The sequence below is a fragment of the Mytilus californianus genome, unplaced genomic scaffold, assembly GCF_021869535.1.
Source record: "Mytilus californianus isolate M0D057914Y unplaced genomic scaffold, xbMytCali1.0.p SCAF_6, whole genome shotgun sequence".
NCBI lineage: Eukaryota > Metazoa > Mollusca > Bivalvia > Mytilida > Mytilidae > Mytilus > Mytilus californianus.
In genome coordinates, this window is record NW_026262712.1 from 56,462,433 (window position 1) to 56,534,521 (window position 72,089).

Sequence of the window (72,089 nt, forward strand, 5' to 3'; positions counted from 1 at the left end):
TATGTGTGCATGCAAAACAAGTTTCTTGGTAGAGGGGTCTAAATACAGCACAAACAACATTTTCCAAAAGACCAAAAAGTGAAAAGTATATTTTAACGAAACGCATTTGACTAGCAGGTCGAACAAAGGATGTTCTTAAACCCTGCTGACTGTCATTGGCGATTGCCAAATAAACGGATCACCAGATGTAACAAAAGATATCTTTATTATTAATTTAATACCAAACAGAAAACAATAAACTTGCGGAAAAGATGGTATACCGTAAACATGAGGTGCAAAAATTAGTACACCATATCCGGATTTCGACAATTGATGTCTCTTCAGTGATGTTAGGAATCGAAATGGTATTTGGAAGGCCATATAATTTACCTCAATTTAGGATAGACTCTTGAATTTTAAAGAGTCGTAATAGGATGAACGGATCATACAAACCCGAAGGCAAATATAATACAAGCCCACACGTATATATATTGTAATCCCGATGGATGCGATATAGCATAACTGTATACCTGACGTTTTCTTAGAATGACTGGATCTCTGTTTCACGTTTTTGGACTAAACAGAAAACCAGGAGTCGGTTTCACAAAAAAACTTACGACTAAGATTGATCGTAAGTCATGAACAATTCAGTATACTTACGATCAATCTAAGTCGTAAGTTTTTTTGTGAAACCGACTTCAGGCTCCTGACTTAGGACAGGTGCTTTAAATACAGCGGGTTTAAACGTCTTAACAAGCGCCAACCTTCACCCTAACCTGAAACAGTGGTATAACATTACAACATAAAGAGACACACAATAAAATATCAATTGAAATGGCTTAACTCGACCAATAACACAATACACAAAAACAAGTAAATATACACTGAACGAATAAGTTTGATCTATGACACAATATAAATAAAAAAGTTGTTTCAATGACTTTTACCTAGATAAAAAATGCGTTAAATAAAGTAACGTACACAAGTATAAATTTAAATATAATAATTTTGTTGTTAGGAGTACATGTTGTGAATAATATTTTTATTATAATTATATCTCAAAAGAGTGACTTGAATAGTTTCTATACTAACTAACGCAAAACAGAAACAAGACTTACAGTACGATTAATTAGTATACCACCGATTTATTAATTGCATTGTTGAGAAAGAAAATTATATTTCTTATCAATAGACGTAAAAGAATAAATATTAATCCAAAAACATTGTTCACATCTAATAGACTAAGTGTTTGAGATCTATACAAAACGTACGATTTGCATTGCTCCTTTGTATCTCCTCTCTATGTTTTATTCAATATTGTATAAACAAACTTCCCTCTATAGCGTACAGGGGTAAATTCAGTAAAAAATCTTCCATTGACTTTAATGCTAATCTATGTCTTGAATTACATTTATACCTGATTTACCTTTAGAAATTGGAAGCTTTCAAATATCATTCATGAAAGTACAAATGTAGCCCCATCTTTTGCAACAATAAAAACATAGGGTCATGCGGCATTTTTGGGCATTCACATGGCCTTGTTTACAAACACTGTAGATTCGCACTTAATTCCTTTACTGGTCCCCATTACTTTTCAACCCTGCAGTAAAAATAAATAGTACATTCAGCATTCATTTTTTTTTTTTTTAACTCTAGTTTTGATCCATCTATCAAAAAATATTAATTACAAACATTATCTACCAATCAGAAGAGCACAGGACTTCAGTTTTGTACAGAAAGCTCTCCCCCAAATGGACGGTCCCTGATGACGTATATTTATTTACTGAATTTACCCCTATACCAGAGATGATATATCATATAACCTAGAAGCTCTTCTTACTTTAACCTTGTCATTTCAATGATAAGTAATTTCTTATATTATTTATAGGCGTTACGATTAATTATTTTTCATTTCGGAAATAACAAGGTGCATTGTCGTCATTAAGGTTAAGATAAACATAACCTAAAATTTATTGTGGAAGTTTAATTTTGTAAACAGGCAAGGAAATAAAGTTGTATTGATGCTATAACATTTATCGGAAGACAATTCACATGTGTAAATTTGTATAACATGTAGGACACTAATTGAGAAAGGATGTTGAACAACAAACATGCCGGATAATATCATTTCATTAAATTAAAATTTACAAGTATTAAATTTCATTTTGCGTCATAATCGTGTATAAAATCTTGAAACAGAAAATAAGTTTTAAAGACTTAAACAGTCATACAGTAGTCGTTACATTAAGTCAATATGTAAGTACATTTAAAGTCATAAAATAATGGAAATTGAATGCAGATTTGAAAGTTTCAAAGGATAGCAAGTGATGTGCCTTATGTTGAACCAATAAGCAATTACGTTCTTCGTGAAAACTGTGCTACGCAATTTTCATTTTCACTCTTATAATTGTACAATCAATATAAATTGAATGAAAACAGCTGATAAGAATGAAAATGAAAATGTATCATTGGTACTGATTTAATTTCAATGAGTTCACTGATTGTGTTAAATGCATCGCTGGCAGCACAACTTCAAGACATATTCGTGATACTTCTGGTGATAGGATTATTTCCACTGGGAATTTAGCCATAAACAAAAGCACTTATTTAGAATAAATATGGATCAACTCTCGTTCTAGTTACAACTAAACAATTTTCAGAAGCGTTTACAAAGTTTAACAACATTGCTAGTTTCAGTGTCCAATAAGGGCCTGGTTTCCATAAAGGCATATTATGTTTACCAAACCGTTACATGTACTATCTAAACTTACCAAAACTCATCATAAGGAAAGAAATTTCATTGTTTTACTGATAATATTGGCTTGCTATAGCAAATGAATTATTTTATAACCTTATAATAATATTATTTATATAAATATATACTTGTCAAGCATTTAATTACCAAAAATTGTATCGCAACAAATTGAAAAGATTGAAAGTTTTATTATCTAACAAAACTATTTGAACGACAAAGGCAATATATAGTCTTTGTTCCCAGTATTATTATATTATCCACAATTCTATAATATTGGTTATGTGTTGGTTATGCATATGCTATCAAATATCATGAAGAGGCTAGGGCTGACATTTAATTGTTTTATTCAAAATTTTTATCTAGCATTGCAAATGAGAAGTTAATTACATATCATGTAATGTAAGGAGATGTTGTGTGATTGCCAATGAGACAACTATACACCAGAGTACAAATGACGAAGATATAAGCAATGGAATGTTTAAAAAAAATAACTACATTTCAAACATAAAATATTTCACAAATTGTACCACAACTTGTTTAAAGGCCTGAAATGTGCTAAGGCCTTACGGTGACCTATAGTTGTTAAATAATTTCTGTGTCATTTTGTCTTTTGTGGAGAGTTGTCTCATTGGCAATCATACCACATCTTCTTATTTTTATATTGTTTTATAAAAAGTACTTTAATCAAATACCAAATGAATGGTGTGAGTACTCAATAGCTATTTATAGTAAGAAAACATGTATAAAATTATTTCTAAAGCAAAACAATTTGCCTAATTAGTCAATTAAAGCAATCAACTAATATACCAATAATTTGAAGGTTCATTATTCTATTTAAATACTTGAATAGACAACGATTAGTCTCATTTAAACTTATAAAAAAAAATACTAAAAAGCAAGCAAAAACAATAAAATTAGCCATCGTAAAGGCTGAAATTATATCGTCTATTTACAATATTAGACTTATATTGTAAATGGGTAGCTTTGAAACTTAAGAATAGTATCAACCACAAAAAAAGTATCGTAACATACTATCAAAGCTAAAAAATCTACGTCCGCTCGTAAATATTTAAGAATGGCCTGTTTTAGAACATTTAATATTTTTAAAGCATGCAATTTGTAAAGTTTATTTCGCAACACATTTAAAAGGCTATGAATTTCATTGCGAGATTAAATGTTTTGCTAACAATTGAAAGTAAAATTATATATGAATACACAAATGAAAATTAAAATTCTACAGCTGTTCTTTAAATATTGGACTAATATTGTGAATCATTAAATGTACAATTAGCTGTTATCAAAAATTGGACCAAGTGTATCTGTCCAGAATTTTTGTTGATTGGTTGAGAAAAATATATTTCGAAAATAACATTTGTTTTTTTCTTCCAAAATTGTCTTGATCTTTATTGTAAATAATAAATGTTAACTCGTGATGTAACAAGATATCAATTTTCCGAATCGATAACATTTTGTCATCGTCATTTTCTTCTTTTACGATTAGTCAAAATTAGGAGAAACGAACTATGGTTGTTTTTAATCAAATCTACCACACCATTCATGCACGCCATTCCCGATTACAACATAAATGATTCCCAATTTTCTATGCACCATGCTTTAAACATAAGAAATTTGATGACTCTAGTATTTGACAATTTATGAACAAAGACATTATTTCACAAATCAAAAAATAATAATAATCCAAACGTAACGGTAACCAAGGACGAAAAAAACAGTTTTAATACTGTTTTAAAACCCAAATTATTGACTAGAATCCACAATTTTAAACATATACATACGATACTGTTGTCAGGTCATTAAAGATTGCATATTTTGGCGTTGATATTGATTCACTTATAAGGTCTTTGCATCTGCACTAAACACATTTATTTAAAAACCAGTTGTTGGCATGACACGGGTTATGTTCTTCTCATATATGTTATGATGGTATGATACTAAACCCCTAACGGGAAGGATTGTGCCTGATATTCATATGATGAAGACATAATCTTTCAATCAGTTTAATTGAAGTCTGGAGCTGGCATGTCAGTTAACTGCTAGTAGTCTGTTGTTATTTATGTATTATTGTCATTTTGTTTATTTTCTTTGGTTACATCTTCTGACATCAGACTCGGACTTCTCTTGAACTGAATTTTAATGTGCGTATTGTTATGCGTTTACTTTTCTACATTGGCTAGAGGTATAGGGGGAGGGTTGAGATCTCATAAACATGTTTAACCCCGCCGCATTTTTGCGCCTGTCCCAAGTCAGGAGCCTCTAGCCTTTGTTAGTCTTGTATTATTTTTAATTTTAGTTTCTTGTGTACAATTTGGAGTTTAGTATGACGTTCATTATCACTGAACTAGTATATATATTTGTTTAGGGGCCAGCTGAAGGACGCCTCCGGGTGCGGGAATTTCTCGCTGCATTGAAGACCTGTTGGTGGCCTTCTGCTGTTGTCTGTTCTGTGGTCGGGTTGTTGTCTCTTTGACACATTCCCCATTTCCATTCTCAATTTTACATGTATAGTGAAACGTATGTAGAAATCACGTGGTAGAAATGCTTCGTCCGGTCTTTTGATATCGTCATCGTCTTTACAAAAATAAAACATTTCTTTCAAATTATAATATATTATCATCAAATATTTTTCTACATTTGTTTTGTAGTTTTTTAGAAAAGGGTGAAAAAGAGCAATGAAGTTTACTGTGTGTTTAGTTGCCTGTGTGTTGTTGGTCTTTGTTGGAGGTAAGAAACCATAGCATGGATGAGAGAGAGGCGAAAGATACCAAAAGGATGTACAAACTCATAAGTCGAAACCAAACTGACAATGCAATGTCAAAAACAGAAAAACGACGATAAGACAAACAACACTACACAAAATACAACATAGAAAACTAAAGACTGAGCAACACATACCCCACAAAAAAAAACGGAGGTAATCTCATGTGCCCCGGAAGGGTAAACAGATCCTTCACCACATATAGCGCCCGTCGTGGTACCTATGTAAAATCACACATATGCATAAGGATACCCTAAATTAAGGCGATATTAAGAAAGTTCAAATCTCGTGAAGCGATTAGGAAGAGACAAAGCAATGTAAAAACACAAACGTTTTTAATGTTTTGTATTCAGTTTTGAATTTTCAAATATTTTGGCTTCGAGCATCACTAAAGAGACACGTATTGTCAAAATGCGCATCTGGTGTAGTAAAATCGGTTTCGTTCAATTTTATTGCTTATTATTTTCCTTATTTTGTAAAAAAAAGTACAATAATAGGGTACATTTTCGGATTAAGCGTAATTTATGCTATATTCTGGCACTTAAAGTGAAAATTAAAGACAGAAGTTGACCACCGCTATATTTCTATTAACAGATGTGCAATGAACAATTACTTTTAAGTTCTATTTATTAAAAACTTTTTCAGTAAATATGGCAAATGGTGAAATACTAGAAGACAATGGATTTCTTCAAAAGTAAGTTGAGCTAAAATCTTATCAACCTTACTATTACTGCGTTCCAGATTCCATTCCAACCATCACAGAAAGAGTCTATGAATGGTTGAATGATTCGGTTTGCAATGTGTGATTAGAGTGCATTTTCTCTGAAATATTGCAATATCAAAAGGAACTATCCCTCGAACCATCTACTCTGTTTGATAAAAAGTTACATAGTTACATCAATTTATTGTAATTTATGGAAATGTTTTATGAAATGCAAATATGCTTGACCTCATGCACCCAAAATCAAAAACTATCTCAAACGGACAAAAAAAAAGAAATGTTGTGCGGAGATGTGTTCATCATAACAGTATGAATAGCAGTAAATGTTTAAAAGTTACATTAAAAAAACACAAAATTGAAAAAAAGACAGTGATCAGTAGGGTAAAAGAAAAAAGACGGACAGACGAACAAAAACTAATCACACATTTTAAAAGAGAAACACAAACATATCACACAAAATTAGATATGTTTTTGAAAGATTGATATTTCCCGCTCCACAAAGCACTCATCATGTTGTTCAAGATAACTAGAATTTGTTGATATGTCGCATTTTATGATATCACAAATCAGAGGAAACACTAGTTGAAATTTCATTAATCCATTCAGAATACATAAAGGTAAGGTAAACGCAAGAACTTTAAAAGGAGCGAAACAGGTCGAATCGAGAGGGTAATAAGTATACCCTGCTATGTATGCATCACCTATTAAAGAAGGGAAGAAAGATACCAGAGGGACAGTCATACTCATAGATCGAAAACAAACTGACAACGCCATGGCCAAAAATAAAAAGACAAACAGACAAATAATAGTACAGATGACACAACATAGAAAACTAAAGACTAAGCAACACGAACCCCACCAAAAACTGGGGGTGATCTCAGGTGCTCCGGAAGGGTAAGCAGATCCTGCTCCAAATGTGACACCCGTCGTGTTGCTTATGTTATTACAAATCCGTTAAATAGTCTAATTCGGTAAGTCACATTCGTGAAAAGGGAAGGGTATTGTAGTTACGACATAAGGAACATATCTGATATCATCTGTGAAATGATTATTCCATAACGGTCAACCAACTCGTGATGGCGTCCGTAAAATTTACATGTATACACAGTCACCCATGGTCAAAATGTCGAAATACAATCAGCATACATTACTTATTAGACACCTACACACACACACAAACAAACACACAAACACTAATGCACCAGCACAGAAAAAAGCATGTATTCGCAATCAAAAATTTGATTTAAAGACAAAATCATCCAATATAGACTTGGAAATATGCATTTATTAATTTATCATTACACTTATACACAAAAGCCTTCGCATATCTATAACAATTATTATAAAGGGGATGCTGTTAACTTCAACAGAAGATTCTTCTAATTGCGCAAGGTCAAGAGGTTATCTGGATCGACGCACAAACGCCTCTTTCAGTCATAAACTTAATCTTATGTATCGAAATATGTAAATATCATTAAAAAGCAAAATGTATGATAGAGATTTAGACTTAATTGTTTGTTTTTTTAGGCTTGCTAAAAGAGCTGTGAGATGTGGCAAATATAGAGATTCTTGCTCTTTTCGTAAGTGTTGTTCTGGGTATCGCTGTTCGTACGGAAGATGCCGTTCCAGTTACGGGAAGTGATATTGACCATCTGATATTTCCAAGTACCACTCACCTAAATCATAGAGTTACGGCATTAGATTTACATCAAGTTTGTAGGACTTGTAAAAATATATGAGAATTAAATGTTTTTATTTCTGCTTCAATGTTTTCTTTTCCTGTTTTAAAGAGAGACGAACGATACCAAAACAAACTTACAATGCCATGGCAAAAAGAACAAAACGACCAAGAGACAAACAATAGTATACAAAACATAGCATGGAAAACTAACGACTAAGCAACATGAACCCTAACAAAAATTGGGGGGTGATCTCAGGTGCTCACGAAGAGTATGCAGATTCTGTTCCACATGCAACACCAGTCATGGTACTTCTATAACATACGTTGATTAGTCTTTATCAACTGATTTATCAAAATAGTGGATTGGTAAATGACTTTTATCTAACATTACTAAGATAACATCAAATTCATAAACCATCGGTAAAGTTATTTGAACAGTTGTTTAGGTTCCCTAAGCTTTCAAGAAAAATATTAACAAAAGGAGTAAAAGCGATTACACAAATCTGAAAGGATATTATTTAAGAACATCACTGTTGACATGAATGCATAGAAAAAATAAGACTTTCAAGCAAACTTGCTTCGATGCGCGTATTTAGGATGTTTAGATAATAATAATCTGTTTCAGGTCTGATTAACGTATGTTTAATTTGATACTTTCTATAAGAGATTAACAATAACTGTCGGACTCCGAGTCCGAGTACGAGAAGTATTATAAATCATATAGGTCAGCTATAGGCGTGACCTCAAAGTAATGCGTAGGCTAATTAATTTTATCGTGCTCAATCTTTGCGTGGTGATTGGGTAAAACCATTTATCAAATTAATTGAATGTTTTTTCCCGTTTTAATGAAAAGCAGGAAAGGGCCTTTCCGTTTCCGCTCGCTAACAGATGTGTTTAGAATTTTAAACCGTTCACAACAACCATTTTTATTCGTTTACCTTAAAAAAAAACTGTAAACCAGCAATTTCAAGGGAATTGGAAAATACTATAAATTGTTCCATTTCTTTTCTATTTTTGATTTGGAGTTGTACAGCGCCCTTTAATTACTTACTTCCTTCTAACTCTGGTGGATAGTTGTCTCATTGGCAATCATACTACATCTCCTCATTTAAATAGACTTAAGCTAAGGGGATAGAAAAAAACATTTTCAATCAAATGATTGCTAATTGAACTTTGTATTGACAAATCGATTGAAAGAGTGTCCTACGTTAGCATTCCTTCAAACAATTTCAGAAGGGAAGAAAATAAATAAAGCAGCATACGATACAATAGAAATAGAAAGGACAGAAAGAAAGAATCAAAACGACGGGACGGAGTAGTGTGTTGGAAGAGCATTGGAGGGACATGTAGGTGGATGTGGATATAAAAAAAAACTTATCTAGTATTTGATAATGTTCAGCCAAAGAAAATTCTATTTTATTTTTGCAACTGACATTAAGTTTCTGTATGATTGTTTGACTTTTCGCGATTCGTTCTTCAGGAAGAAAAAGAACCGCTAAACACAAATGCACGATGTATGGTACAAAGTTCATGCTGTAAAGGGGTTAAATGCATATGATTTATATGTTAAGAAATTCCTCTTTGATAAATTTAATACATAAAGACAACTTGTTGATTTCATAATTTTGTTTTATGTATATGCAAAACGACATCATGGAACAAAAACTGTCACTTTCAGAAGAATCTAAATCGACACCGAGGTTTTAAAACAATTTGGGAACCTTTTTTTTGTATAGAATTTTTCATATTTGTTGTGCCTTTTTGAGAACCAATTGCATTAAACTCTTGTAAACCTTGATTAAAAATATTTGGTACTCCTATCGAAGAAGATTGTAAATGTTTAAGCTCACCAAAAAAGTGTTCATCTCATCTTTTAATGTTCTTAATTTCATATCTTCTAATGTGCATAGCTAATCTAGTAAATTATGTTTATAAAAACTGGTAATGCGTTTATATCACCTGGTACACGTTCAATGAATCATGTTAACTACATATAATTGCTAATATTGGCGTCTGTCGTCATCGTTTTGATAAACTTATGATAACTGTCATAAGAGTAATTGACCTTTAATAAAAATTAGAAAAAAAAATCTTAGCTTGTAAGCTTTTGATTTTTAAGCAATAATAAAAACAAACATACGCTGTTAACAATCAAAGAAGAAGGTACGATTTTGAGCCAAATGGGCGTTAAAATTAGTTTCCTCAAGTTTGCTGAATTAAATGTTGAATCAGCGTAGTGAAATAAAACATCGATGGTTTAGTTTACAATATGTTTTAGTCATTGATAATACAGCCAAGATATAACAGTATATTCAGCAAAAAAGCGAATTCCCCGAAAATTGTAGAATTTGACGCACAGAAGCTGAGCACATTAATACAACATGGAAAACTACAGATTGACAAACAAGAACCGCACAACAAAAGGTACATGATCTCAGGTGCTCCAGAAGGTTATTACGTAGATCCTGCTCCACTTGTGGTACCCATCGTGTTCTAATATACCACAACGGTCTGGAATCCATCAAGTTATAATGTTTTACAATTAAGCAGTTGCGATGACTCATGATACATAAAGTTAATTATCATAATTTCTACTATGATTTAACAGCTTTCCTAAAAATAAATGAGCTGGCGCAGAAATTAAACCATGAAACATTAAAAGGATATATACAACTACCCATAAACATAATCCACTATAACAGGCCATACCAACCACTAACTCTAGACTCCTAAAAAGAAGGCGTGCAAATAAAGTAAAACAATACTAGTACTCAAAGAAACAGACATGACTAGCGACAGGAACAAAAAAAGATACATCTTCATAAGGGGAAATCTTGTTCCAATCTTAATATTTAAGATTTTATTTTGATAAATAATTGACTGGCATGAACAAGTAATATTTTAAAGTTTCAAGTTAAGAAAAGTTGTCATAAATCATTTAGGTACCTAAGTACTGACTACTGAGCTGACAATACACTCGGTGGGACACTGATAGTTTTCCAGCAGTGGCATCGATCAAATGCTGTAAAAAATGAAAACAACACTTTATAAATTTCATGTTAACTTATAATAAAAAAAAATAACGTAAAATTTCTAACGAAAGCCACTTTATTGAAAGTTTTCCACACTGTGCTATCTCAATCCACAATTTTCTACATAAATAAAATGCCTGTACCAAGTTAGGAATATGACAGTTGTTTTCCAGTCGTTTTAGGTTTAGAGCTTTTGATTTTGACATTTAATAAAGGACTTTCCGTTTTGAATTTTCCTTTGAGTTCGGTATTTTTGTTATTTTACTTTTCAAAAAACCAGAGAGACTTTTAAAGGGTTATGGTGGCACAAGATTTTCAGTTATCATTTAACAGTTTTGAAATTTAGCAAAAGGACTTTGTAATTTTGAATATTTGACAAAGTGACCGCTGTGAATTGCGGAAATGAATTGCTTAAAATAAGGAGATGTGGGATGCTTTCAAATGAGACAACTGTTCGAAGAGATCAAATATATGAGATGGTAGCACCTACAGGTTACCGTACAGCCTTCAACAATGAGCCAAATCTATACCGCAAAGCAAGCTGTGAAAAAGCACCGACATAACAAAACGTGCAACAATTTAAACAAGTAAACCAACGGCCTGATTATTATTCTAAACATGAAAAGAAAACAAATATGATATACGACAACAAACGACCACCACTGAATTACAGGTTCCTGACTTGCGACAGACACATAATACAATGTAAACTTTTACAAAAGGACATGTAGGACCCATTAAAGAGTGTTTCAGTGGATCATAAAGATTATAGAGTGTGCGGATTTCCGTACACAAGCCATGCCCTACATAGTTGTTTTTTACAGTAAAATAAATAATGGAAACAGGGAAAGAGTCAAAGAGACAACAGTCCTACCAACGAACAAAAAACAGTATAAGGCTGTAGTCTTTTAGGCTCGACTCTTAATCAGTACATGCAGGAAATGTTTCACAAAGTATTAAACCCGAGATGGAGAAATATTGTGAAAGGGGAGGGCTCCAAACTTATCTTTGCTGATGTTTATGCAAATTTAAAACGATTTGTAAGGGTAAAGACAAAAATTTAACCCTCCTCCTCTCCCCCCAAAAAAATGGAATGACACATTGTCAAAACGGATGTCAGATCTCGGCTTTCTTTACAAGATCATGTTATCTTTCGGGGAAATCGCCGATATCGATTTCCTAGTTTTGGTCAGCAAACTTAAAAATTAAGGGGAAAATATTTGTTCAGAATGCCATGTATAAATAGTTAATATTTGAAAACGGCATCTGAACGGTGTATTTATCTTTAAGTTGAATACCACAACTCGAGAGAATAAAAAAGCTTGAATCTGCTTAAGTGAAGAACCATCCCGATTTTGCTTTGTCCAACATGAACTCTAGAGAAGCGGTTGTTACTGGTTCTCTGTTCATGTAGCAACACGTGCCTTCTGTTTCAATGTCCTCTCTTTAAACTTATATCACGTACTACAGGAAAATTCGAAGCTAAACATAGTACAGCGTGTTGTGATTGGGCGAGGGGAGTGGCCCACAATTGTAACACAAGGCTCAAATGGGAACGAGGCATAAAATTGTTTGTGACCATATTGGTCATTCATATATTTACAATAATAAGTAGATGAAACCCAAAAAAAATTTCAATAGTGTGTGCATATCCTGGTGCGATTAAATCACGAACACTATCTACACTCATGGTTATATTATTGAAATTGTTAGCAACCAACATTTTCTATACAAAGAACAATTACGAATCAGGAAACATATGTTAAATAAATTGTGACATATAAACATCGTCACGATCAATCAATTCATGTTGTCGTCCATATAATTTTGTAGCAACGACTGAAATAGAAAAAAATTGGATATAGGAGAAATGCAAATGAGATATCCGTTTATCCAAAGCATGTCTTCTTCGTATTCCAGCTCATATTGCTATCACTTTAGAACCATACTGTGAAAAAATTTATTCTCGTGGATACCAATTTCCGTTGATTGAGGAAAATTTGTACTTTCGTGGGTATTTTATTTTGCGGTTTTGCCAAAGTCTGCGTACACGCTTATAGAAAATGTATACTTCGCTTGGCATTTCAATGCGTGGTACAGTAACATCCGCATAATCCAAGAAAATTGGTTTCCCGCGAATAAAAACAGTACTTTATTTGAGGGTTGGTTAGAGTGAGTGAGTGAACGTCTTTCCATATTGATAATCTTACCTCGGTCATTATTTGTATTAATTTTGATTCTGCCAAAATAATTATGATGATACTTTAATACCTGTCAGCTTATCAACATTTGATAGTGAACACCAAACAAACGAATGATTTTATCGTACAGCTAATATATCTCCAGTCAACATTGCCTTTAACTACTGACCTCTTGAGTTGGCTTGGGTAAAAAGAAATAGGCATCTCGATTCGCCTATCCAACAGTAAAACCCTTGCTACAAAAGGGCGTCTGTTTGTCTTTGTGGGATCTACTAACGTGCGCACACGTCCTGTTGGAGTTCGAAAAAATAAGTGCAACATCCTCGTGTTTGTTTTGTTTTTTTCAGGTGGCAATCTACAATTGCATCCCTTCATGACATTGTACCCTTTTTGCAGAACCAAACTTTTTATTGATTGCTAATTTATTTTTGTCCTGCATATAAATGAAATATTTTGCAACTCGACATTCAGCGAATAATGATTACTGAACTTTATCGTACGTATAAAACATTTTATTTTTTTACACTAAAGTTGTCTAGATCATAGTTTAATAACTATATGCTGACTCATCAACCAACAGCCATTGCTATGATTAAGAACAGAATATCAGAAAAACAAGCAGCAGTGTTTGTGTCTGCGACAATTGGAGCATATCCATTGTGATCTGTTACACAGCTATTCCATAGCGGCCAATCAAATCATGATTGCCTCCGTGAAACTTGTCAAGGGACGACTTCAACTTGACCACTAGGTGCACTATGTTCAATGGTTTTCTTTGAAAGCAGCAACCCTATCTATTCTTTCCATTTCTCAAAGCAAAAGACAGACGAGAGATACCAAAGGAACATTCAAACTCATGAGACAAAAATAAATTGACAAAGCCATGGCAAAAAACAAAAAGAACAAAACACAAACAATAGTACACAAAACACAATTAGAAAACTAAAGACTGAGCAACACAAACCCCACCGAAAACCGAAGGGTGATGTCAGGAGCTCCGGAAGGGTAATCAAACTTTGCTCCACATGTGGCGGCCGTCATTTCAAAAGCGCTGGAATATACAAAAACTTTTTTACGATCATCCCGAGTGTAGGTTTCCTATCATGATCTGATTGCGCCTATGCTTCGGAAAACCGTTGAACCTTATTTGTTTGTGTATTCATACGTTGCTTGAATATTTCTTAAAAGAATAGGAAAGATAACAAAAGTAAACTTCAAGCTGAACTGATCTGTTTTTCTGTAATTTAGTTCTCAACTGATCATCATTGTGTCAGTAAAAATAATAGGCAGACTAAATTTAACTAAACATGTCAAATTCACAACGGCTAAATGCAAATTATTGTCTAATATCTTGAAAAACTGAATAACACAGGTTAAAATCTCCCAGGAGCAAAACTGTGCATGAAATGAAGATCACTTGTACAGTAATTTCAGAAAAATGTCAGAGGACTGTTGCTTTGGAATTATTACCCTTTGGTTTTATTAACTTTTAGGTTTGGGATATTATGTTGAAAAGAATTATAATATTCAAAGTCGCCGGAAGTATTTAGATAAAATTTTGAAAAACAAACACATTACGATTCTTCTTAAACGTTTGTCCATTTCAAAATAAAATTGAATTGCATCATTTTTAAATATTTGTGAAATGACATAGTATTGCATACAGCAGCTTACATTCAGTGGGTTATGTGGACACCGTACAACCGCTGTTTTATTTTGATAAATGACGAAACTTATTTTGATATATGATTTAATCTTTATTCTCCACATATACAAAACAGTTTTGATATACAATTTCATATTTCAAATTATCTATACTACATATTAACAATAACTAAACATTTTTTAACCTGTACAATTCATAGGTAGTCCCATGTAGTTTACACTGAGTATCTTTTAGCATGCCTTCTTATATTATTTACAGCTAAAAAAAATATAAAATGGGTGTTAAAAGTATTTACAGAAAATAACCATTTTGTTTTCATAGTTCAATGTATTATGGAAGTATGTTTTTTAATGTTTTAGATAAAACTATGTATAGTCCATCTGACATAAGAATTGGAAAGAAAAAGGAAATAATTAAATTTTGGAATAAATAATTCAGAAAATAGATAAGTTATTTTCAGAAAAGATCAATATAAGTCTGAGCTTTAAATTTTGAAAATAAAACAAAGGATTTGCTCCCTTCCAAAAAGTCTTAAGATTTATAACGACGAACGTCTTATCCTATAGAAGATCTTTATACCGTAAATAAGGGTGTATCTTCATCTGTTGTCCAAATATGTCATAGTGCAACACATATGTATTTAAAAAACTCAATGAAACTTGAAATGTCAACTTTTAATTTTTTTAACATTTTTTTAAAAGTTGATATAAGGATATCCCTATATATATCCAAATATCGTTTCGATTCCTAACATCATTGAAGAGACATTAATTGTGGAAATCCGGATATGGTGTACTAATTTTTGCACCCTTTCTTTTCCGCAAGTTTATTGTTTTCTGTTTGGTATTAAATTAATAGTAAAGATCCATTTTGTTACATCTGGTGACCCGTTTATTTGGCAATCGGCAATGGCAGTCGGCAGGGTTTAAGAACATCCGTTGTTCGACCTGCTAGTTAAATGCGTTTTGTTAAAATATACTTTTTCACTTTTTTTGGTCTTTTGGAAAATGTTGTTTGTGCTGTATTTAGACCCCTCTACCAAGAAATTTGTTATATATATATATACAAGTCTAAATTGAAAACAACGTTCAAACCTATGATTGCGTTGGATAAAAACCGCAATTTTTATAGATCTGTACCGCAAATTGTTTGTTCTTCCCTGGCCGGGATTCGAACTCATGCTACTGAGATATCGTGGCACCAAATCGCCTTGCACTATGCCCGACGCGCTAGACCACTCGATCACCTAGGCAATTTGATGCCACGATATCTCAGTAGCATGAGTTTTAATCCCGGCCAAAAGAAGAACAAAAAATTTGCTTCTGCAAATTCCACAGATCTAACATTGTTGGGCTGTTGTTTAGACGAATTATATATATATTAGTTCAGTGCATGTAGCGCGCAAACCCTAAAATAATTTCTTTTCGGTTTTTTTTTTCAGTTTTACTAGGTTAAGGTGTAACACAAAATTAGAAAAAGACATTTAACAAAATGTAACGTCAGGGATATACGTATGTCATACACTTATCAATGAATTATCCTTAATCCGGAAATTTACTTTTATCCATCACCCTTAACCAGAAAAACAAACTTTTCTAAAATATTTTCAATAAAGCAAAGTATTTTATAGTAGGTTTTTTGATAGGATATAAAGTAAAGTTACAAGTTTTTTTTTTGATGAGTAGAATGATGATAATTGAAAAAAAATGCATTAAAATATTGGATTAATCCTTATGTGTTAAAGGGAGAATTCATTAAAAGTTTGTATTTAATGTAAATGGCGGCAACTGCAACGTATTACTCTTAAACTGAAACGTATTTACTCTTTATCTAGAAAATACAATATGAAAATATTGAATGCACAGCTTTTAAGGAGTATAGCCATTATAAAAAAACAAAAATACATTTTTCAACACAAAAATACACATCACTAATAAATATTTATAAATATATGAAACCAAAATGTAATCTTATTTCATTCAACAATCTTGCAATTTTAAAGTTCGAAACTAGTTCTATTATAGTATCATTAACAATGATTAAACGGGAAGAAATAGTTGTTTCTCCGCAAACAAAGTGTTGATGTGTATATACACGAATAACTCTGTCTGTCCGTCGGCTTATCTACCGATGTGCATTGTAAACGAAACTTCCCCCTAAACGGCTGGGCAGATATTTGATGAAAATGTCCACAGTTGTATAACACTACCTGATGATATGCAGAAAGGATTAGTATCCCGGTTTAACATATTAAAGTTGAGAAAATGTAATCTTCTTTCTTTTATATACAAAAGGTATTGTACGGCAGGATATCCTTTGTGGGTTCACCCACTCACAGACTACTCATTTGACGGAAATTCAACCAACAGCTGTTTTTCATAAATTATAAGAAATACAACTCCTCCGCCTCGCCAAACCCTCGACCCCAAAGAGACGACTCACTGTATAGAGATACACTAAAACTTATTAACACGTAATAAGATTACAGCTTCATCTAAAAAATTAAGTCTGTCATAAATAGAAAATAATATTTCATTCTCTGTGGATACAGCTCTCAAATAATTTAAAATTTTGAACAGACAGTCGTGCATATAGGATAATTCTTTTAGAACTCAGAACTTTTTTTAAGGCACGTATTAATTAAGAGACACTAATTCATATAATGTTTCTGTTCTACATAGGCTACCGTAGTACATAGACTAAGTCTTTCTTTCAGTAATTATAAGATTGGTTTATACGAATGCTTAATAGCTGACCGAAAAAGACCTTTATTAAAAGTAAACAGTTCGATGCCGTTTTACCTGTACATAAAAGTCAAAATTTAACGTTCATATACAGGTTAGCGCCGCCAACTTCAGATGGTCCGTACATATACGTCTGTCTCCATTGTTTTTTATCAGGAACAGGAATATAGTTCCAATATGAAGGAGATATGGGATAACAAGTAACTTTTAAAGTAAGTAAACTACTCGATTCTATTCTACAGTGATACAGTTTACCGATAAATCAGTATTTTACCATATAAACATGCAAACCATTCAGATGCAAACTTTTGCTAATGCTGAATGACTTACAATGACTTTGAGACTTTGAACAGAAATACAAACACTCACCCGTAATGATTTATATCTCGAATTAATATTCAATATCCTTTTTATTTCATCATTAAAAAACAATCAATTTCAGGATGTATATACTGAGTAAAAAAAGTTAAGCATCAAATATTTTTAATATCATATTTAATAAAGAGCTGCTCCATGAGCCCATCAAACGCCCGTTGTCCTTTTGGTTTTGATGATTTTTCAACAAATAAAGTTCCATAACTCCGCAATGTAATATCAGAAATTTATAAAAAAAAAAAAGTGGGGGAGGGGGGAGCTTATTTCAATAGATATAAACAAGTCACCATAATTTCATGAAAACTATTGAAAAGCGCTATAGACTTATTGTCTGTAAACTGGAAAGTCTTTCCTTTTTATGAATAAAAACTCGAAAACGTAAAATCTAAAAATTTATAAAAATCGAAAGGGAGCTTACGTCAACGGATATAAATACTTCACTAAAGTTTCATGAAAATTGGTTAAAGCGTTTTTGAGTTATTGCCCGAAGTGTTGACGACGGACGGACGGACAGAAAACGGTATACCATAATACTTCCATTCTTAGACAGGCGTATAAAAATCAATTAGTATTCTAAACATAACAATATACAAACTATAGTAACAAAGAAAATCAACCAAAAGACGGAATTCTTAATAAAAAAAAAAAAATTAATAAATAATAAATATTAAAAATTTATTTCCGCCACTTTGTAAATTGTAATTTTAAAACGTTTTTTTTTTTAATCGAGTTATATGTTGCTAAACATTTTTTACTGTATACCATGAAATAAAAGACATATATATATATATCTATTCTATTAATTGGCATTTTTCTTTAAAAATCGTGATTGATTCTTGGTTGCTTAACGTCCAGTGGTAAATATTTCAGGCATATTCAGGACGATTAAAAATCGTGGAAAATTAGTGGATGAATTGAATTAAAATATGTATACAGATAAATTAGCATTACACTGTACATTTTTGGAAGTTTTATACGGCATGTCCGATGACTGTAAGTAATATCATATCATTTAAATATATGATTTTGATTTTTGGTGTTTTAACGCCACTTTTAAGCACCACTTTTGGGTTATTTCGTGGCGGCCAGTTTTTACAGGTTGAGGAAGCCGGAGTGCCCGAAGAAAACCACGGACCTTCGATAGAAAAACTGACAATCCTAGTCAATTAAGATTGGAGTCGAGTGCACGCGCACGAGCGGGGTTCGAACTCACAACCTCAGTGTTGACTGGCTATTGATTACAGTAGTACTACTTAGACCACTCGGCCACCGAGACCCCTATAATTTATATAAATACATCGTATATTAACTTGACATCTGTTAGAACTTTTCGGAAACAAAGGGTGTACAATTTACATCAGATGATAAACTATGTGTCGGAAACGCGATGCTGGAATATAAGGTCGTTAATGGCTATACCTTCACTTTTATTTGTTTAAATGGTAATTAGCAATGACTGAATGGTAACAGATACATACGTCTTATTTCGATACATAACAGCCAAAGAAAAGGGTTAAGAGTTGTAGTTAACAAAATATTTGAACATTTTGAGTTTCTGCTGTATCAGTAATATTTAAATTCGGTTTGTGATGAAGTCCGTGTAGTTGTACATTATGGAATTGAGGTTTTCCATTTAAGATTTAAAATCACTGGCCCCAGACATGTTTAATTTCATCTAGTGAAAGGTATTATAGGATAACTTGTGTTAGATTTGTTAATTAATTCATCTTTTTTTTAGGTTATAAATGTATGCACAACATATTATCTTATCATCAAGTGATATCTATTGTCAATTCCTTATTTCTTTGATTTAATTTATCAGATATATATTTTTTTAACAAAAGTACTTATCTACGAATTCATCAATCATCAATTCCCCCCACCCCCTCATTTCGAAATTGAAAACGGACTTTGAAATTTAGATTTCGACATACCTTATGAACTATTAATCCCAAAACTCACAAAAAACAAAAAACAAAAACCCCAAACTAACCAAAACTAATTCCTTTAATATATATGAAAGACAAAACCATGAAATTTATAGTCGTTTTCTTCGTAAACTGTAACGCTTAATCTGGTAATCATTATATATGTTTTTATTATATTGTTTGATAATTGTCTCATTGCCAATTACTCCACATTTATTTATATCAGTAAGTAAATAAATACAATATTAACAAATTCAAATTTATTCATATATATACAAATATTTAGCAAACGTTAAATACAGTACACTGAAAAACTATTTCAATGCAAATAACACACTCTTGAAAAATGAGAAGTTAGAGAAATGCTGAAGGCAATTTCCCAAACCCAAACGTTAAATACAATACACTGAAAACTATTTGAATACAAATAACACACTCTTGAAAAATGAGAAGTTAGAGAAATGCTGAAGGCAATTTGGTTGTGTCACCCACTTCGTCAAATACTCTCTCAGCTGTTTGAGGTGAACGAGCAATTTCCTTAAATAGGGAACCTACAGAGTTGTTTACAAAGTTGTTTATCCTAGAGTATCTATCATAACTTTTTTGGGAGAACCAGCCTATATGATTCATAATCTCCTTAGTGTTTCCGGAACCAGACACAGCCAAGGAGATGGCACATCCACCACGCAATGAGTGCGGGGTTTCACCTTCATCGATATCAAGTTTTTTCAAATAATATTTTAACCTACTATACATAACTGAATGGGTTACTGGAGATGCAAGTACTTGTTTTTTTCTATGATCCAATACTCTGAATAACTATCCAACAGATAAGTCTACATTCATTTCCTTAGCGCCAGAAACATACTTTTCAAGAGAAAAGACTGGACAGACAGAATGATCCTCCATTCTCATAATTCTAAATTCGTTTGTTCTTCCATTCACAAGATTTTTTCCGATAGTATGCATAATAAGAAACCCTGAATTGTCTTTAAGAAGTTTAACCTCTTGAGCGAGACAATGACTCAAATAGGACGCTCTATCTCCCCCAAAAAATTAGAGTTTCAAGAATGCTTGATCTCTTAGTAACACAAACTTTTTCCATTACCAACTGAGAGTCAATAAACCGAGTAATTTTAGTTAACTTCTCAAAAAAAATGGCTTTGCTTGTTTAACCACTCTGTGAGAAATTGCTTGTTCTTGCTTAATAGCGCCTAAATATTTTAAAACTTTAGCACTGGACGCTGGGTTACCAAACATCAAATCGTCATTCCATTTATCTCCCCTTCCATAGCATTTGAAAAATGATTTTAATTGACTTAAAGTGGTTTGAACGGTACCCGAGGCCAACCTCAAAGGACATTCGCACTCGTGAATACCGGTTTTGCCCAAGTAAGCACAGTTTATACCATGAATTTGTGTCCTACCTAATTTATCTTTGAACACAAGAAATTTTCGGATATCATCAGGGTTAGCAAAGTAAATACTTTTCGAATAGTATGCTAGAAATTTTGAAAATTCCTTCTCTAGAGCGGACTTTTTATTAGCATAAGGTGTATCCTCAACGAGATTATCTAAATATCGGAGTCTTTTTTCTGAAACACGACCAAAAACATTCAAAGACTGTGAACTATTAGTTATAAATTGGTGACCACACGACTGACAATATTTAAAGCCTTCGTCATTGGGATAACAGCAAGACTGGCAAGGAACTGCAGGTTTCCACAATCTTGGGATACCAGGGGTTACCTAAAATTAGAAAACAAGCCTAGCTGCAAAAAGTTTAAATACAAGTTTCTTTGGCTGAAAACCATTTTTTGTGGGTGCTAAAATGGCAAAATTTTCACCTATATCACCAAGAACAACATGGTCTTCAACATATGACCAAAGCTTCGGCCACCAAGATGGTAAAGGTGAAAAAAAAGGAAACACAAATGTACAGGTATTAGGTTTTTGCTCTTCTAAAAAATGCAAGACAGCAGATATAAGGCAAAAAGGTTGAAATACATAAGGGTTTTTCTCAACTGACAAATCTTGTGCAAAAATGTTCACCTTTGACAAAGAAGGACAAGGGTAAGGAGTGAAATGTTTTAATGGTATTCCCTCACCATGAATCATTGCGTTGGAGTCCAGAGCCATTAAATCCACTGTGTGTGGACCAAACCTATCCTCTACCAATTTCCAAGCTCTCTCAGTTAGCTTGCTATTCTGCAAAGTCAACTTTCTAGACCCAGAGTCTGCCGGATTTTTTGCTGACGGGATATATTCTAAATGTAAATCTATGTTTAATTCTTTAAAAATGCCAAAAATAGACTTCATTATATCATTCAACTGTGTACATCTCCCCCCTTCTCCCTCCCATGAAGCTACTACTGCCTGATTATCAACAAATGCATCGACCCTATGATTTGCCAAACGTTTGTCCAAAGACATGAGTGTTTTCAATAAAGCTTCACCTTCTTTGAGATGGATAGGGCGTGAGTCGTCCTCTTTAAAGAAATCTCCAATTACCTCTTCTTCATTGACAAACGCTGCCCATCGATAGGAGGAAGCGTCTGTGGCAAAAGAAACCTGCAAATGATGTTCAGCCCGCCAAGAAACATAACCAACCCATGTGTCTAAAAATTGCCAATGTTTAATTTCCTCCCCAAGTTTTTTGGCAATCAAAACAGGTTTATTATTTTTAATATCTCTTCCAATGGCTTTATTCGACTCACGCGTAAACAACTTTGCTGCCGGAACAGCAAGCATAAAAGAAATGCACTTCCCTGTAAAACGCTATAACGTTTTGAGAGGCACCTGTCTCTGAGTAATAAATAAAATCTCTAAGCTCCTCGAAAGATTTCGTTTTCTTGTCTGGGATTAGAAAAGCCTGTTTTACAGAATCTATAAGCATTCCTAAAAACATGATCATTTGACTAGGTGAAAAGACGGACTTGTTAAGACCTACAAAATAGCCCAACCTTATCAACACTTGGCATACAATATAAAGTGATTTGTAAGTTCTAAACAAATGAGATAAACAACATTTTTCCACAAATTCTGAAATCAGCCTGTCATCAATATAATGTAAGCATGGAACACCTAACTTTCTACAATGTCCTGTTGCAATCATCCCTGTAGTATGGTAAATGTAGGCACTGGTTTTAAAACCAAAAGGTATGGTATTGAACACCAAATACCAATCTGCAAAGCGCACACCGAAATATTTCATAACCCGATTTGTCATCTACAGACGCCATAAACGTACTGTTTTCAACTAACCTTGGCACTTCTTTAAGAGTATCTAATACAAAAGGCTTATCTATGACCCACAGGTTAAAAAAACGCTCATCATAACAGAGCCTAGGTTTTGTTACCTCTACAGTAAGGGGCATTACCAAATGAGGGGGGTCACAGCAACCAACTCTACCCCATACAGACATAGATCCATTTCTGACACGATCTAAAAGAGTCGACTTAATAAATTCAACATGGTTCTTACAGTTAAGTGCATTGTCAAAATACATACACTGTGGCGTAGCAGAGTCGTGCATTTTCCCTTTAAAATTGCCTTTGAAATGTCTGAAATAATTTTCAATATAAACCCCATTTTCTAATCATTCTAAAACTTCTGCAGAAGGATTAAGTTCTCGCCAAGCTTCTAAATGTTTGTGCAGATTTCCTGCGAAAAAGGATTCTGGCTGTCTAAAAGGTAGATTTTCTAAATCAAAAATACTATTTTCTGCTACCTCTTCTGCGCGGGAAACGTAAAATGGAGGTAGGAGAACTCTTCCTCTGTAATCCACCCAAACTTCTTCGTTTTCTTTAAAATCAATACTGCCAGGGTCAAATAATGACTTCATTTCCCATTCAGATAAATCAAATTTCATTCTTTTTGGATTATAACCCTAAAATGAAAAAATTACAGAGAAAAAATTCCCCGACCTCCATTCCGCGTGACTAACAATAAGCCACTAAGGATTAGATTCCCATGGAATGAATGTCAGAAAACTTTTAAACCTTACGAAATTTAAACGGAAAAACATAACTACTCCTTCTTCAACTTCGGACACGAGTTCACGTGATGACCATTCTCCTTACAGAAACAAGCGCCCCATTTGAAAAACATTTTTAACTTGTCTCAAATAGTCTCAGTTCCCACTCGAGTCACACAAACATCTTCCACTTTGGTAGACCATATTTATAGTAATGAACCAGATAATATTCATTTTTTTTCTGTTCCAAAGTATTCTATCAGTGACCATTATCCAGTATGCATTTCTCACAAAAGAGGGTTAAAATCGAAAAAGAAAATTCATTAATATATTACGTTCAGATCTACTAAACATTTTAATGAAAATGATTTTATCAATCACATATCACAGTGTTCATTTGATAGTGTATTAGAAATTGATGACCCCGAAGAAGCATTGTTGTCATTTTTAAATATTTTTACTGAAGTATTAAATCATCATGCTCCACTCATTAAAAAGAGAGTAAAACGTTTGTATCAAAATGAGTGGATGAATGATGAAATTCTAGATAGCATGAGAAAACGTGATTTTTATCATAAGAAAAAAGATATGTATAGTTATAGATTCTGGAGAAACAAAGTCAAATATCTCATCGAAAACTCTAAACAAAATTATTATACCAATATCATAGAACACAAAAAGGGAAACAGTAGTAAATTATGGAAGCACCTACATACTGTCAACGGAACCGACAATCATACCAGTATTAAAATCATAAGTGATTGTAACAAAAAGGAAATTTTAGAACCGAAAAGCGTTGCTGATGTATTTAATGCTGATTTCACAAATATCACAGATAATCTTAATATAAATCAAAACAGCAACAATAGTTCCTTTAACAAACTTGATGATTTCATATCGGGTCATGTACCAGATAACGTGTATTTTTCTATACCACTTATGAGTAATGATTTTGTGTGTTTACAACTGAAAGCACTAAATGAATCAAAAGCAACAGGTCTTGATAACATAAGTGCAAAGTTTTCTTCACATGCTATTTCACTACCACTTTGTTATATTTTTAACTTAAGTATTAAAAAATGTATTTTTCCATCTTCATTTAAACTTGCAAAAGTCATACCAGTTTATAAGAACAAAGCTTCAAAACAGGATGTTTTTAATTACAGACCAATTGTAATTTTACCACTCATTTCTAAAATCCTCGAAAAACATGTGAAAACACACTTTAAGTTAGTAAAATATCTTAATAAATACAACTTATTGTATAGAATGCAGTCAGGCTTTCGCGTAAACCATTCTTGTCAAACTGCGTTAACAGCTTTATTGGATAAATGGCTTAAAGCCATTGATGATGGCGATATTGTTGGGGCAGTGTTTCTAGATCTAGCAAAAGCCTTTGATATTCTCAATCATGAACTGCTTATTCAAAAATTAAACAAATACAAATTTGCTTATACATTGTACTTCGTTACGATGGTTTACATCATATTTGGCTGACAGATATCAGATGGTATCTATTTCAAATACATTTTCAGACTTACAAAAACAAAAAACGGGTGTACCTCAAGGATCCGTTTTAGGACCTGTGTTGTTTTTAATTTTTATAAATGATCTTCCTTGTCTAATCCTAATCATAACACCGATTTATTTGCTGATGATAGCACCATATCAGTCATTGGACAAAACAAAAGTTGTATCAGTCAAAAACTTAATACGGTTTTACAAGATATTTTTCGCTGGTGTGATGACAATAAAATGGCTGTAAATGTATCTAAAACGAAGGCTATATGTATTGGCTCTAAACAGAAGCTTTCAGTTACATCAAATGAAAACATTAATATTGCTATGAATGGACAACAAATTAAAGAAAGTACATTTGAAAAGGTTCTAGGTATTTTTGTTGATGCATCTCTATCCTGGTCTTCTCATATTGATTATATCATAAAAAGGGTTAACTCTTCTTTAGCTTTACTAAAAAGGATAAAGAAATATTTAAATCACAAAGCTAGACAAATGTTCTATAACGCTTACGTTTTACCTCACTTAGATTATTGTTGTTCAATATGGGGAAACTGTAATAACTTTCTATTAGATAGTTTACTAAAACTGCAAAAGAGAGCAACAAGAATAATTTTAGACGAACATGATTACACCAAACCTTCAAGCGAATTATTTCACGAATGTAACATTGTGCCGATTACACAAAGAATACATTATCATAAATCATTACTAATGTGTAAGGCAAAACATGGCTTAGGTCCAGAATATATGTCCAGTCTTATTTTATCAGATTCTGCAAACCAAAAATACAATACGAGATTTTCGTCCTCAGATAATTTTATAATTCCAAAACCAAATACAGAGTTGTATAAGTCTAGTTTCTCGTACAATGGACCAAAAGTATGGAATGCTCTTCCTAATTCAATTAAAAAATCAAACACAGTATTAGAATTTAAACATAACTACGAATCTATGTACTTTTAACATTACCATGATATTTGTACTGTAATGCCATATATAATAATTGTTTATTGTATTTAAATTGTATTACATCTTTATTTATCATTATTATTGAATATGTATTGTTTATTTTTAATGTAATTATTATTGTATTAAGAGAGCCTTATTGAAAATTGGTGTAATCCAAATGAGTTACTCTCTCTAAATAAAGATATTATTATTATTATTATTATTATTATTATTATTATTGTTCTCCTTTGGAATCTAGGGCGAAAACCTGGGTTTCGCATCATACTTGAATCACCGAAAGATGGAGCAGCGGGACCATTTACCGGGAAACCATTACCATAACCTACAAGATTACCATAACCTACAGGGAACGGATTTTAAGGGAACGCTGGACAAGGATATGGAAACGCTGACGGACCCGACACACTTTGAATAGGCATTTGGTTACAACCCTTGCTATCAACCTTCTCATCAGTTCTCTCATTTTTCCTAGCATTCTTTTGCCATTCAGCAATAGTAGCTGAAATCTTTTTATTTTCTGAAGACCCAAGCAATTTTAAACACAAATTAGAAATGTCATCATTATTTTCAAATTGTCTACAAGCCTGCAAGGCCTTACTAAAGAAATCAGCCTCTGGGTGACTTGCTTTATTAGCACACTCAACCAAAAACTCTAATGCAGCTATAAGAACGCTTGGTGGCGTCAACACTTTTTAATGCTTCTGTAACTTTATCCGAAATTTGCTGATGTTTTAAATTGTCAAAACTGTTTTCCATTTTTCGAAGTCTTCCCTCAAGATCAGAACTAGTTTTAGCGGATGTAGAGATACTAAACGGGGTATTTGGAATTTGTGGCCCCTGGTCACCAGCCATTGGTGTAACAGGTCTAGTAGTAGATGCAGCAGATGCACCTGAAATATCCATATCAAATTTTTACATTCTACTAAATAAGATAACTAATATACCAATATTAAACACCAAAAGCTAATAATCTTACAATTATTACTTAAAAATATTGCATTTCGGCTAAGTGTACTCCATTGACAAAAAAAGATTATTTTTGTGAGCATAACATTTTCCCAATTTTCAATTCAAGCAACACTGATGAGAATTTACTATTCAAAATATTGATTATCTGGCAACCTTTTTTTTTTTTAAAAATAAATTGGCATACAAACTAAAAATTTCAAGTGCACTACACTGTAGTTTCCTAGTAAACATCTTTCTACAAGTTCGAAATCGTTTTAAAATAGTACAACACACAATTTGGTTATGATAGATTAAGAAGTACACAAAACGTACTAGACAGAAAACTTCTGACGTTTTTTCGTCCAATCGATTGCAGGTTTTGTTACATGTACATCTACCTAATATGCCTTTATTTTTTATAAGTTATTGACATATATATATATATTCTTATCCAAAATGAATGAGAAAATTGCACCCATGTCACACTCCGACCTATATAATAAATGATATATTTATCAGGTTTAAAAATACCTTACCTTGATCAAGAGTAGTTAAAGATGAACCCTTTGGGCCGCCAATCAAATTGGCATAAAGAATGGCTTGGTGCATGAGTTGCAGACCGTTCTCTAAACTTACGTCTTTTCCAGCCAGCATCAGAACATCCTTAAAAGATTCTGCTGTTAATTTCTTAAACTCTATTGACAGCTCATCAAGGGAATAGTGTTCAACGGGTGATCTGTTTTAAGACGTGCCATGTTATCCACCAGAACGTCATCATCAGCGGATTTGAAATCCAAGATCATAGGCAATAGACCTTTCCCGACTAGTGTATGTCTAGGCTTTAATATCAAGTGTGGCTCAGCCATCTACAAAATATAATATATTCCATAAAAAACGAATATATATATATAAAAGAAACAGCTAAATACGACAAAATGTCAACTCAGATTAAAAGATAAACCCACATTGCAAACATAGAACTTATATATCACTATGGAATGTGCCGTCAACCCATTCAATCATTTCAATACCAATGTAAAATTATACCGGTAGCACCTATTATCAAAATTGAAAATAATTATCTCAAATAAAAATAAAATAACATCTTGTTCTGTATGGAGCCCACAAACGATGGGCTGAATTCGCTTTATAATAATTAAGACTAAGTTGTAGTTATTCTTCTATCTAAAACCCGCTAACAAAAATAAAACTCATTCATGAACATCATTAGCTATCGAGCGCACCTTAAATTTAACAACAAACTTGCGTAATTACCTTTTACACTTTAAATGTTTCACAGAAAATTCACCTGTTCAATCTATGCAATAAAATCAATACTGACCCATCTAGGTCAATCAACTGACGAAACATGTTAATTCATTGTGACTAAAATATGCTAAATAGGAAAACTTCTCAAATCGTACACATCATATATAATAGCATATCAAATGTTATATCTTCAAATCACATAATAAAATCATAATTCAAACTGACTAAATAGAGAATAAAGAGCCAAACTTAAACGCACGGACGAAGTAAAAGGCGGGAAACCGGCGAAACACGTACCTTATCTCAGTAAAAAATTCTGTTTTCAACAAAATAAAGTCAACCAGCCGATTAAATATAACCAGAATTACACCGTGTTTCGAGGAAAACGACGACATCGTCAAAAACAATAAATGTAAATTGAATCGTAATCCTGAAATCAAACACGACAAACTAAGTTCGCTCTCTTAAGTAAAGAGACCAACGTCATAAAATTAGTCTATAGGACCAGCATCCTATAACCCAAAGACAACACATGTCTGTTCTCAAATGAAAAAAGGATCACCATCCTAAATAACAAGACAACAAATGTCCGTTCAAATAAATAGGACCACCGTCCTTAAAAAATTCTGACAGACGACACCATCCGTTCCCATAACAGAATTAAATAAATGAAAATGCAGACGACACCATCTGCCTAAAATTATATTAACCATACAAATAAAATAAAATATACTTACATTGAACCGATAAATGAAAACTCGGATATCTTTCGTATAAAAAATAAAGCACGTTTTGCACGAGCCCGGGAAAATATCTTTAAAGGGAGGACAGAGGCACGTCTGTCCTCGATGACTGCAGCTCGAAATATGATTTAAATCTAAAGGTCTTGTGACTTCGCGTGAGATGTCGCTTAGGAAAATAGTATTTCATAAGAGAAAATTATCGACATAAAGGTAATTCCCGGATAAGTGTATGACGTACGTAATGTCTCGAACATAAAGTATAAAAAATTAAAGCAAATTGTTTTCTTTCCATTTTTTTCAAAGATGTAGGGGAAAACCGTTTTGCAAAAGGCAAAACATGGCTTTTATAAAAACCCGACTGTTATTTTGTGACAAAACATATAGACACACCCAAAAATTGATACAGAACAAAAACTAAAATATGTTGAAAGCAAAATTTCCTTCTATGTTTGATTTTTAAAATTATCAATGTTATAAATAACTCTTATAACAAGCTAAATAAAATTTGATTCTACAAATATTATTTGTCATACGTAATATGCTTGTTTCGGTCATCGTTCTTTGCCATGAAATATTTAGATTACAAGCGCCTTTGTTACACCAATTTCCAGCCTGTTTTATTGACTAGTTTATGTGTTAACAAGAAAGATAAGAATTTTTACAAAAGATAATAATTATTGTAAAAATATTTTACAAGTGTTTATTCTGTAAATAACAAAATAAGCTCTCTACACAAAAAAAAACTTGTCAAGTATTTGTACATAGGATTTTAATTCATGAAAGTAATCTAATCATCAACATGATCACAGTTTTTGTATTCATCCTTAGCATTTTTCAAGCTTTAGATGCCTATTAATTAACATCTGAATATTTGTGAGGACAGGAAGAAGACAGTCACGATTTTTATTTCTTTAATATTTCTTAAAATGTCAAAAATATACAAAGTTCCGTCCAAAATAAATTATTTGGTATGATCAGAAAAGACTGTACAGCCTTGATGCTGCACTGGTTTCATTATTCTTATCACGTGCAGCAGTTTCTAGAAAAGCATGGCTAGCAGAGTGTTTATCACCCAATAATTGGTGAGCAATGCCACACATAATGACTGTATTCAAGGAATCAGGATGTGAAACGAGAGTACCACCTTCTGAAAGTGTCCATTGAACATGTTCGAGTTGTTGTAAAGACTGCCTGCTAGATGAAATGTCATGTAGATGGTAACAACAAAGGAATCTGAGGAAATGTGCAAATGGTAATGGATGAAAAATAGTACAGTCGGTTGCAACATCCTGTTGTAATTCTTGTGGAACTATTGAGGAATTATGGTCAACTTCAAAGGAACAAGTTGTTAATGATTTTAATATTGTATGAATCTTTTCTTTATTCATTAGTTTCACCACATGTTGTTTGATATAATGAATTGATTTATTATCAAAAACTCTCAGATAGATTATCTCGTCTGTGTATTTTTCCATTGTATATGTTAATACAGTTAATGAGGCTAAGTAATTTTTGGCAACATAGAAGAAAGAAGCTAACATCAGCAGTCCGGATACTGCATCTGAATGTAAACCGATCATTAAATGGCTAAGATCATTTTTGTACATTAAGTAAAGGCTTTTGTTTGTTGAAATATATGGATATGTTGTTGTTACGGGAACAACTTTAAATCCGGCTGATATTTGTAAAGCGAATAATCCTTTTGATAACCCAGTTCTAGAATGATGTAAAAAATCATACAGCAGTCTTGAAAAGCTTTCAACTCTACTAGAATTAAGAATGTTACAATATAATGGCATAAAATGTTTTAAAAATCTGTTGTTTTCGCTAATAATGGATACAGTAATTTCGTAGCACTGGTTTTGATAATCTTGTAGGGTTTCAGAAAATGCAAAACAATTAATTCCTTGTCCATATATATTCTTGAGTATGGTGGTCAATGTTTCTTTGTTATAAGTATTGAATCGTAAAAGAAATAAATTATTATCAGGAATAAAATAATGCGACAATATTGAGTATCTTACACAGTAGAGCAGTCTTTGTAGACATGCCATAAAACATTGTATTAAATTATTTGATCTCCATAAATATGGGTCTGTTTCTTCTAAAATCCAAAACATTAGTGTTTTTAAGAAATATGAACACAACAAACCTTTCAAATCCTCATGTTTATCTATTATTTCTTTCAGCAAGAGTTTTAACATGGCATAACATAATAATTGTGTATGGCTGAAGGAAAATATGAGAAATTTTTCCGCTACAGAAAATGAAATTCGCCATTGAAGGTTTTCATTTTTTGATCCTTTGCAGCCAATCGGAACAAATAAAACACCACAAGATATTATTTTGGAAATAAGCTCAGGTGAAGGCCATGCTGTTCGAGGTCTACTAACCCATGGTTTTGCTTGACATATCCATGTGTTGCATTTAAGACAATATGCAAGATCATGTTGATCAAATTCATCTGATATACAATGTACATGGACCATGAATTTTTGAAGACCTAGATGCATTTGACAAATGAAATAGCTTATATAGTTCACTTGAAAATGCATATCCCAGATGATTTTTATCTAACATATTAAGAAGTGAAACAGAAACGCTGACTAGTTCTTGATTATGATGATGAGTTAGAAGATATAATTGTGTAAAACATGGTGGTGTGTCCTCAGTGTACATGATGAACGGTAGTCGCTTGCCTTTAATGACAACTTCTGCTTCTGATTCATACACTTGAGCGCAACGATCAATAAACATTACATCTATATCACTGCCGTTTAAATTGAGTCCTTCACCTTTACTTCCACTGGTTATAAATGTATCGTTTCGTCCAATGTCACGAATAACGAAAGCTAGCCTTCTTATTCTCACGTCCTCCTCAGATCCAATCCTCTGGCAAAGATATTTGTAAAAATTCAACGAGTCGCATGTTTCCATGGATATTCCAGCCATTTTCAATATGTTAATCTACAAAACAAAATACTATATTTTTGGGAAAATATGACTGCCATTGTATTAAATATATATCCAGTCAAAACTTCTGCATATCAAGTCTTTGAAGAAAACATTTTGTGCTTTATACGTACATTGTAAAGAAAAAAAAACAGATCCTTCAGGTTGATTTTTAGCACGCTAATAAGTTTTATCAAATTATTTGTTATAATTCATATATGTTTAATATTTCAGAAGACAAATATCTTCACAAGTCGTGTTGCTATCCTAGTGTTACTCGGATGTATATATAACATTTTTGTAGCTTATCTAAAAAAACAGTTATGCTGCTTAATCTTCGTTTTAAAAGTTCATATGTTTAAAAGAAAGTCTTGTTTTGAAGAAGTGTCTCTAGTTTGGGACTCAGGGACTGGTTTTAAATTGCTTTTGATCTTGAGGAGATTGACTGTGTTGATAGGTTTGAATGTAGTTATTGTAGGCGTCGATCAAGGGTTTTTTTTCACCCTAAGAAGCATGAAAGGTTTAAGATAATATTTTGATTAACAATATTTTCCGAAAGTTTGTGAAATTAAACCCAACCTAAAAAATGCACTTGAAATTTGTTACAACTTCTTACCTTTAAGTGTTTCTTGAAGGTACCTTTTCATTTGTCATTGTCTTGTTTGGTTTGTGTTTCCTGTTTCTGTTGTCATTACACTACTGACATTTTGACGGTGATAATTGTACTCTTGATTCAAATTTTTAACAATAAATGACTGATTTATGTAGTGACTTTAAAACAACAAAAAATTACACCAACGGAATATTTAGATGAGAAATTATAACCTGGAAAACGAAAATGGAATGGAATTAAGTTAAAAGAAAGAAATAAAAAAAACATATTAGGGTTTTTATTTTTCGATTCATTTCCTGATGTACATGTCGATTTTATTTCTTTCGTGCAATTATTCATATTTTCTTGATATAACATTATTGCTCGACTATTTTACTCTGTATTTCAACATGTAAACCTTCACTGAAAAGCTCTCTGTCAAAATTCTAATATAGTTAAATATATTCAGAACCTACACATACATTTCCAGCTGCGATTTTTTTTTATGGGGTCGGGATTTATTTTACACGGGGTATTTTTCTTATGAACAGTTATTTTTTTTAAGAAAATATACTTAACAACAATAGATGAGGGTATCGATGAGGTTTACAGAAAAGAGAACAAGGAACAAAAAAATTAGAATATAGAAATCTGGGAAGTGTATTGTTTCACTCGATTATTTATTTGTAAACTTTATAATTTTTGTCTAGTTCCCTTTGTTTACATTCACTTTCCAATCGTAGTAAATTTAACTTTACTTTTAAGGATGTATTCTTTTTGACGTTTCAGTCTCGTTGAAATCTCGTTCTGGAATTATTTCCAAAACATGTGATACAAATTGAAAATATCAATGAATTTAAAAAATATTATAATCAAACAACTTTTGTGAAAAAAATGTGTATTTTTAATAAGTAGTTTTTGAGAAATAAAATTTTCAACTTTTATAACCAAACAAGTCAGTCTCTTCATGCTCTTTAGCCAAAATGTTGAGAAAATGTGTGAGGGGTATAAGAAATGATTTTACCAGAAACATATACATCCCATATCAGTTTTTGTCTTTTCAAATTTCTTAGATATGGATTTTTTCAGTCATTTATAGCAAAGAAGTTGAAATAATATGCTTTTTGTTCTTAAAAAAACGGAAAAATCCCAAATTTACAAAATTGACTGCATAGGAAATTTGACACGAAAAAGCAACAAAATTTTATAAAATTTCTTATATCAACACATACCTATAGTTTTCTTGAGTTACATTTATTCAGATTGGTCCACATCATCATTAGTGAAAGTATGAAAAAAAGTTTAATTGTGAAACTGTGATTTTTTTCATGATAATAGCCCAAAAATGGGTAAAAATTGATAAAAAATGGGAAAATCATCAAAATTGGGTACTTTCAAATGGCCGTAGCAAAAAAAGAAGTGCACCACCATATGATATTTTATTCACCAATTATTTGTTTACAGTCATATTAACCCAAAAATCAGGTTAAGAAAAAAAGAAATTTTTGGCTCCTCAAAGGTGTTCATACACTTAACATTGGCACCTTTTTTCTTTCAAAAACGATGAAAAAATAATAAGGATTTTGTAAGATTTTCAAAGATGACATATTAAACTATATGCATTCAAATTATGGGAAGAAAAGTAGGGGTTAGTGGGGGAAAAAATTAATGGCACTACATGGATAAAACCAGAGGATTCCGAATATCTGGTAAAAATTCAAAATTAAGAGGAGCGAACATCCTCAATATTAAACTTTTTGTATTTTCATTTCAAAATGACTTTAATTTTCATTTTTTGAAAACTTTCGGTTTCACTTTTATTTATATATACGTATATTTCATACTTGCTATTTCACTCCTTATTGGAGTTATTGCTTTTTAAAAACGATATTTCCCCATATTTAGTTTTCTGCCTTTTATCCTGAAAACTAAAGATAGATAGTCCTTTAAAAAGCGAAAAGGATCAGCAAGACTAGATCTATAAATAGGTCAACATAGCCGAAATCGTCAGTCGACTCCTTATTGGAGTTCCTGTTCTTTAATGACGATGTTAACCAATATTTTAAGTTTTTACCTATTGTCTTGGAAACTATAATAGTCAGATAGACACTGTAAATAGCAAGAATGACCAGCAAGACAACATCTACAAATAATTCAAATTTTGCAGAAATAGTTAGTAGACTATTCATAGGAGTACTTGCCCTTAAGTGACAATTTGTTTACGGTTTTTTTTTTTGTGTGTTTTGGGCAAAACTAAAGAAGATAGAGAGAAACTGTTAACAGAAAAACATATCAACAATACAAGATAAAAATAAGGAATTTTTTGTCGTAAAATCTATTCTAGTTCACAATGTTGGAAAGTGTCATTTTTTGAAGATGTGCGTAGACCTAGGTGAGCGACACAGGCTCTTAAGAGTCTCTAGTTTTTATACAACATCTACGTAGCTATATCAATTGCTAAATTATGGCTATCCCTATAGTGTCCCCACAGCTATTACTGTCTTTTCGGAAACAGTACTAGTCTCGTGTTTTCATCCAAAAGATTTGTTACTTTATCAAACTATACAAATTACTTTGGTTCATTGAACAACTTTCACCATTTATAAATTAAATCAGGATATTGTTTTCCATTTTCAACTCTAACAAAGTTTATTTTAATTTAACTAAATACGCAAATGCGCAAAGTCAACTTTCGAATACACATCCTCAATGGTATTCCGTACATCAGATGCTAGTTAAATAAAGGCAACAGTAGTATACCGCTGTTCAATATCCATAATTCAATTAATTAAAAACAAATCCCGGTAAAAACTAAAACCGAGGGAAACACATCAACTATAAAAGGAAAACAACGGAACAACAGAAACACTGAACTACAACAAAAACAAACGCCAACATACATAGAAACAGACTTTAGATATCAACTGCCATATTCCTGACTTGGCACTGGACATATTAAGACAAAATGGTGGGTTGAACCCGGTTTTATGGCTAGCTTAACCTCCCGCTTATATGGCAATGTTGAAATTACCGCTAAAATGACAACACTACGTGACAGGAATACAGTACAATCAAACGCAAGAACACTCAGCATAATACATAAATAAATAATATAATAGTACATTACAACATGTAAACCGCAGAATAACAACGGACACCTCCCATGAATTTACGACAGCACACCAGGACACCACAAACGAAATATAAACTGCGGGTCACATGAATGGATTAACGTCACAAAAAGTGACGTATTTTTTGTGACATTTATATTATCACAGGTTAATTTCTAAAAACAATAAAATAGATTTGTATTATAGACACGTACAAGAATATTAAATTGGGATTGAGTTTGTAATGGTGTTATTTTATGTGTTTTCTAACCATTACAAAAATATCAAAATGAAATTGTGTTTGTAATGGTGTTATAATTTGTATTTCCTAACCATGTCGGTTTTCCTTTTAAATCAAAACTGTGTATAAACAAAGAAGTCATGTGCATATAGTTGCTTTAAATCAAAAATTGTATAAATGAAGTAGCTGATTTGTTATCTTAACTGTTACATATATATAGAAAATAAAAAAATTATAACTGTATAAATATAAGGCAAGGTCATGTAAGACCAAACAGTAAACACACATGAAAACAAACAACATAAAACAAAAACCGGAAGACGACCCACGAGTAACTCGACTATACTGACAAATAAGACATATGTGAAGTGTACCGAAAATACAGAATTAAAACCACAAACGAAATAAACAGACAACAACTCAGCACAAAATGACCCACACGTATAAGGAAAGTAAAAACTAAATGCCCGAAAGCGGGATATACAAATACCCAACCACGTCGTCTCCAACAGCGAACATAAGACATAACAAAATATCTAACAAGACTTACAAAAGTAACATCATAACTAAATACATCAATGGTGGATATATAAATACCGAGGCACGTCGTATAACAATGCAAATTCACACTCGGGAAAACAGTCATATTCGGGAATAGGTCACGTTCGGTACTAAGCAGACCAGACGACGTAGATGGTAAACCACAATCTAAAACGTGGTAAAAATGTCGTTATTTAGTTTAGACACAGACACATTGTATGAATCAACCAATTCGTGATGGTGTCCTTAAAATTTACGGAGTGCCATTTTTAATCTTTCCTCCTCATAACTCTGTAGGAGCAGTTTCTGCGTAAGGAGCACACTTCTGTATAGGAAGTCCGTATAGTGTGAACATGCACGAACATCACTTATCAATTGAGATATGTAAACAAAATACGACGGAGCAGAGGGTATGTTACTGCTGAGAAATGGGAAATTGATAATTAGGAAGTTGAAATCATCCGTTTGTCATAGATTTTAGTCTGAAGTCGTCCATCTGTGTCAATATTGAGGAAAAGATCAAGTTATGAAGCAGTCCTTTTAGTATCAGTAGTATCCTTAAATATAAGTTCACTGGGATATATGAAATGCAAGTATTGACTGAAATATGGTTTATTCAGTGATAGGACATCATCAATTTTTATATATGAAAGTAAAATTTAAGAATTTCGCAAGGTGCTTTTTCTTTTTGTCGTTTAGAAGGTTTTGAATGAATTCTGCTTCATACGAGTACAAAAACAAATCGGCCAGTAGGGGTGCACAATTAGTACCCATTGGAATACCGACTGTCTGTTAAAGTATCAATCCTCCAAACTCAACAAATATATTGTCCATCAAAAAGTCCAGCATTTTTTAATATCATCTTCAGTGTATTTTTTGATAGAATCAGTGTGGTTCTTCACAAAATAAGAATTATTATAACCCAAAACAAGACATTTATATCTATGATTCCTATTTTTATTAAAAAAAGCTCTGTTTAACGAGATGGTGAAATTGATCTTTCAATTGAGCATGGGGAGTAGTAGTGTAAAGCGTAGACAAATCTAAGGTCTTAATGTTTCTGCAAAATTGCAGAGATTGTGATCTAAGATTTAGCAGTAGATCTTTAGAATTTTTTAGAATCCACATTTGATTGACACCACTGGTTGAATATATCTCATCACAATATTTCTGAAGGCCATCTTTTACTGTAGAAAGAATAGTAGTCAGCACTTTAGAAAAAAATGTTTAATCCAGCTATGTATCGTTCTTTATAAGGAGTTTTGCGAAGTTTTGGTATCCAGTATAATGACGTTACATTTTCTTAGATGTTAATACTGATTATACTGGATACAAAAACTTCACAAAACTCCTTATAAAGAACAATATATAGCTGGGTCATCAAGATGTTATCAAAGCTTTTCAATCATGCATTCAGAAACTACGATGTACTATGAGCACACGGGTTTCTATCCCATTCAAGAACCCGGAGATTGGGGATAATTTATCCTTTTTTCATGACAAATATTTCGTTGTTCCAGCAGATAAAGCCTCCAATAATATTGTCTTCATATGTAAACAATGTAAAATGTAAAAACCATTATTTGGAATGTCTCACAAATGAGCTTGGAATAAACAGCAAAGCTGGTAATCCTACATATTTTTTTACATCATTTACAAAGGATGAAATTTAAAAAAATCACAAATCTGTCCTTCTTTCTTTTGGAATTAACATCAAAGAAAACGAAGAAAATTTAACGTCATTATACTGGATACCAAAACTTCGCAAAACTCCTTATAAAGAACGATACATAGCTGGATTAAACATCTTTCTAAAGTGCTGACTACTATTCTTTCTACAGTAAAAGATTCCCTTCAGAAATATTGTCATGAGATATATTCAACCAGTGGTGTCAATCAGATATGGATTCTTAAACATTCTAAAGATCTACTGCTAAATCTTAGATCACAATCTTTGCAATTTTGCAGCAACTTTAAATCTTTTGATTTTTCTACGCTTTACACTACTATTCCCAATGCTCAAATGAAAGATCGACTTCACCATCTCATCAAACAGAGCTTTTTCTATAAAAATGGGAATCGTAGGTATAAACTACTTGTTTTATGTTATAATAATTCTTATTTTGTGAAGAACCACACTGATTCTATCAGAAAATATACTGAAGATGATATCAAATTGCTAGACTTTTTGATCGACAATATATTTGTTGAGTTTGGAGAATTGATATTTCAACAGACAGTCGGTATTTCAATGGGTAATACATGTGCACCCCTACTGGCCGATTTGTTTTTGTACTCGTATGAAGCAGAATTCATTCAGAACCTTCTATAAGACAAAAGCACCTTGGGAAATTTTAGAATTTTACTTTTAGATATATTGATGATGTCCTATCACTGAAGAACCCATATTTCAGTCAGAACTTTCATCTCATATATTCCAGTGAACTTGAAATTAAGGATACTACTGATACTAGAAGGACTGCTTCATACCTTGATCTTTTCCTCAGTATTGACACAGATGGACGACTTCACACTAAAATCTATGACAAACGGAACAATTTCAACTTCCTAATTATCTATTTCCTATTTCTCAGCAGTAACATACCCTCTGCTCCATCGTATGGTGTTTACATATATCAGTTGATACGTTATGCTCGTGCATGTGCACACTATAAGGACTTCATATACAGGAGTGTGCTCCTCACGCAGAAACTGCTGCTACAGAGTTATGTGGAGGAAAGATTAAAAATAACACTCCGTAAATTTTATGGACACCATCACGAATTGTTTGATCTGTGTCTAAACTAACTAATGACATTTTTACCACGTCTTAGATTGTGGTTTACCATCTACGTCGTCTGGTCTGCTTAGTACCAAACGTGATCTATTCCCTAATATGACTGTTTTCCAGAGCGTGAATTCACATTGCTATTAGACGTGTCTCGGTATTTATACATCCAACATTCATGTATTTAGTTATGATGTTTCGTTTGTAAGTCTTGTTCGATATTGTGTTATGTCTTATCGTTTGTGATTTGAATTCTATTTTTATTTTCTATATAGATATAAGAAGATGTGGTATGAGTGCCAATGAGACATCTCTCCATCAAATTCACAATTTGTAAAAGTAAACCATTATAGGTCAAAGTACGGCCATGCATATGTATGTAAAAGTTAAGATAATTAATCAGCTAGTTCATTTATTTGATTTTTAATTTAAAGCAACTATATGCACAGGATTTATTTGTTTTTACACAGTTTTGGTTTAGAAGAAAAATCGACATAATAACAAATAAATACACCATTACTAACACAATTCTATATTAATATTCTTGTAATGGTTAGAAAATACACACAATAACACCATTATAAATTTAATCCCAATTTTATATTCTATTTTTAGAAATTTACCGGTCGTCTCGTTTTGTGGCGTTGATACATTCGGGTGACGAACAGTTCATACAATGTAATTCTAATATGGTGTACATGGGAGCTGTCCATTGTTATTCTGTGGTTTACATGTTGTAATGTACTATTATATTATTTATTTATGTATTTCTCTGTCCTGAGTGTTCTTGCGTTTATTTGTGCTGTATTCCAGTCACGTTATGCTGTCATTTTAGCGGTATTTTTAACATTGCCATATACGCGGGAGGTTTGACTAGCCATAAAACCAGGTTCAACCCACCATTTTATTTTCTTTAAATGTCCTGTACCAAGTCAGGAATATGGCAGATATTCCGTTGCTATGAAGTTTGCGTTTGTTTTCGTAGCAGTTCAGTGTTTCTGTTGTTCCGTTGTTTTCCTCTTATAGCAGATGTGTTTCTCTCGGATTTGGTTTGTGACCCGGATTTGTTTCAGGATAATCGATTTATGACTATTGAACAGCGGTAAACTTCTGTTGCCTTTATTTAATATAAGTATCGGCAGAATGTATATTATGCAGGATCATTTCAGGACAGTTACCTTGTTCAAGTAAACATTTTTATATGTATAGTCTTGAAAATGCTTTGTTTTTTAATTGTTGATTATTCCATAACTTACCTTTTTCTAACCCTTCGTTTTATTCAAATGTTGTGGAAAATTTCCACGCTTCTATGCACTGCCAAAGAAAGAAAATTTAGTTGGTCAATAGTAACAGCTGTCAGGAGTAATTCCATGTCCTATAATTTTCGAAGCTCAAAGTATGAGGCTTTAAAGAACTACTAGAACACACCCGCGAAATCGCGGGCATTTAGAGTGTGGTTGAAAGTATGTAAACTGGAGTAGGATGATTTTTTGTAAAAGTGTTTATGACTGGTGAATTCAGGAAAGGTATCAAAAGTCATAGGTAACTCGACAGGACAATATTTTCTAGCCCGCTCCCTTTTTTCCAAAGTCCGTTTTTTTTTTTCTCTCTGTTAATTTCAATTAATTTTTTATCATCCACGGCGGTCACTGATATATTATATAGAGAGTCTCTATATCTAATAGTAATTTGATCATAGTATACATGGAGATAAACGCGAAAATAATTGTCCTGTCCCCGAGTACTTATGAAAATTATGTGTAATTTAAGGAACAGTCCTAAACGGAAGTCTTGTCTATGGCTTAAAAGTCCGTCCGGTGACGGAAACAATATCCGGACACCTTTATTTTCGTTTTTCTCCCAAAATAACCCAAACTGAATAATCAATAGAATAGATGACAAATGCGACTATGCATAATACCTATAGGACACAGAGGCATGATGATTAAGTTATTGTGGAAGGAAGAGAAGCGACACACAAAATGAAATCTTCTCATTAAATAGTATAGAAGGTATATGGTCGTGTCCTAATTTTTCACAGCAACATTTCATAGTTTTAACAATTTCAAGGTTTAAACCTTTTTAGTTATCTTATTTATTAAGTCTAAGATAATCATGCAGTCTAAAATTATGTACTTGAATTGAATTTGTTAATTTTAAACTAATACTTTTGTTGTGAAGAACCGTTATGATTTGATTAAAAAAAACTGATTTGCTTTAATTTGTTTAACATATGTTATTTAAACCAAAAAGTGGAAGCAGTGACGTGAAAGTGGTGAGCTTTACGGAAGCCCAAGAGTGCCATGTAAAAAAAATACAACTTGTGCGCACAAGTTACACAACTTGTGCGCAAGAGATATTATCTTGTGCGCACGAGTTACACAACTTGCGCGCACGAGTTGTACAACTGGTGCGAACAAGTTACACTTGTTCTTATTGACATTCGCTCATTTTGCTAAGAAGGCTTATTTATGGAACGCCGTAAATGCCTCATGCGAACATATGATTATATATGCACTTACTTTTCAATATCTGCACATACTTTTTCTATATATGCACATACTTTTCCTATATATGCACATAGTTTACTGTATATGCACATACTTTTCCTACATATGCACATAGTTTACCTTATATGCACATACTTTTCCTATATATGCACATAGTTAACCTTATATGCACATACATTTTCTACATATGCACATACTTATTGTACATACGAACTTAGTTCTTCATCTACATACTTTTCTCAATATAAACATAGTTTTTCAATGAGAGAATTACCATTCATATGATACTTTTCTGTTGTTTTACAGTCTGAATAAAGCTCCCAATACCATAAGAAGAATGTTGATTAAGTATTTCTTAAGGATGTATGTTGCTGAGTTTAAAAATAACCAACTTTTTATATTACTGCAAATGTTTTTGGGTTGTATGATGGTAAAGCGCTGTTGCCTTCATCTGTAGTCACTTGTTTTTTATGCTATAAATTTGTATTAGACGATTTGTTTGTATAAAATTTTAACACAAGGATTCTTACCATCCGTTGGAACTGAATGTAGTGGTTGTTCTCCCAACTGTTCAGTGATAAAAGTTAAAAAGTTGTAAAAAAAGCATTTTTATAAAACTTAGTTTAAATTGCCTATTTCTTTACAGATTTTAATGGGTTTTTAAAGTCTTCAGTATAGATCTGTAAATGTAAATTGTTTTCTATTATTATGATGTAGTAGGAGGGACCAATTAAAGAGGGAGAAATTTAAACTGTGTTTAATGCCCCTCCGCTAGTCATAGGTGAATGGGGTATTAAGTATTACCTTTGCCAGTACGTCTTTCCGTCTGTCCTTCCATCCATCCATTTTTTTTCGGAACTCTAACTTATGTTTGCCTTTTCTTAATTTGATGGAGCCCATACACAAAAGTTAGAACTATACCACACAGACAGAGTTCGAATGTGGGCCGTGAGTCACTTATTGTCCTTGAGTTATGCCCTTTTTAACTTGGAAAATTGCATTTATTTTGGTTTCCGCACTCTGGGTTAGTTTGCCTTATCCAAATTTAATGAAACTCACACACAATGTTAAAAATAACAACAGGCAAAGATCGAATTTGGACAGTAATTCACTTTCTACAATTATGCCCCTTTATAACTTGGAAAATTGGAAAGCTTGAGCGGGGGCATTCGCGTCCTCAGACACATTCTTCTTTTATTGTGATATTATGTTTTTTTTTTAAAACACTAGTAGCAGCAGTATGCAATTTGTCTCTGTGGGAATAATCTATTCACAATGAATGGAAAATGATTTACTGAGTTTCTCTCTCGCCTGCGTAAAACATAGGTATCAATATCCAGCGACGGCATAAACTATTTGTATACAGCTTTATATTTCCGAAGATAAAAGACCTAGATGCTTCATACTTTGTATGTAGATACCTTATGTTTCGAAGTTTCCGTCTGTCATATGTCAATTGGTATTGACCTAATGTAAATGGTACAGCGACTGCTTGAACAAAATTTTAGTTTTTTTGTCATGTGAATTTCTCACTTATTATGAGTAATAGGATCATAACTACATTTGATATATGGGTTCCTTGAAATGACCTCATTTAATGGAAAAGTGATTAAGGTTCAAACTACGTAATTAGGTCCCTTTATCAGATGTTATAAGACAGTTGGTCAACTATATGTGGAACATGTCAGTCTGGCAGGTTTTATCTGACCTTGACCTCATTTTCATGGTTCATTGGTCAAGGTTACGTTTTCCTTGTTAAGTCTGTTAATTAGATACTATAACCAATAGGTTAACTATATTTGGTGCAAGGAATAATTGTAAGGTGAACATGTCTGTCTGTAATGCATCATCTGACCTTGACCTCATTTTCTTGGTTCATTGGTCAGTGTTAAGTTTTCATGGTTTGGTTTGTTTCTTTGATACTATAAGCTTAAGGTCAACTATATGTCCACTCTTGCGTAAATAATATATGTTTGTCTGGAATATATTCTGTGATTAGGATTATAGGAGGCAATTGGCCATTCATCACACTCCAACTGAAAATGTCCCATTAGAATAGATGTTTCTATAACATGTATAAGAGTGTTTAAGAATTTCTGAATGTCTTTAGAAAGTTGCCAATGATCAAAATTTTAATCACAATCCAATTGGGGTAATGTATCTCTCTTGAATTTTTATTTCTTTGTATAGGCAAGTAATTAACTTTGTTAAAATATGAAAAAATGACAAAGATGTTACAACATTTTCTCAAATGGTTCATTAACATGCATAAAACAATACCACAAAGAGAAAATTGGGTGTTAGCATGCTAAATATTTTACAGCATATAGGTTGATACAAACTGAGTATTTTGAAAAATAAACATACAACCTAAAACATGACCAGCAAACAACCTTGAATCCATTTATGCTTGCTAATGGTTAACATGGCTACTGAGATCATTTGATTAAATATAGATTTTTACATCTGACAGGCGGAAGACGAGCAGGAGTGTTCATGAGTAACATTATAGAATTTGTGACAGGGTCATCAGAGGAGCCTGTTTTGGTTTTTGCACAACAACCTTCAATTAAATTTGTTCCAGTTAGAGATGACCTTAGTTTCCTCCCAACAGCAAATACATGTTCAAATTCAATGATGCTACCACGACATTGTTCTGGATATACATTACCCGCAGATGAAAAGCTATTTGACCTCTATGATTATGCATCTTTAAATGAAATCGAAAATGGAAAAATGATTAAATATACAATTTATGGTTTGGTGTAGATGAGGCAAACAAGATGCATTAGATTTGTCGATTTTGAATTTTATAAAAAAAGATATATTCAATTATCTGTTCCACATGAAATGTGTACGTATTAAAAAGCTTTAAAAATGGTGAGAATATCATATAGGGTATGACGTGCTGCAGTTTTGATTATAATTTGACAGATTTACTCTACAATTTTTGTTTTGCGTCTACATTTTCAGAAAATTTGGATAAAGATATGAATGCAAAAACGAAAAAAAAATTAAAATTTTCTTAGTTATAAAGGAGCATAAATGTAGAACGGCAAGTGACTTACTGCCCAAATTCGAAATCTGTCTGCGTGTTATAGTAATTACCATTGTGCATGAGCTTCATCAAATTAGGAAGAGGCAAACTTAAGTTAGAGTGCAATAAAAAAGAATGACCAGATGGAAGGACAGAAGGTAAGACGGATGGTCAAGGGTAAGACTTAATGCCACTTTCGCCTAGCGCGGGGCATAAACACACAAATTTTAATTTCCCCGTCTTTGGTCCCTTTTATTACATGTATTACATCATAATAATAGAAAATAATTTACATTTTCAGATCTTTACTGAAAACCCATCAAAATTGGTAAAGAAATAGGCAATTTAAACTAAGTTTTATAAAAATGCTTTTTTTACAACTTCTGACCCTTTATCACTGAACAGTTGGGACAACAACCACTAAAATCAGTTCCAACGTGCCATTAGTGGTAATAATCCTTGTGTTAAAATTTAATACAAACAATCTGGCTAATACAAAGTTATGGCATGAAAAACAAGTGACTACAGTTGAAAGCAACAGCGCTATTTCATTATACAACACAAAAACATTTGCAGTAATATAAAAAGTTGGTTATTTTCAAACTGAGCAACATACATCCTTAAGAAGTACTTAATAAACATTCTTCTTATGATATTGGGAGCTTTATTTCAGTCTGAAAAAATAACAGAAAAATATCATACGAATGGTAATTCTCACATTGAAAAACTATGTTTATATTGAGAAAAGTATGCAGATGAAGAACTACGTTCATAGGTAGAATAAGTATGTGCATATGTAGAAAAAGTATCTGCATATAAAGTAAACTATGTGCATATATAGGTAAAGTATGTGCATATAAAGTAAACTATGTGCATATGTAGGAAAAGTATGTGCATATAAAGTAAACTATGTGCATATATAGGAAAAGTATGCGCATATATAGAATAAGACTTTTCAGATATTGAAAAGTATGTGCATATATAAACATATGTTCGCATGAGGCAGCTACGGCTTGCCATATATTAGCCTTCTAAACAAAATGAGCGCATATCAATTAGAACACGTGTAACTTGTGCGCACAAGTTGTATAACTCGTGCACACAAGTTGTGTAACTTGTGCGCATAAGATAGGAAAGCGTGCGCACAAATTGTGTAACTTGTGCGCACAAGTTGTAATTTTAATTTTGCATGGCACTCCAGGGCTTCCGTAGACCTTAGACTCTAATTTTTTTCTGTGTATTTATTTTTTAGTTAATCATATTACTGTTTAAAGAAGACAAGTTTTACTGACTGTGCTATAATCTGGATAACGGAAAGGTGCTACTTTTAAAACTGGTAAACTATTTTGATAATTTTTGGAACAACAAAACCGAAATCAATCACCAAGCTAATTAAAGCTTGATAATTATTTCTTGCTATTTCTAAAATATTGAAAAAAAAATAACGAAAGTAAATAATAAAAATTTTATTGAGATAAGTGTTGTCCTAAATTGAATTTATAACGATTTTAAAATATTTAGTCCTGTTAAGGTACTATTTCGGGCCGGAATTAAATACAGGTCGTATTTCAAGTACGATGCAGCTCAGTAGACTTTACTTTGATGCGACATTTCTTCAAAATTGGTCGTCGAATACAGTTGAAAAATAATGGGGGGATACATTATGAAAAATATTTTGTTTTTGCTTTGTCCAATAAATTGTGGCTCATCTCTTTATAATTGAAAAAAATAAAAACACTTACTTTGTACACAATAACCCTTTAAATTTATGATTTCTTACGAACACATTTTGAATAACATCAACCAGAGCTAAAACTGTTTGAACAATTGATATGGGGAAAACGCCAATGACACAACAATGCAACGACAAAAATCTATAGGACATCTAGAGGCTAACATAGTGACTTCAACATGGTCAAGTCCTATCTGCGACCTTGTGGTTTGGTAAGATACATAATGAACGGTTGTCTTCAAAAAGAGGGGCGAAAGATACCAAAGTGACATCCAAACTCATAAGTCGAAAATAAACTGACAACGCCATGAAAACAAAAAGAAAAAGACCAAAAGACAAACACCAGTATACAAAACACAACATAGAAAGCATAAGGCTAAACAACACGAACCCCATCAAAAACAAGGGGTGATCTTAGGTGCTTCAACTAATTTGTTTAAGTATTTTTCTGATTTTGTGTCATATCGTTTAAGGAAAAATAGATGCGTAGAATCATTCATGAAGTATAAATACTAACTTGACTTTGACAATGTTATATTGAGCTGTAAATCAACGTCTTTAGTTTACACTACATTACATTTGCTTGCTTATTCGATCATCAAAGAAATGGCTTAGTACTTTCACAGTTGCAAAGCAAAGGACAATTTAACTGTCAAAAGAATAAAACAGTGTTAAATTTACCAGTTGATCAATAAGGGACAACCTTTGCATAAGGAAATATAATAAACACACGAAAACAAAAGTATCGAAACATTTTTGTTAAATTATTATAACATACATGGTTTGTGAACCAATTTCGTACACAGTTAAGACATAAATAGTGATAAATTCCCAATATTATGGACCAAGGACTCTTAATATAAATAACATGGTCAAATTAGATATTCGAATCTGTTTTAAAGTTTTTTGATAAGCATACATGCTTACCATTTATTGTTGTCAACATGGTGAATGCGGAGCTAGGTGAATTCATGTAATACCCTGTAAACCCATACAGTACTGAAGTACATAATAAGACATAATGAATATTATATCTAAAGTCCTTAAGTAGTTAATATTAATACATCAAATATTTCAAAATCAAATAAATTTATTATACCCACTCAATGAAGTTGCGGAGGGTATAATGTTTTTGAATCGTCAGTCGACCCTTTATAACTTTGACACTTCCAGGATATTACCTTCATGTTTGTATTATCGTCCTCAAACTTCCAAGGAAGCTACCACTCATAAAAATTCTGAATGATTTTGATAATCAACACAAATCTGAAATTGGGGACCATGACTTCATTTTTCATCACATCATCTCCAAATCTGATGAAGGTTTCCAGTCATCAAAGCATTGTACATGTTTTAGTGACAAACTTTCGGTATACATTGTTTGTCAATAAGAAAGGTTTTGACGCGGAAACCCAGCCTTACTTAGACTGGATTAAAAATGACTAATATTAAATAACTTTATAATTAAATCAAATAAATAATTACAATCACACGAAACTATTTCTGATGTCAACAAACTATTTAATAGATATATAACAATTTAGACATGACTTTTTCGTAAAAACAAATATTGAAAACCTATTTCACTTGGATGTTTAGACAATTAAACAGGATTTTTTTCTTCACGAAATTTGCTGACTCAAATATCTGACAATTTGAAAACTATGTAAATTAACTAAACACATCAATATGGTTAACTGATGTTCAAATCTCGTAAATTCGTATTCGTTAAAAAAAATTAAGGGGGTAGACCTGGAGTATGGGAGACAACCCTAGCAAAGATGTTTGACGTCATTTGTGCGTTTTAACCTAGCTGTAATTGATCAAGCATTTATGTTGTTTACATTTATTCCTAGTGATAGGCGGATGCATGTATTAAATTTTTGCAGCTTCTCTTACAGTTTAATTATGTTGCGTAAAACGTACGTCTTTCAATATTAATTCCATTGATTTATAAAAATAAACGCTTTCATATCTCTCATTGAAGCATGCAAAATAGGTACATTCAAAATCTCTCTCTCTCTCTCTCTCTCTCTCTCTCTCTCTCTCTCTCTCTCTCTCTCTTGCTTTTGAACTTGGGGAGATTGGCTGTGTTGATGGGTTTGAAAGTGGTTGTGGTTATTGATGGCATTTATCACGTTGTTTTTATTTCTGTTGAAGAAGCACGCAAATGTAAGATAATATTTTGATTAACAATATTTTCTGAAAGTGTTTGAAAGTAAACCTAACCCAAACTCAAACTTGAAATGATTTAAAAGTTCTTACCTTTAAGTGTTTCTTTAACATAGAAGATAACTTTTCATTTTTTCATTGTCGTATTTGTTTTGTGTTTTCTGCCTCTTTTGTCATTGCACTACCGACACTGATTATGTGATAAGCTTACACTTGATTAAGATTTTTGACAATAATTAACATATTTATAAAGTGACTATGAAACACGGACATTTTACATCAATGGAAAATTTGGATGACAAATAATAAACGGGAAAACGAAAATGGAATGTAATTAAGTTAACGGAAGGAAATGAAAAAAAAATCATTTTGGGATTTTTATTTTATTTATTTCCTTATGTACATCTCTGTTTTATCTCCTTTGTGTGGCTTTGCATATTTTCCTTAACATTGTTGCTATAATATTTTACAACATGCTTACCCTTACTTATAATCTTCCCTGTCAAAATTTTCAGATAATTAAATTTACTCACAAGCTACAAATAAATTTCCAGTTGCTATTTTTATGGGGTCAGGATTTACTTTAATTAAGATACTTTTTTTATGTTATTTTCTAAGAAAATATGCATGACAACTGACCTATAGTTGAGGATCTCAATAAGGATTACAGAAATGAGAATAATGATGAAAAAACTAAAGAATATAGAAATATGAACAATGTGCTATTTCACTCCTTATATTATTTGTAAACCTTATTATTTGTTTTTCTTCTATTTTGCTGTTTATATTTGTATTTGCATTTTATTACTATTTTCACTTTCCGTTTTTGAAAAAAAAAATATCCTTTACTTTCTTTTCATAATTACCAATACTGTCATTTTATTATTACTTTCACCTTTAATTTATGAGAACTTTTGCCTTCACCTTGAGAGTTGGTTTCCTGTTACCTGAGTATATTTATATATGTTGTGTATAAAAACAAGGTTGAAAAATGGTTAGCCTATGCTGGAAGAATAATATGTAAGTTACTTTTTGATGTACAATGTTTAATGTATACAGAGAATGTGTATTTTTAGGATATATTTGATATTTAAGAGTTTATTGTACAAACAGATCACATGGATATTTCTAAAGTATGACAACCCGTCAGAGACAAACATTTCCACTATTATCCTTGAAAAAATATATATATATATATATAAGTGCTTTGGTCTTTTGCAACTTTTATGTTAAATAAAATGAATATTCTCTGCACTTTCTTTTAGTCAATTTTCTGTAAATTCCAATACTGTTTTTTTCCTCATGGCCTGTCAAAATCCAAAAACCCCTAAATGTCTTCCGCTCTTGTTTTAGCAGTAGCTACGTAGGTACAACACTTGCTAAATTCTAGCTATCCCTATAGTGTTCTCATAGCTACTACTGTCTCTTAGTCAGAATCTCGTATTAGCGTCCAAAAGACTTTTTACTTCATCAAACTATAAAACTATCTAACTTCCGTTAAATAAATTTTACAAATACTTTGTATTCTTGAAAAAATATCATCAATAATAAACCAGGATATTGTTTTCACTTTTCAATTCTCACAAAATTTTTTTTATTAATACGAACATGCGCAAAGTCGACTTTCGAAAACACATCGTCATTGGACTTCCGCACATCATGTGCTTGTACACATTGACCAATAAAACAACAATCTGAAATAAAATTAAAACCACTGGTCAGTACTGTTTAACATTCCCAGCAGGCACCCGATGTTGTACAGACGTGGATATTAGGTTGAAAATAGGTCGCAACGTCGGCGACCTAAATTCAACGTCGGTTCTACGTCGGCTGGCAAACGTCTGTCGGACGTTATAGAATGACGTATAATAATAGTATATCGTAAAAATTTATGATGAGCCAATTGATTAAAGAGATGTTAGTTATGACATAAATCTTTTTTGCAAATCTGTTATTAACCAAATTGTTTGTTTCAACCACGACCATGTGTGCCAACCACGACAATGTGTGACAATGAGTGAATATGATTACATATAATGCATTCAATTTCATGAGTATATCAAAATGAAATATTTTATTAATTTTGCGGTGGGCTATTATTGATTATCTAGCAAATATAAAATCAAAGAATGTGGTATGATTGTCAATAAGACAACTCGCCACCAAAGACCAATTGAATTAGACGTTCACATCCCTAGGAGTTCGGTATTTTTGTTATTTTACTTTTTATCCTATACTTCAGTGTATGGCCTTCAACATTTAGCAAATCCCATTCCACATAGTAAGCCTCGAAATAACCAGTGTAAAACAATTCAAACGAAAACCCTAACGGCCTGAAAAATGTAAACAGAAAATAAACGATAAAGCAAATATGCAAAACAGCAATAACCGACAACCACTAATTTACTCGCTCCTTACTTTGGACAGAATGAGGCGGGTGAAACATGCTTGCTTTTGCCAAGCCCTTCTCCCAATTTGAGACAGCGGTGTTACAGTAAAACATAAGAACAAACTGTAGAAATCATTTAAAAATCTAAGGCTTGACTCATCAGCTCGATTCAAAGCAAAACAAACAACTTACAAAATCACAAAAGACACGAAGTACCGGTCTGAGAGTACTAGCAGTGACTGAACGTTAGTTCAAAGCCAATAACGACAAACAAAATCATGCATTTAAAATCAAAATATAAACAAGAAATGATTGTAACAGGATGCTGTTACGAAGTCTCCCAAACGAAGCTCCCATAATTCGTAATTCCCAGGGTCGCCCGACATTGGGCAAGTCCAGTGAAAATTGGTTTGGTCTAGTAAACTTATATGCATTAGTGATGCCTGGGAACTAACCCTGTATATTATTCAAATCATCTTGGCATGAAAAACCAGAATATATATATGGTTTAGTGGTGGGGATCTCGACCATTTACAAGATACTAGAACATTGGGGGTGGGGGGGAACCCCTTGGGCTGACAGTATACGTCATTCAAATGTTCGAGACATGACGAACAGGAATATATATGGTTTAGGGGTGGGGATCTCAACCATTTACAAGATATTATAACTTTCTCAAATGGCAGGGGGTCGGGATGACCCCTGAGAACTAACCCTGTATATCATTCAAACCATCTTAGCATGACAAACCAGAATATATATGGTTTAGGGGTGGGGACCTTGACCACTTACAATATATTAGAACTTTCTTAAATGGCAGGGGGTGGGGTGACCCCTGGGGACTAACCCTGTATTTCATTTGATATGCTTTATCATGACAAACCAGAATATATATGGTTTAGGGGTGGGGATCTCGACCATTTACAAGATATTAGAACTTTATCAAATGGCAGGGGGTCCGGATGACCACTGGGGACTAACCCTGTATACCATTCAAACCATCTTAGCATGACAAACCAGAATATATATGGTTTAGTGGTGGGGATCTTGACCACTTACAAGGTATTAGAACTTTCTTAAATGGCAGGGGGTGGGGGTGATCCCTAGGGACTAATCCTGTTTTTCATTTGATTTGCTTTATCATGACAAACCAGAATATATATGGTTTAGGGGTGGGGATCTCGACCATTTACAAGATATTAGAACTTTCTCAAATGGTAGGGGGTAGGGATGACCCCTGGGGACTAACCCTGTATATCATTCAAACCATCTTATCATGACAAACCAGAATATATATGGTTTAGGGGTGGGGATCTCGACCATTTACAAGATATTAGAACTTTCTCAAATGGCAGGGGGTCGGGATGACCCCTGGGGACTAACCCTGTATATCATTCAAACCATCTTAGCATGACAAACCAGAATATATATGGTTTAGGGGTGGGGATCTTGACCACTTACAAGGTATTAGAACTTTCTTAAATAGCAGGGGGTGGGTGACCCCTGGGGACTAACCCAGTATTTCATTTAATGGGCTTTATCATTTAGAACATCTTCAATTAAAACGATTGTGTCTATCACAAACGGTTTTCAATCTATAATCATTTGAAAATTTAAAAAAATAAAATCCCATAAGGTTCTATAGTAAAACCCTCTTTTTTTAAGCCCCTCAAAGTACCCCTTTAGAAACCCCATTGCACAAACAAAACTCTTATTGCACCACTAGACATGTTAGTCTAACATACTGTGAAACCCTAAAATCTGACAAGCGGTTTTGGAGAACGATTGCGGACAAGTTCAATTTTAAAAGCGGCGGAAGAGGAAGAGGAAGAAGAAGAATAATAATAATAATAATAAGAACTGAGCAAAAACAATAAGTACACATCATTCATCCAATTGATTTTGTTTACAGACGTTAAACAGTCAGAGAAAAACATGTTATTGTGCAATGCCTAAATATAAGTATCAACATAATGTAGGACCATTCCAAGACAGTTACCTTGTTCAATGTATACATATCAAAATGTGTCATTTTAAATGATAGATATCTATAGCCTTGAAAATGCTTTATTTTTTAAATTGTAGAGTGTTCCATTACTTACATTTTCCTAACACTGCTTCTAATCAGAATGTTTCACATTATCTACAAATTTGATGAAGGTTTCCACTGATCAAAGCGTTGTACATCTTTTAAGTGACATTGTCTGTCAATAAAGTATGTTTAGACGCGAATCATTCTTTTGTAATAAATCTTGCCTTACAAAGAATGGAATAGAAACTGTTTCAGGTTTCAACAAATTACTGATTAGAAATATAACAATTTAAGCATAAAGTTTTCGTACCAACAAATAATCAAATATCGTAAGCTTTTCCCCTTGGGTTATTAAAGATTAACAGAAATTTGTTCTTCAGAAAAATTTGTTGACTCATATATCACACAATTTGAAATCTATTCAAATTATCTAGATACATCAACGGCCTTCAGCAATGAAATAAACTCATCATAGATACAAGGATTGCAATTTTGTACGCCAGACGTGCGTTTCGTCTACAAAAGACTCATCAGTTACGCTCAAATCAAAAAAGTTAAAATGACCAAATAAAGTAAAAGTTGAAGAGAAAACCACCCATACCTATAATCAGCTAGAAAAGGCAGACATGAAAAATGTGAAACAATTCAAACTAACGGCCTAATATATAACAAAACAAATTTCAAAAAACAAATATGATAGACATGAACTAACGACAACCACTGAATTACAGGCTTTGTGAAGGCATATAAAGGGACTAAACATCTGTGTGAGTGTTCAACCCTCCCCTATTCGGAGACAGTGGTGCAACAGCACAATATGATAATAAGCTGTAAAAATCAATTGCAAATGGCTCAATAGATCGGTACAGCGCACAAAACACTATTAACATAAAAACAAAGCACATATATAAGAGTACTCGCAGTAACTGAAAGCTTATTCAAAGCTAATTGCAACTAATAAATAAATCATATTCTTCTAGAATAAAGATTTGCATGCATGACCCCGTACGAAATATCACAGTAGGTAATACGATACAATATGTAAATGTACACATCACGTTCCACTATATTTATATATGATGTCATCTCACTAAATAGGTCAACGTTTAGTGACTATAGTGAACTTATCTTTCCCGTCGAAATTAAAATGAAGGATACCATATATACAATTAAGTTGCCTCAAATCTTTATTGACATTTAGAAACTGACAATAGTGTTGGTTAAGAATAAGAGTTATCACAAAAGAGTATAATTCAGCAACTAATTGTGAAAATTAATGTCTATGTAGCAATATTCCAGCAGTGCCTGCATATAAAATATGTATATCCCAGCCGCTACGATATTCATGAGGTTGTGTTTCCTATCACGATTTCCTTTTTAGAACATAGCTGCATACAAGGAAGATATTAAACCAAGGGTTCCAAGTTGTAAAGTTGGAGTCATCCATTCAAAAGTTTTTCCGACGCCATAACGAGGTGGTTGATAGGTGGTTGGTTATTTTCGAACTTAGATAAAAAGGTATAGTTGTTGAAGGCCGAACTTTGACCTATAATTGTTAACTTTTTATACAGTGTGACTTGGGTGGAAAGTTGTCTCATTGGCACTCATACCACATCTTCTTATTTATTATATAGTAATATAGATGACAAGGGAAGGAACCCAACCAGGAATTTATGTTTAAAGGAAATACAAGCTAAATGCAAGATACAATTTAAATCTTCTGTAAACTAAAATTCTCAGTACACAAACATATGCTTGCACATTTCAATGTAGGATAATAGATTGTTAAAACGCTGCTTGCAACTCCAAAATTTAGCAAACTGAAGTATTATTTTATACAATTAAATAACATTTTTTGGTGAAGTTAAAGCTTGAATTCAGTCTTTGAAGACAAGAAAAATATCAACCTCTTTTCTTGTTGATTCTTCACATCGAGCTTTCGACTGAGAAGCTTCTATCTTTTGAGATTCTGCAAGTATTGTGTATGCGGTAAGAATGAATTTTTACATGTTAAATGATCGAATTAGGATAAGAACTGCATTCGTACGTTTTACTGATTAATTAGTGTTATTGTATTTATATACCACGATATTACAGCAATGTATAGTATTTCTCGATTTTCATAGGCAACTCTTTCGTGCTGTCGAAATTACACAATAAAGAAACCTTGTTTCGAGTCAAAATTTATGTTTGACTCTTGCTGATGTACCATTCGTTTCTGTATATACCTATCACTTCTGCTAATGACAGATATACTTGATATGCTATGGTGTTTAGAGTGCATGAGTTGAAATAAATAGAAAACTGTAGATAGAACAAAAATGCATGCGTTGTCGAACTTAGGAAACACCAACTCGTAAGTCAAAGAATCGAAAAAATGGAAGTGGGTATCTGAAAGATCCGAAAAGTACATCCAGTATGTTACAAATCATCACTAATGAGCTATGGACAAAATATGAATCCAGTCTGTTGAGTAGTTTCTGAGAATAGTGTGATGACAAATTCTAACTTCATTCCACATATTAAAAAATTCCAAGTATTGGAAAGCAGGAAGAATATATTTGACAGATCCTTAATATGCTCACATGTTACAACTCATCACTATTGAGCTGATAACAGAATATGAAGTCGTGCTGTGTAGTTGGGTTTTTTTTGTAAAGTGTAACGAAAAAGATTAAGTTCATTCAACATGTAGAAATATATCACATTTCGGCACACAGGAAGTATTTCTGTCAAATACAAAAAGTGTCCACACTTTCTAACTCATCACTATCAAGCTACTTACGAATATGAAGTCATTCAGTTCAGTAGTTTTTGCAAAAAGTGTGACGAATATTTTTGTTTGACGAACGGATGGTCGAACGGTTTGACGTACAAGATGATTGAAATATAACCCTCACTTTTAGAGTAGGGATATAAAAAAGTAGTAATTATGAACCAATGTAGGGAATTTAAGTATTTGCACTTAACACAAATAATTTATTCATCAATATGAACAACCACATGCTACCAATAATGTGGAATTATACAAATATAACTTGCCTTGACTACATACAGCTTCCTATTAACAAACTTTGAATGTTGCATTGATCTTTATATTGATGATTTTTACAATGATACGTGAAGCAGCCAGAGATGTTATCAAACATATATGAAGTGCACATTAAAATATCACATGTCTAGCTTATCAATATTACATAAAAATTAATAAACAAAAGAATATCTATCACATATGATTTACAGATCTGGAAATGAAATCATTACTGATGATATTTTAATTACTTCAATTTGCATTCATCATACTCATTCAATAATTACTTTTTGAAATAAATGACAACTTATAAGGAGGCAATAAGATGAGCAACAACGTTTTTTACTCTGATTGGTGAAAATATATGACTAAACAAAACGAAATATTTCTTTTTGGAATTATGAAAACGTTGAGTTATTTTTCATTTTGGGAATCGTCAACAATGAGATTAGTCCTTTGCATTGTTAATGTAATCTTTTACAATGATATTGAGTGTGCAAGTCATAGTACAACTGTTGAGAATTTTGGTGGATCTAATTCAACAGAAATGTCGATCTTGTTCTCGAAGAAAAAGGTATCTGAACTTACAATGGGTAAGAAGTTAAAGAGCTATTAATAATTAAATGAGCTGTGTTCAATAGAAATCGACCATTTAAATGAATATCAATACATCTGTTGACCTATTACGTGTTGAAAAAATCACTATGCAAAGTATGTAACTGTTTGAAAATTGAGTTGATATTAGAACCTTACAACACAGACCATAATTCATCTTTTATTTCGTATTTGAATGTTCCAAAATCAATTAAAGTCTAACACATGTACATGTAAATATGTATTTTCAAGGGGTCAATTTCTATCCGACGCAGCTCAAATGTTTGACACGATGAGTGTTGTCTTGAAAGGTTAAAATATGAAACAAAAATCTCCAAGACCTGTAAAATTGCAATACCTCTATAATTTACTGGCAATATATCTGAACAATCTAACTATATTTGGAGCTACAGCGATCTGAATTGTAAATCAACAAATCTTATTTACGGATTAGAGTGTAAGCTCTGAGGAAGGTATATGTCAGTGAATCGAACGAAAGGCTTAATAATAAAATTGAGAATGGAAATGGGAATATGTCAAAGGGACAACAACCCGACCAAAAAGCAGAAAACAACCGAAGGCCACCTATGGGTCTTTAACACAGCAAGAAAACTTATATGTGGCCATAGATCAGACATTTACAACAGTGCAAATGACATTGTTTATCAACATGTTAATTAGTCCGATCTTTAATCCAGTCTACGCGAGTTCGCATCATCAAACAAAAAAACACAGGACTATCAATCCTCATCTTGCAATACCTCTACGTAGACAAACGGAAGACAACTTAATTTGAAAACTGAGAACTGTGACAACCACATGGTTGCAATGACAAAATTGATTGTACAGAAATTAGATATAACCCTTCCTCCAGCTCTGTGAATGTGATGAATATTTATATATATATATATATTATATATAGAAGTCTATAAAAAGGACCAACCAGCAAATTTGATATGAACCGGATTGTCTAGAATAGACGATACTGCGTAGAGAAGGAAAAAAATTTATATAAGTCTAAAGATTTGCACAACGGTACTTATATAAGATGGTAATATACGAAGATGATGTTATAAAATCGTGTTGACAAATATTTCGGCTTAACAAATAACCTTCGTCAGTGTGAAAAGTTATTACAATACTGTACAATATTTTACAAAACAATACAGTAAGGGTGCCACGATATCTCAGAAGCATGAGTTCGAATCCCGGCCAGGGAAGAACAAAAAATTTGCTTCCGCAAATTTACAGATCTAACATTGTTGGGCTGTTGTTATATATTTAAACAAGTCTAATTTGAAAACAACGTTCAAACCTATGATTGCGTTGGATAAAAACCGCATTTTTTTTACGTGTGTATGCAAAAACAAATTTCTTGGTAGAGGGGTCTAAATACAGCACAAACAACATTTTCCAAAGGACCAATACAAGTGAAAAAGTATATTTTAACAAAACGCATTTGACTAGCAGGTCGAATAATGGATGTTCTGAAACCCTGCTGACTGCCATTGGCGATTGCTAACTAAATGGATCACCAGATGTAACAAAATGGATCTTAACTATTAATTTAATACCAAACAGAAAACAATATACTTGCGGAAAAGATGGTATACCGCAAACAAAAGGTGCAATAATTAGTACACCATATCCGGATTTCGATAATTAATATCTTTTCAGTGATGTTAGGAATCGAAACGGTATTTGGAAGGCCATATAATTTACCTCAATTTAGGATAGACTCTTGAATTTTGAAGATTCGAAATATAATGTCTAACAATAACAACAATCAATTTCCAATATATTTAGGCGTGGATCAGCTTGTGAAAATAAACTGATACAGTTACTGAATTAAAATTAAATAAATGTCTAAGAATATAAATTAAACAGGCTAATTGATACATTAAAACGTTCTATTAGATATTAAATAGATATACGCAATATATCGCTAGACAAACTAGCTTCATCAGGCGTGTGCATCTATCAAGGTGAAATCGGATGCATGACAAAAAAATATTTTTGTAGCTCAAACTACACACAGTTGGAATAAAAGTTTAACATATTTATTGATGTTCTTATATTGTACGAATTTCAAGATTATTGATTTGATTTGTTTTTAAATCTTTTCTCGTCTCTCTCATTGAGTCCATCAGGTTCAAGAGTCCGTAACTAGTGCATACACAATCTCTCTCTTTTTTGTCTTCCTTGCGTGTTCCAATTTTGGTTTTTCTCAATGATTTGAAATGTGACGTTTTCAAAATCATGCCCTTCTCTTAAAACATGTCTTGTGATTGGGAAGTTTCTTTCTTTTGTATAAAATGACCGATGGTTATTCAGTCGATTGTTGAATGGTGTTTCTGTTTCACCAACATATTGCAACTTGCAAGTTCCACACGTTAGAACATAAATACAATTTTGCGTTTTGCAATTGGAAGTTATAAATATGTTGTATTTATTTTTTTGTGACTGTGCTGACGAATTGGGTTTCAATGTTGGCGACTTTGCAGCACTTACAATTGCCTCTTCCGCATGGTTTATAACCTCCTATTGTCGATGTCTCTTGTTTAGATACTTAAGTTGTAACTAGAATATCTTTGAGGTGTTTTATATATATAGATTTACATATATATCATTGTGTACATACTACTTTCTGACAAACAAATGGAAATAAAAAAAATATGTAAAAATGTATCTTTAATAGAAATATACGTCATTTCCATTCTATTTCTTTTCATAGACCTATTTACTAGTAGTTTTTTTTTAAATTCTGATTTGTATCAACGACCTCACAGCCTTAATCCATTCAAAAATGATATATTCGTCTTCTTTCATGTGTTCATCCGATTGCCTCGCGTACTCCTCGACTGAATCCATCAATATTTTGAAGTTGAGTTTCCAATTGGTGGATTTAGGCTCACGATTATTCGGGCCTTTGGATAACACATTTCGCAGAGAAGTGTTATTGACAATGTTAAGGTAACCAATAATAACGTGCCAGCCGGATTATATATGAATGGGGAACAATTACAGGTGCAATCTGGTTGTTTTGACTTGAAATCCTCAATATTGAGATCCTGCAAGACGTGTTTGTAATTGAAATTTTATGTTGTACAACGATTGACTAAGCCTTGGAAATAGTAGAAGAAGGCAAACAACTCAAAGCATGTTTCATTGAGAACTAAAATACTACAAAGAACCACACAATAAAGCGCATGACCTGAGTTAACCTCTTTTGTTTTACATGTTATACCCTGCGGATTAAATGTGATAATGGTAAACAACAGAAATGAGTTCAAGATGACAAAAGAAGTTGAATGTACAAACAACTATTAATTCTGATCTATTAATACCTAACTTTTTTGTTAGTCAATTAGACGTCCAATGCCACGTTTTAGGCAGTCACAATCAGACGGAAAAGATGCAATGGTTACCTAAACCCTAACCAAAGTACATACTCATGGTTCGCCTTATCGCGATAGATCCTTAGCTTTAGTTATTGCTTTTATTTTGCCTACTTGTTTTGTGCATTTGCATTATATATGTATGCTGCTGATTTTCCTTGAATACGGAACCCAGTGAATGCACTAGATAAAAACGTACTGAGGCTTCAAAGTACTGACGAACTTTTAGATTTTCGGTTCATTTTTAGTTTTAAGAGTTATTATGTTTCTACTTCATTGTTGTCTCTATGACAAAATTACATGGAGTTAAAATCTGTTTTTGAAACACTTCAAATTTAGAAATTAATGATAACTACCTAATTATGACACTTTTTATCGATTGTAATTACGAATTTACATTGTTTATTATTGGAAGAAGTACCTTCCGCAATTTCTATATCATACATAAATTCAGTGTGGAATGACAATATCAAACGACTTCTCCTTCCTGACGATCTATATGCAGTTTTTTATCATTTCTAACATGTACAAATGCATCTAGTATAATGTTTCAGTTTTTAATAATCTTCACAATGAAGATTAATAGTGAAAAATTCTAGTTATTTTGTTGTTTATTTTTCAGGAACAGGAACAGGAAATATGTGCCAAATTGACCTGACTGTGTCTTCTAATATTGTTACAGAAATTTTTCCTTTGGATAATACAGGTTACTCGTTTGTCGGGAGAGTAACAGATGCAGTTTTTGTTTTGCTTACATATAGAGAAAAGTGTTCTTTTAAATGGATTTCGATTTTGAATATGAATGTTTTACTAGATAATTGCCCACACGTTACTGCAACTAAAAGACTGTTCTGTAATCAGTCTGTCAACCACAATGTTCGATTTATCAAGAGAGCGTCAATCCCCTATTTCTCAGGAATATATGTTTATTTTATTGATGAAGTTAGTCACTGCACCAAATGGTTCAAAAACTTTATTCAAGACGAACAAAATCAAATAGATAATACTATGTTGATTTATTTTCTAAATTCAACTAATTGTTGGAAAGTGATGCATTTTACGCGACAGCAATCACTCTGTATAACATTAAATAACAGAGCAGAAAAAAATATAAATTTATTAAGCAGTGAAATCTTGTCTGGAAGGAGGCAAGTTTATATAAGTAGAGTTCTGTTTACTTCAAAGGATAACTTTTGCATTCAGCAATTCATCCAATTCATCAATATGACTGGTTATAAGATCAATGATGATCAAGTCGTTATAAGTGTACACGATACAAATTACTATACAAAAGATGATTCGTGTTTGGAAGTGCACTACCAATGTATTGGAGATGCGTTTGAAATACCTTATCTTTATATTGCTGACAGAAATATTGTGTATTTACAGGTTGCCATTACAGGGAGCGTTTTCGTTACAAATGTATTTGTAATATTCATATTTCTACGTATACGCAAAGAATACCAAACATCAGTAACTATTTTTCTGTCAGCTTTGGCTGTGTCCGATACCCTGACTGCAATTATGTATACTGTTTATTCAGTTATTCCGTATGCGTTACATTATCATCATATCGATTACTTGCATATCATGCCAGTGTTGTATTTCTTTTATTATCAATCCTGTATCTATTATTACCGTTTACAAATATTTGCACATATGTCTCACGCAGTGTCTGTTGGTATCACTGTTTTAATGTGTGTTCAGAAAACATGTGCTCTCCGATTCCCTTTTTGGGCCATGAGGAAATTAAACAGAAAGACCAGTGTAGTGTATTCAGTTATGGCCTTAATCGTACCATTTCTTCTCTTTATTCCAATCTACATATTGGAGGTCCGAGAGCTAACAGAGGTTGATGGTAAATGCTGTGTTAGAGAAGTCGAAAGCACTAGCAATAGTATTGTGATATGCCTTTATATCGCAGTTGGCGTAACGAATGCCATCGCGGTCTTTGCTGTTATTATATGTACAATCTATATTACATGTAAATTAACTTGCCTTCGGAAGAATTTGCCGTGGATCGATAATCCAATTGTCAAAAAAAGAAACCGTACATCGGCAATTACTGTAATGATAATATGTGTCGTATTCATTCTTTCCGAATTGTTGAACATTTATCAAATTATTCAATACGTACTGTTTGCAAATTCTTCGAACTTGAAATTTAATACAATGTGGGTGAAAATGAAACAGTACCAAGTTCTAAGTGTGTTAATAGGTACCTCACTGAATTTTATAGTTTATTTACTAATGAGTGCGAATCTGAGAGGGATAATTTATACCAACCTCAGAACATTTGTCAGATGTAGGAAATGTCGGCACTAAGAAAATTACGACTGTGTTTTTGCAACATATTAATAATTTTTAATGTTAAAGTATTTGTGTTAGTTTATGATATATACATTAGAAAATATCTCACTTGTGCATATATACTTTGAATCTCCATAATCTTAAAACCTTTCCAAACAAATAATATTTTTTATTTTTTCGTCATATCAAACAATAATGCGTTTTTTTTTAAATTGGTCTTCCAAAAAGATACTTGAGGAATTGACGTCAATTTCTTTAAATGTTATGGTACCCTGGTACTTCTAATGATTTATGCAGTGACATATTTTCATTAATGTATTTTGCATTGCAATCAATCAAACAGTTAGATTGGATCCAAGTTATGCAAATTAAACATGTGACAGATATATCTGTAAGTCTGCATTGTCTTTTTTAACCTTTACTGTTTAGTCCAATTTTGGTATATACTTTTGGCGTTACTAGGTATTTATTCATCCCGCCATTGTGTTATTATGCTATGGTCATTTTTGTATTTTTGTCTTTCATTTTTGCTTATGTACTTTGTCTATAGAGTGTGTATATGCCATTTTGTTTTTCTTTGTTTAAATAGTTATTTGGTTTATAGTGATTTAGATTATAACACAATATTGACTGCTGTACCCCAATTTTTGACATTTTTACCTATTGTGTTTGTTTGTTTTGCTCACACATTGTTGTCAATATAATGAAATGCTATATGACTGTCATACATGGGAGAGGTTTAGTTAGTTATAAAACCAGGTTTAATCCACCATTTTCTACATAAGGAAATGCCTGTACCATGTCAGGAAAATGACAGTTGTTTTCCATTCGTTTGATGTGTTTGAGCTTTTTGTTTTGCCATTTGATAAAGGACTTTCCGTTTTGAATTTTCATTGAGTTCGTTATTTTTGATATTTTACTTTTTGCCTGTCTAATATATGAAACGCATATATACGAGTAAACATTTACACTGTGGTTATAAGAAGAAATACAATATACGGCTCAACAAGAAAAAAAACAAACTCATGTCAGACTGTTCAATGCAATTCAGTTATTTACAGAAGTGGATAATTTCGTTTATATTTGTTTCGCTGCAAATAAATACATTTCCAATACCTGTCTGTATATTCATGTTCATAAGATCATTGATTAGAGATGTTCATTTCTCTATATTTTCGGCATTCTAGATGGTACTGAAAAGAATCTTCTAAAAATTCCAGAACAATTTAATTTTCCAAAATGGTATGATTATTAAGCAAATTAAAATATATTTCGATTTACCAGGAAAGAAATTATTATGAATCTATGAAAGAAGGAATGATATATCACTTTAATTATCATAATGTCATTTGAATGTAAATATATATTTACATCTTATTTATTCATTTATTTTGAGGGAGGGAATTGTTACAAATGTGTCTTTCAATATATTAATTAATTCAATGATACAGTTGGGTGCAGACCAAGTATAACATAAAGTAAACACGCGTTAACGCCGCGTGCACATATTTCAGTTGTTAACTCGCGCGTTTACTATACTCATGATAATTACGTTAACGCGGTCAAAATGGAAATTTCTAATGTCTACTCGAGAAAACGTGCGTTTACTATGTGTTCGTTTAGTCAGTAATAAACGGGCGTTTACTACCAATTTCACATCTTTACCTCTACGTGCACTTAGAAAACATGTGTTAACTATTCCTGTTTATTATTTGACGTGGAAATTATAAATATACTTTTTTTTCTTATTTGAATGATTTTTATTTTTAAAGTTTTAATATAAAACCGTACTTTTTTAAAAGTATGTTCTATCAGATTCTAATGAACTATGTTTATCTTGATTTTCTATATTTTCAATGGCTTATTCATAAATTGCAAATGATAAATAAATAGAGTATCGCTAAAAAAAACCATTTCAGAAATTATTGGATAGTCAAATACTGCAAAACTTCAAAAAAAGAAAGTCTTGTATGTTAACAACAATATTTATTGCGGTAGATTTAACTAGGCTATGCTTCAAGACTTCAAATAAAACAGACGACTTAACATGATCTATGAAATTTTGTTTTCAGACAATACACTCATTTCAAAATATTTGCCGTGGTTCATGGTTTACTGCATTTAACAATGATTTTGTTGATCGACATTTATATATGCGATGTATAATGTCAATTTTATTAAACCTGTTAATCCCTGCAGACAACAAAAAATAAAAACAATTCGTCGAAATAATTCTCTTTTATGTCAAACAATCCATCCTAAGGTGTAAAAAGAGAGTTCATCCCACCAGCACAATGGTACAAGCTTTAATTATATAAAAAAAGAAATATTGGCAATTGTTATTGTTATCGACATACATATTAGTAACCATAGACTTAAAGCTCTCTCAATTTGTGTAAAAATATTTCTTGTGAGGTATCAATAGAACAGAATTTTATTTCTTTACAAAATAACTACAAAATGGAAAATATTGGCACCTTATATTAATGCCAAAAATTAAAATTTGAATTTTAAACTTAAACTCCTTCCCTTTCATGCCAGAAAAATCCATCTTGAGGTAAACATTACTCAACTATCAGGCTCGTACAAGAAAATTAATAACAAAGAAGCCATATTGGCACTTTTTTATTGTTATCAACATACATATTAGTAACCGTAGACTTATAGAGCTCTCAATTTGTGTAAAACTATTCATCCTTAGGCACAAAAAGAACAGAATTTTATTGCCGTTGTATAATATTCTAACAAAATGGAAAATATAAGCACCTTTTTTTTGACGTGACAACAGATTTTGCAATGTTAAACTTAAATATCTTCACTTTTATGTATAACAATCCATCCTGAGGTATACAAAGAACTCAATTATCAGGCCAGAACAAGAATATTAATAAAAAAAAGAAATATTGTCACTTTTATGGTTATCGACATAAATATTAGTAACCAAAGACTTATAGACTTCTCAATTTGTGTAAAACTATTCATCCTTAGGGACTAAAAAGAACAGAATTTTAATGGGTTATATAATGTTCTACATGTTCTAACAAAATAGAAAATATTGGCACCTTTTGTTTGATTATACAAATTTTTTTTGATTTTTCAAACTTAAATTTTTTCATTTTTATGTCTAACAATCCATCCTGAGGTATAAAAAGTACTGAATTGTCATGTCAATACAAGAATATTAATAATAAAAAGAAATACATGTATTACTATTGTAACTTTTTATTGTTATCGACATAAATATTAGTAAACGTAGACTTATAAAGCTCTCAGTTTGTGTAAAACTATTCATCTTTAGGGCCCAACTGAACAGAATTTAATGCCTTGTAAAATATTCTTAAAAAATGGAAAATATTGGCACCTTTTTCTGATGGACAACATATTTTGCCATTTTAAACTTAAATATCTTCACTTTTATGTCTAACAATCCATCCTGAGGTATAAAAGTACTTAAATATTAGGCCAGTACAAGAATTTAAATCAAAAAAAGAAATATTGTCACTTTTTATTGTTATCGACATAAATTTTAGTAACCATATACTTATAGAGTTTTCAATTTGTGTAAAACTATTCATGCTTAGTGACCAAAACAACTGAATTATAATGCCATTGTATAATATTCTAACAGAATGGAAAATAATGGCACTTTTTTCTGATGGACAACACATTTTGCAATTTTAAAACCTTATTTTCTTCATTTTATTTCTAACAATCCATCCTGAGGTATAAAAAATACTCAATTATCAGGTCAGTACGAGAACATGGAGAATATTAATTAAAAAAAAGAAATATTGTCACCTTTTATTGTTATCGACATAAATATTAGTAACCAAAGACTTATAGAGCTCTCAATTTGTGTAAAACTATTCATCCTTATGGACCAATACAACAGAATGTTAATGCCATTGTATAATATTCTAACAAAATGGAAAATATTGGCACCATTTTTTTTATGCGACAATAAATTTTGCAATTTAAAACTTAAATTTTTTCACTTTTACATGTATTATGTCTGACAATCAATCCTGTGGTATACAAATTACTCAATTATCATGCCAGTACAAGAATATCAATAAAAATAAAGAAATATTAATATTGTCACTTTTTATTGCTATCGACACAAATTTTAGTAACCATATACTTATAGAGTTTTTAATTTGTGTAAAACTATTCATCCTTAGTGACCAAAACAACTGAATTTTAATGCCATTGTATAATATTCTAACAAAATGGAAAATATTGGCACCTTTTTTTGTTGGACTACACATTTTGCAATTTTAAACTTAAATTTCTTCACTTTTATGTCTGACAATCAATCCTAATGTATAACAAGTACTCAATTATCATGCCAGTATAAGAATATTAATAAAACTATTCATCCTTAGGACCCAACAGAACAGAATTTTAATGCCGTTGTATAATATTCTTAAAAAATGGAAAATATTTGCACCTTTTCTGATGGTCAACAAATTTTGCAAATTTAAAATTAAATATCTTCACTTGTATGTCTAACAATCCGTCCTGAGGTATAAAAAGTACTCAATTATCAGGACAGTACAAGAATATTAATAAAAAAAAATAATGCCACTTTTTATTGTTATCGACATAAATATTAGTAACCAAAAACTTATAGAGCTCTCAATTTGTGTCAAACTATTCATCCTTAGGGACTTAAACAGAATTTATATGCGTTGTATAATATTCTAACAAAATGGAAAATATTCGCATTGTTTTTTTTATCAACAACAAATTTTGCAATTTTAAACTTAAATTTCTTCACTATTGTGTCTAAAAATCCATCCCAATGTATGAAAAATGCTCAAATATTAAGCCAGTACAAGACTTTTAATTAAAAAAAGACATATTGTCACTATTTATTGTTTTGACATATTTTTTATTAAATTTTAGTAACCATATACTTATAGAGCTCTCAATTTGTGTATAACTATTCATCCTTAGTGACCAAAACAACAGAATTTTAATGCCATTGTATAATATTCTAACAAAATGGAAAATATTGGCACCTTTTTAAATGGACAACAAATTTAGCAATTTTAAACTTAAATTTCTTCACTTGTTTCTAAGAATCCATTCTGTGGTATAAAAGGTACTCAATTATCAGGCCAGTACAAGAATATTAATAAAAAAAAAGAAATATTGTCACTATCTATTGTTATCACCATAACATTACAAACCATAAACTTATAGAGCTCTCAATTTATGTAAAACTATTCATCCTTAGGGACCAAAAGAACAGAAGTTTAATGCTGTTGTATAATATTCTAACAAAATGGAAAATATTGGCACCTTTTGTTTGATTCCACAACTTTGTTTGTTTTTTTAAACTTGATTTTTTTCACTTTTATGTCTAACAATCCATCCTGAGGTATAAACAGTACTCAATTATCATGCCAGTACAAGAATGTTAATAAAAAAAAAGAAATATTGTCACCTTTTATTGTTTTCAACATAAATAATTATTAGTCACTGTAACCAAATACTTATATAGAGCTTTCAATTTGTGTAAAAATATTCATCCATAGGAACCAAAACAACAGAATTTTAATGCCATTGTATAATATTCTAAACTTAATTTCTTTACTTAATTTTAAACAATCCATCCTGAGGTATAAACAGTATTCAATTATCATGGCAGTACAAGAATGTTAATAAAAAAAAAAGAAATGTTGTCACCTTTTATTGTTATCGACATAAATATTTATTGGTAGAGCTTTCAATTTTGTGTAAAACTATTCATCCTTGGGGCCCAAACGAACAGAATGTTAATGCCGTTGTATAATATTCTTTAAAAATGGGAAATATTGGCACCTTTTTCTGATGGACAACAAATTTTGCAATTTTAAACTTAAATATCTTCACTTTTTGTCCAACAATCCATCCTAAGGTATACAAAGTACTCAATTATTAGGACAGTACATGAATATTAATTAAAAAAAGAAATAATGTCACTTTTTATTGTTATCGACATAAATATTAGTAAACGTAGACTTATAAAGCTCTCAATTTGTGTAAAACTATTCATCATTAGGGCCCAAAAGAACAGAATTTTAATGCCATTTTATAATATTCTTAAAAAATGGAAAATATTGGCAACTTTTCCTGATGGCCAAAATATTTTGCAATTTTAAACTTAAATATCTTCACTTGTATGTCTAACAATCAATCCTGAGGTATAAAAAGTACTCAATTATCAGGCGAGTATACGAATATTTATAAAAACAAAACAATAATATCACTTTTTATTGTTATCGACGTAAATATTAGTAACCAAAGACTTATAGAGCTCTCAATTTGTGTAAAACTATTATTCATCCTTAGGGACTATAAAGAACAGAATTTTAATGGGTTGTATAATATTCTAACAACCCTTCCCTAGATTTTCCATCGATCATGATGGAATTTTGTGATGGAAAAAATGCCATCAAAATTCCATCATGTTGATGTAGTATTGGAACAAATTTCCATGAACTTTCCATCAATGCTGGAAAATGGTATAAGGAAAATGTTTGATGGAATTTTTTCATTATGATGGAAAATTGATGGCATATTTTCCATCTGATGGATAATTGATGGCTTTTTTTTGCCATCTGATGGAAAACTGAAGGTAATTTTGCCATCTGATAGAAAACTGATGGAATATTTTCCATCAAATGGAAAACTGATGGAATATTTTCCATCAAATGGAAAACTGATGGAATATTTTCCATCAAATGGAAAACTGATGGAATATTTTCCTTCAAATGGAAAACTGATGGCATATTTTCCATCAAATGGGAAACTGCATGGAAACTTGAGGGATAATTGACCATCAGATGGAATTTGATGGATGAGTAAGGAAAATATCTTTAGAAAATCTTTCCAGATACGGCATTTTCTGTGATTTTGCTCTAAAACGTGCAAAGTAAGTATAATTTTCATTTATTGTTTGCTTTAATAATAGATATATGATAATTTATTGTAAACAGCATTGTACATACATGTACTTGTTTTTATTTATAATTTGCAAAATTGTCAATTTATTTACAATTTTTATCAAATTTCAAGTGGAACCTTTATTATTAAATTTTCAGTTAATCAACCCATTTTTAGAAACTCTTTTTCACTTTTTTGATAATATATTTTTGAAACAATTTTTGTTGGGCCTGCGTTTTTCGTTGCAAGTGATCCGGGGATCGCGGCGTTAACTAACTACTTAAAAGCTAAATGTGTCAGAAGGTAGAAGACCTGGATGCTTCATACTTTGTATACAGATGCCTTATTTTATGAAGTTTCCGTCTGTTGTATATCCATTGTCATTGACCTTTTTTTCATGGTTCAGTGACTACATGAAAAAAAGTTAAGATTGTTTGTAATGTTAATTTCTCTCTCATTGTGGGCAATAGGATAACTATATTTAGTATGTGCGTACATTGAAAGGTCATCATGTCTGTCAGACAAATTTTATTTGACTTCGACCTCATTTCCTGGATAAGTGAACAAGGTTAAGGTTTCGTGGTCAAGTCCATATCTCGGATACTATAAGTAATAGGTATACTATATTTGTTGTATGGAATGATTGTAAGGTGCACATGTCCAACTGGCATGTGTAATCTTACCTTGAGCACATTTTCATGGTTCAGTGGTTGAAGTTAAGTTTTTGTGTTTTGAAAACTGTATGCAATATGTCAACTGTATTTGGTGTATGCACATATTTCACGATGTATATGTCAGTCTGGCAGGTTATATTTGACCATTACCTCATTTTCACGGTTCATTGCTCAATGTTGCGATTTGTTTTTTGGTCTGTTTTTCTAATACTATACGTAAAGGGTTAACTTATTTGGTGTATGTAATGATTGTAAAATGTATCAGATGTCTGTCTGGCAGGTATCATATGACATTGACCTCATTTTCATGGTTCATTGGTCAATGTTAAGTTTTTCTAGTTAAAGTTTGTGTCTTAAGTTATTATATGCAATATGTCAACTATATTTATTGCATGGAATGAGTGTAAGGTGTACATGTCTGTCTTGAATGGTTCATTTGACCGTTCTCTCATTTTTGGATCATGTTAAGTTAATGTGATACTTGTAATATCCTTCAAATTTAGGACTATCAACATAAAATCAATTGTCAGTAAAGCAGGCGAGACATTTCAGCGTGTGCACTCTTGTTAACATTCATTTTATTGTTATCGACATACATATAAGTAACCATATACTTATAGAGTTCTTAATCTGTGTAAAACTATTCATCCTTAGTGACCAAAAAAACAGAATTTTAATGACATTGTATAATATTCTAACAAAATGGAAAATATTGGCACCTTTTTCTTTATGCGACAACACATTTTGCAATTTTAAACTTAAATTTCTTCACTTTTATGTGTGACAATCCATCCTGAGGTATTGAAAGTACTCAATAGTCAGGCCAGTACAAGAATATTAATAAAAAAATATTGGCACTTTTTATTGTTATCGACATAAGTATTAGTATCCACAGACTAATAGAGCTCTCAAGTTGTGTAAAACTATACATCATTAGGGACCAAAAGAACAGTATGTTAATGCGTTGTATAATATTCAAACAAAATGGAAAATAATGGAAAATTTTTTTGATGCGACAACTAATTTTCCAATTTTAAACTTAAATTTCTTCACTTTTGTGTCTAACAATCCATCATGAGGAATAAAAAGTACTCAATTATCAGGCAAGTACAAGATTATTTATAAAAAAAAAGACATATTGTCATTTTTTATTGTTATCGACATAAATGTTAGTAACCGTAGACTTATAGAGCACTGAATTTGTGTAAAACCATTCATCCGTAGGGATCACAAGAACAGATTTTTAATGCTGTTGTATGATATTCTAACAAAAAAAGAAAATATAGGCACCTTGTGTTGATGCCGACAAACACTTCATTCGTGGATATAAAAAGTAATTAACTATCAGGCCAGTACAAGAATATTAAAACAAAAGTTTTAGCTTCAATTGCAAATAAATGAATGGTTATGGCTTCGCCCAACATTTTCAAAAAAAAATACCAAATTTAGATACATGCAATGCAAAACTGTATGTAGATGTGAAAATAATGTTTTAGATAGTGCCATGAGTAAGACGTCAACTGTTGACAAAATTCTTTACGGCAAATTTTTCTTGATCAGGCTTCAAGTTTTGTTTTCGGACCATGTAATCGTTTTAAAAATCCATGTCCACTGACGAAAAAAAAATTAAAAAGGTTTCACGCTTCCGAAATTAATTTAATACGTGTCATATCATGCATTGTAATCGTTTCTATATATTTGTCGAAAATGTGCAGTTAGACATTTTGCGTAGTAATTCATGTGATTGACAATGAGACAACTATCCAACA

General features: G+C 32.0%; 1 pseudogene; it reads right to left on the minus strand.

Moving 5' to 3' along the window:
- Nucleotides 1–29,959: 29,959 nt before the first annotated feature.
- On the minus strand, nucleotides 29,960–49,219 carry LOC127705715 (uncharacterized; annotated as a pseudogene).
- Between the last annotated feature and the right edge of the window lie 22,870 nt (nucleotides 49,220–72,089).